The 72089-nt window shown below is 40.8% G+C and overlaps 4 protein-coding genes across 5 annotated transcripts in view; 1 reads left to right on the top strand and 3 right to left on the bottom strand.

Annotated features, from left to right (window-relative positions):
* Positions 1-1495: 1495 nt before the first annotated feature.
* On the bottom strand, positions 1496-8286 carry eif2s1b (eukaryotic translation initiation factor 2, subunit 1 alpha b). The gene is made up of 8 exons (XM_037751209.1): positions 8115-8286; positions 6199-6441; positions 4460-4539; positions 4061-4212; positions 3843-3949; positions 3600-3697; positions 3288-3431; positions 1496-2172 (listed from the first exon to the last, which is right to left on the bottom strand). The coding sequence occupies exons 2-8, from the start codon at positions 6437-6439 to the stop codon at positions 2047-2049; spliced, it is 948 nt and encodes a 315-aa protein (XP_037607137.1). The 5' UTR covers positions 6440-6441; positions 8115-8286; the 3' UTR covers positions 1496-2046.
* A 1288-nt stretch (positions 8287-9574) lies between these two features.
* atp6v1d (ATPase H+ transporting V1 subunit D) lies at positions 9575-13675 on the top strand. Its single transcript, XM_037750943.1, has 9 exons — positions 9575-9806; positions 11407-11524; positions 11612-11691; positions 11778-11845; positions 11951-11995; positions 12073-12176; positions 12451-12517; positions 12836-12914; positions 13008-13675. The coding sequence occupies exons 1-9, from the start codon at positions 9766-9768 to the stop codon at positions 13150-13152; spliced, it is 747 nt and encodes a 248-aa protein (XP_037606871.1). The 5' UTR covers positions 9575-9765; the 3' UTR covers positions 13153-13675.
* Positions 13676-13849: 174 nt separating this feature from the next.
* Positions 13850-36571, bottom strand: mpp5b (membrane protein, palmitoylated 5b (MAGUK p55 subfamily member 5)). 2 transcript variants are annotated; one of them, XM_037750942.1, is made up of 14 exons: positions 36374-36571; positions 31644-32113; positions 29580-29788; positions 24783-24860; positions 21898-22005; positions 20421-20582; positions 20013-20090; positions 19726-19909; positions 18149-18217; positions 17903-17974; positions 16514-16675; positions 16062-16264; positions 15688-15798; positions 13850-14812 (listed from the first exon to the last, which is right to left on the bottom strand). In XM_037750942.1, exons 2-14 carry the CDS (start codon positions 31969-31971, stop codon positions 14636-14638), a joined length of 1941 nt encoding a protein of 646 aa, XP_037606870.1. In that variant the 5' UTR covers positions 31972-32113; positions 36374-36571; the 3' UTR covers positions 13850-14635. The 2 variants fall into 2 exon arrangements, with proteins under 2 accessions (XP_037606870.1, XP_037606869.1); XM_037750941.1 differs by having other exon boundaries at positions 21898-22017.
* Positions 36572-39235: 2664 nt separating this feature from the next.
* gphnb (gephyrin b) overlaps positions 39236-72089 on the bottom strand; it is a 119450-nt gene continuing 86596 nt past the window's right edge. Inside the window, exons 11-27 of the mRNA XM_037750977.1 lie at positions 71460-71501; positions 69536-69610; positions 64103-64159; positions 61139-61181; positions 59191-59328; positions 54324-54416; positions 51363-51418; positions 49951-50070; positions 49696-49754; positions 48500-48653; positions 45751-45884; positions 45547-45634; positions 44484-44557; positions 44197-44261; positions 43965-44068; positions 41972-42068; positions 39236-40558 (exon numbers count right to left, since the gene is read on the bottom strand). Coding sequence (XP_037606905.1) covers positions 40425-40558; positions 41972-42068; positions 43965-44068; positions 44197-44261; positions 44484-44557; positions 45547-45634; positions 45751-45884; positions 48500-48653; positions 49696-49754; positions 49951-50070; positions 51363-51418; positions 54324-54416; positions 59191-59328; positions 61139-61181; positions 64103-64159; positions 69536-69610; positions 71460-71501 — 1533 coding nt within the window. The 3' untranslated portion in view covers positions 39236-40424. The remainder of the gene's footprint in view (positions 40559-41971; positions 42069-43964; positions 44069-44196; positions 44262-44483; positions 44558-45546; positions 45635-45750; positions 45885-48499; positions 48654-49695; positions 49755-49950; positions 50071-51362; positions 51419-54323; positions 54417-59190; positions 59329-61138; positions 61182-64102; positions 64160-69535; positions 69611-71459; positions 71502-72089) is intronic.

A 72089-nucleotide genomic window follows, 5' to 3' on the forward strand; every position in this document is an offset into this window, starting at 1 on the left:
ATGTTAATTCATCACCTCCATCCTCCAACTCTGCACCCAACTCTGCTATCTATCCTTCCATCCTTACTATAATATGACTTTTTATGACTTTTCTATAACATAATATACTAAGACTTTTTTTTTTCTTTTTACATATACTTTGTCTTTTTTATGACATATTATACTGACATTTTTATACATAAACTAGGACTTTTTTATGACATATATTATGACTTTTTTTGACATATACTATGACTTTTTTTTATGACATAATATACTAAAACGTTTTATGACATATTATACTGACTTTTTTTTACATATACTATGACTTTTTTTTAACATAGTATACTACAACTTTTTATGACATTATACTATGACTTTTTTAGGATATACTATATTATGACTTTTTGTATGACATATTATACTATGACTTTTTATGACTTATTATACTATGACTTTTTTTGACATATGACTTTTTTGACATATTATATTATGACTTTTTATGACATATTATATTATGACTTAATTTTTACATATACTATGACTTTATTTTATGACATAATATACTAAAACGTTTTATGACATATTATACTGACTTTTTTTTACATATACTATGACTTTTTTTTAACATAGTATACTACAACTTTTTATGACATACTATGACTTTTTTAGGATATACTACATTATGACTTTTTGTATGACATATTATACTATGACTTTTATGACATAGTATACTATGACTTTTTATGACATTATATTATGACTTTTCATGACATTTAGTATGACATATTATACTACAACTTTTTTATGACATATATGATGACTTTTTATGCCATTTCGTATGGCATGTTATACTATGACTTTTTCATGTTTTTATGTAAGTTAACTAATTTAACTTCACGATTCCTGCACTTACCCTGTAATCAGTGATTTATACTCGCTTTTTTCTTACGTCATTTTCTTTGTTAAACTGGAAAAACTAGAATAGGGATGTGAATTTGCAACAAGCCAGACAATAACTAAATGTTACTAATTTAAAGTAAAATGACTACATTTTTAAGAAACACTGCAATTCAAATGCAACCACTCTAAATGATAAAATAACTTTTTTAATGCCACATGGAGAGACATGTCAAAATATTTTCACAGGTTATTGCTGATACATTTTAAGATTTATTCACTTGACTTTTTTATAGATATATCTGCATTTTGGGTTTTCTCAATTTAAAATTCCAGCCTGCTTCATACCAACTTTTCCATGTTTGTGATGTAAAAAAAACTTTAAAAGTTTCAGAAAACATTACAGACCTGAGTTTAATTATATCCTACTCTTTGCCCTTTAATTCATCCAGCAATCAGTTTGAGTCACAATCACTTTAAGAGTTTTGTAGTAGGAGTACCTAATGTTTAGTGCTGAAAAACACGCTAATTACAAAAGGAAAAACATCCTTAAATTAAAAACTTAAGGTGTGGTGCACTTTCATTCAATCTACTCACAGCAGCTGACAAAGACGCATTGAGATCAAAACTTCCAGAACTTTATTGATGCCATGTGAGCTAAACAAGAGCAGGTCTTGCCAGTAAAAACCTTTAAACTGGAAGAGAAACAGCACATGAAGTCACCACTGAGCGGTGTTGAGACAGACGAGCCTTTGTGTTACCCCTCTAAATCAAATCCCATCCAGTACCGAACAGAGATGAAGCGCCATGGTTACTGAAGACACTGGGCACTTAAGCAAGAGCTAAGTGAAGGCCACTGCTTGTAAACAGCTTTTGTTGTTTTAGAGTTATTACTTATTCAAATTGGTGTACTTTAAAAATAGGAACTATATTGTTGTTTAATTTGTAATTTAACTTTCCTTCCATGCCTGCATCTGAAGACAGCTTTATGTGTCACCATCTTCTTGTTAAAGAACAAACCGGGACGTTTGCCAATAAACTATCAACGCCAGTTAATGTTTGAAATGTGAAAGTTAACATCTGCTGGACTGACTGACTGCTGTCACGTCTGTCCACATTTCTCCTCTGATGTTTTTCCCTCCAACAGCCTTCCTGCGAGGACCGACTCTAGTCCTCCGCTTTGGCCTCCATCTCCTCGGCGTCGTCGTCTCCGTCCACCTCGGCGTTCTCCCGCTCTAGCCTCTCCAGCTGCCGGGCGAGCTCTGTCTCATCCGTGTCCGTCACCACCTTCGGCTGAAAATAAGAATAAAAAGAAGGAACATGTCAAAATGTAGAAATTCTGTAGTAGTATTTTGAACTTTGTTGATGGGGAAAAAATTAAATCTGAGATTGAGAAGTACGGTAATATTTTGAAAAAAAGCAAACAGTGTTATAAGAATAAAATCATAATTTTGAGAAATGGTGTTTAAGTTATAAATTATGAGAAAAAGCCATAAATGTATGGTCATAATTTTACGAGAAAAAGGTTATAACATGAGAATAAAGGTGTAATATAAATATAGAAATATAACAAGAGTTACATAAGAGTACATTTTTTTGAGAATTTTATGCTTTAAGTGGCACAACTTTTTTGTAATATTTTTTTCTCAAAATACCAAATTATATTCTCCTAATCTTTTCCTTATTTTCCAACCAGCAGTACCAACACTCTGTTGAAATTAAATGACTCAATAAATAAATAAATGTATCATTAAATGCAGCAAAAATAATATTAACAATAAATGTAGCCATTAATTAATTTAGAAAATGTGACAAACTGATATTTCTGTTTTTTATTTGCTTCTTTATTTATTTATCTTTGTATTAATTCCTTTATTTATTTACTCTTCTGTTTAATTTTCCTTTTTATTTATTCATGTATTTATTTTTAAGATTTATTTATTTTTGCATTTATTATTTATTTATTTCTGTGCGATTTGCCCTTTGCATTTCAGCCCTTATTTATTTCCCCAAACTTATTTATTTCTGTCGTCTTTTCTTTATATATTTCCTTAAGCATTTCCACCTCATTATGCAAATGCAGGGGCTGGAGATATGTGATTTTCAATGGACAGGAAAAGTAACTAAAGCTGTCAGAAAAACGTAGTGGAGTAAAAAGTACAATATTTGCCTCTGAGATGTAGTAGAGTAAAAGTATAAAGCTGCATAACATGAATACTCAAGTAACATACAAATACCTCAAATTTGTACCTAAGTATAATACTTGAGTGCAGTACCACCACGGCTCACTGCATACTCTAGCATAACTACTACTTAATACACAATTTTGAACATGTTAGACTGTAAATAATAAAGAAACACAAAAGAACAGAGAGAGGTTTTCACTCAAAGAAGTTGAAGTGACTCACCTCCATCTGGATGTTAAAGACGCCTCTCTTCTCCTCGATCTTCTCCTTGATGGCAGCCATGGCCTGGTTGAGGACAGACAGGCCCTCTGTGCGCTCCAGAGTGGTCGTTGTCATCACGTAGCGAGGGGGAGCGATCAGGTTGATCTGCCCGGAAACAACACCACGTTTGTTTTATTAATTATTACTGCATCACAGGCATTTACATTAACAGCTCTTATCCAAAACAATACAACTAAAGCAGCAGGTGACAACTGATAATTCCTTTATTTCGAAACCGCATATAAAAAGAGTGCAAGGTCTAAGTGATATTACCTTGATGGGCATGGCCTCTGTGGAGCAGCCGAGACCGGCCCTCAGAGCTTCCTTCACGGCATCAATGCCCTCATACCCGTAGCACGCCACTTCAATGTCTGCAGGTGGGAGAGAAAAAAGATGAACATGAACTGTGGTTCTAGGTCGCATCTTCACCATGTTACAGTATTTTCACATTTCAACTGAGAAGCTATCATGATACAGCTGGAATAAACAACGGTACATATCAGGGTTTATGGTTACCTGCTCTGATTTTGACAGCCTGTGGAGTGAGTCGTCTGTTGATGTTATCAATCAGCACATTCCTCTCTTCCTCCGTTAACTCCAGGCAATCCAGAATGGCAGGATCTCTAGTGGAGCGGAACATATTCACCATTTGATTTGACCTCATCAAATAAAACATGACATTCTTGTGATTAGCTTCACACGAACGCACACTAACGCTCGAGACAATCACTTACGATACAGCCTGTTTGAAGACGTCATAAGCTCCGTATCCTGGCCGCTTGTATTTCTCGTCGAACACCCAGGCGGTGCGCTGGTACAAGCTCTCTAGCTGCTCGTCCTTACTGTATTCCAGCACCTCTGCCACGTGTCGCAGGATGCTGTACACCTGCAAACAACAACAACAACGGCATCAGCTCAGTGAGGATACGGACTCAAAGGTCAGATTCACAGAAACATCAGGAAGTTAAGAAGAGATCAACGAAAAGAGGAAGATGTCGTTTTTAATAATCCAGAAATGTATGATATGTTGGTCGTGTATGTATGAACGAATCACTTTTTAACACTGCTGAACACAAATGATGCTGGTCGTCATTTCAATAAGGAGTTAAAAATGGAACAAGTCTTTGACTTACAGTTTTAGATTTGGTGAATTTATCTTCACACTTGATGGCCTCCTCTGGTGAAACTCTTCTTTTTGATAAATCAATGTATCCTGAAGACAAAGCAGAGATGAGATGCTGTGATATTTATGTTAACAGAAATGAGTCCAGAAGGAAACGGCTGTCAAATAGTTTCTGACAAGATCAGCGCTGATATGGTTAACTGATTAATCAATACAATTCACATTTTGATGGTTAATCACTTTAGTCACTTTTCACTGAACACTTTCTGGTTTAGGCCCTGATCACACAACGCGAGGCGCATCGCACTGCCTTTTTGTTGCCCGATCAGACGGAGCGTTTTTTGCAGCTGTTGCTAGGAAACCACCGAATGAATGCCAACGTAAGCTCAACACAAACCACGAACCGTACACTAACCTAGTTACGTTTAAATTAATGAAAACAACTGACCCGAAATCTCAAGTAACGCACTAATTTGCCTCGTGCTGTTTTCTGTTCAGATCATGGGAACTACGGTTGGGAAAGTCATAAACAGTAGCTCAAGGTATCCAGTAGTGTTGTCAAAAATGTTATAAAGTACGTTCTAGACCTGATCTATATGGAAAGCGTCTTGAGATAACTTCTGTTACGATTTGACGCTATATAAAAATAAATTGGACTGAAAAATATCGAAGCATCAATACACAGATACTGAATATTTGAAACGGTTTCAATACTCATTTTTCACATTTTTCATACACAGGTACTAGCTGTGCTTTCTGCTCTCTCTTCTCTCCGACAGCGAGTTGACACACACACATTGATATTTATATATTAAATTGTATGCCCTAAATGTTGTGTCAATTATTCCCCCGTGGTATCCAATATCTATATTTTTCAAGGTATTGTATCGAAGTTAGAAATTTCAGTATTGTGAAAACACTCGTATCCAGCAACAGCCTCCAGGCCTCTGTTTTCTGTTCAGATCACGGTAACTACGGTTGGTAAAGTCATATAGCTCCGGGTATCCATCAAAAGTCAGAGCGCTCCTGTAAAAACGTGAGGCGCACATCAACGCAAAAAGCAGCGCACAAAACGCTCTCATTGAAATATGATCAGGGCCTTTTAGGCTTCACAAGTTGTCTGCTGTTCTCAGGCTGCTCCATCATTACTAATCATATACTCATATTGTTTTGCAGTCGATCAGACAATTATTAGTATTTTTAAGACAACATTTAGACAGATCGTCTTTACTGTCCAGGAGGGAGGTTGGTTTTCGCAGGCTGAACACATCCCACACAGAAAAACATGAAACATACACTGCGGTTCACATATATACAGTGATGCCTCTGCCTGTATCCCAACCCATACTTATATACACGTGTATGCTCCCACACGGATAAGCCTGAATCTATACAAACAGTGCCAAGTGTCAACAAGATGTGTAACTGACATTTTAGAGTAAATTATTCTTTGGTTAAGTTAAAAAAAAGCCTTGCAGCCCTAGATGATATTATAAGTTACAACCCCATCATACTCCATCTATACTAGTATATAAGTGTCACTGCATCAAGGAACATCACAACAATACTACTCCTCTAGTGGCCGTTACGATCAAGATAAAGAAGAGTTCAAGTTGTGGTTGTTACATTATGTCTATTCCACTGGCAGCCAAAATGTTTCCCGTCCTTTGTACAGCCCTCGATCCAACACTAAACACACCACCGATGACCTTCACCTCTAGTGGCTCGTACCCTCCCGCCCGCACTCACCCTTCTCTTTGTCTACTCGGATGACGACCACGCACTCGTTGCGGCCGATGCGGATGAGCTTGTTGATGGAGCGGATACGTCGACGCGACAGCTCGCTCAGGAGGATCATGCCCTCGATGTTGTTGTACTCCAAGAGGCTGACGTAGGCGCCCATCTCGGCGATGGACCTCACGTTCACCATCACAACATCCTCCACCTCTGGGAACCGGTGCTGGTAAAATCGACAGCTGAGCCCCGGCATCGCTGAGAGAACAGAAACAAAGAGAGGCACGGGTCAAATATTTGAAGCAGACATTGTGTTGACAAATCCCTCTAAAATGGGACATCGTGCCACGGATTTTAGATACCATGCAACACTACTAAGCCTGCAAAAAACAGTAGTTTAATGTCAATATAAAGGCTTCTGTGTTTCTGGAGGTGGCTTTCTAAAGGTTGAGACAATAACCCTGATGTTGCCACTAGCACTGTCCTCAATTCTGTCCCCATATTTTGAGCTTCTGTGAGTAATATTCTAAGGTATTCAAATCTTTGCGGAGCAGCGTGGCACGGCAAGATGACATCTTCTTCTTCCTCCAAGGTTTATAGAGCCATAACTTGTGATGGAGTATATTTTGCGGCTGTGGCTCAGAGAGTAGAGCAGGTCGTCCAACAATCAAAAGGTCGGTGGTTCAATCCCTGGTTCCTCTGATCACATGTCGAAGTGTCTTTGAGCAAGACACTTCACCCCAAAATGCTCCCGAAGGCATCGGTGTGTGTACGAATATTTAGTTTAGATCCTGATTGGCAAAGTTGCACGGCAGCCTCTGCCATCAGTGTGTGAATGGGTGAACGCTGACATGTAGTGTGAAGCACTTTGAGTGGTCGGAAGACTAGAAAAGCGCTATATAAATGCAAGTCTATTTACCATTTATAAAATGAGTCACAACCAGCCATTAAGGTTGGGAACCACTAAGGCCTTAGGGAGCAAATAATGCATCAACACAATGACAGCACCCATGGAGATTTCACTGAGAGATATATTAGGCACATTTTCATATTTTGAGCTGTTGTGGTTTTTACTAAAGTTGCACTAAATTGGATGTAAAATGTTTAATACAGAATCCTGAACCCTGCAGAATCAGTCATCAATTAGCTGTCAATACAGTTAAATCCACTGCTACATCATTGATGCAGATTAATGTCAGATTAAATGATTTTCTAGCATACATTACTGCACAGTTATGCAATAAATCCTACCTCCATGAAGGTTGTTAAAATTGCTTTAGAGATCATATTTATGGTCATTTATGGAGGCTTTAACTTGCTGATAAACTGTATTGTGCTATACTGAGAGGTGTTTTTGATATTTAGTCTACCTTACCCTCAATTAAATAATAAATGGGGTGGACAAAATAATAGAAACACCACTTGTATATTTACTGAATAGTCCAAATCCATATGAATGACACATTGTTCTGTATCTGGGTGTGTTTTTTAATCCCTTTAGCAGGTTAAATAACAGAGTTTAGTCTGGAAAACATCCCTTAAACCACTACAGGGAGGTGAAGCTGGATTAAAATGATCTGGTAGCCTCAGTACAGGCTTTGTTTTCACATTGTAGTGTGTGAATGGGGATGATGCAATGCAGACAAACGAGGATCCCCTTTACTGCTGACAAGAACACAGAAAGCAGCTTTAAACATGACACCAGCATGATAACAGAGAGTTTAGGTAGCTAGAAGCACAACAGGTAAACACAACATGATGGTTATTAAAGGTAAAGACAGTTACTTTATTAGAACCGTTAGCTTCAGAGCTAATAACCCGGATCACATCTCACATGCGGCACATGGACCTCTGCTAGCTGAGCTAAGCTAAACTGAGCTAGCAGCTCCAGAAATCACCAATAAATCACCTTAATGAGTAAAATAACTCACCTGTGTCATATGTTTACACAACGATACACTTGACTGTTCACTACTGGACGTGTTTAGATGTCCCGTTGTGTTTCCTGTGAGGTGTTTTAGATGAATCAGTCGGGCCCGCTAGCTCACACTCATCAGGAGGTGCTAATGGTACTCGACCCGGAAGTGATAGTCGGGGGCTTTTTCGTCACGGCGCATGCGCAGAACGCGTTCGGCTCAGTCACATGACTCACAGAGGCCAGCTGTAGTGATGGGAATTACGGCTCTTTTTAGTGAGCTGGATCATTTGGCTCAGCTCACTAAAAGAAGAGCCGGCTCTTTCGGCTCCAAAACGGTTCTTTCGTTTTTACCACTTCTGCCTTTTATAGTTCAGCCGAATTTCGCTTTAGCTGTTTTGACCTTTGATTAGTATGTGTGCACATATATCACTTAAAGGGACTGTTTGTAACTTTTTACACGTATAAATCTACCGGGTCGGTTTCCCATGTGTGCTCGCGTGTGGCTACGCTGTTCAGACTCAGACTCCAACACAAACTACACGGAAACACCAAAACCGCAAAGTTATATCTAGTGAAGTCCGTCTGTTAAACAGTGTTGGCAGTGTTCGTAGTACACGGGGGGAGACCGTAGCTTTGGTGTCCAGGGCCGGAGTCTCTGCTGCTCCTCTGCTCCTCTGCCAGCTTGCCTTCACTCACACACCGCGCTCGTTCTCGCTCCACTCTCACGTGCATGCACACACACTACACACTGAAGAAGAGTTAGTTTAGCTCTGAGAATATCTAGTGAATGTACAGTGGACGTTTGTGCAGAAATAACTGCTGCAGCTCTTCCAGACCAACAGAGGTTTCCAGTGTCTTGTGAAGTGATGGGGCTCCGCAGAGAGAAACGTTATCGTCTCCGACCGGGTGCCGGTGTCTCCCTCCGGCCACGGTCGGGAGGCTGAAGCAGGAAAAGCCAACACTAGGATCAGCATTGATTCATGGAGAGACCTTCGTCTGGTCAGCTAACATTACTGCCAAGCAGGTGAAATATAGAGTGATATTGTGGTTTTAGCTGACGTGTGTCGCCTCACTGTTTTGAGCGATGCTCGTTCATCTGTGGTCTGAGGAGTCACGGTCTGATCTTTGGTGTAAAAAACAGCAGCTCTGCTATATCTTATATATTGTTTTATTATATTCTCTTGAAATTCATTTGAGTTTTGATGCCTTTCAAGAAGAAAAACACAGTTTGCACAAAAGCATTGTTCTAACTGATGTAGAGCGAGCAAGCGCGAACTTGACGTTGACTTTCGTTGACTTAGCGGCCACAGTTGTCGCTGTTAACAAGCATTTCTGAAAGTTACAAACAGTCCCTTTAAAGAAAAAAGAAAAAGAAAAAACGTCTCTCGGACGGGAGCCGGCTCTTATCAGTTCATTTAAAAGAGTCGGCTCTTTGAACCGGCTCGTTCGTGACCGACACATCCCTACCAGAGAGACCAGCTGATCACTGAGAGAGAGAGACCAAGATCACGACCATCAGCTCGATCACTGCTTCTAATCCTGCACGGAAAACAACGGGTTATGTGTCTTTTAATAAAATAGATTACAAGCTAACATATCAGTGTTCATATTAGCAATTATTATTAAACAGAAGACAGCAATCATCGACCAAAAAGGACGAGAAGATGTCTTCAAAAGACAGGATCGACGTGTTCCCCTCCAGAATGTAAGCAGCTTGTTTAGCTAGCTGGTTGCTAACCCTTCATGCATCTTAGTCAGATATTATAATAGTGTTTTATAGATGTATTTCTTCACAGTCTCTCAGATTGATTGCAGTGTGATTCACAGTCTAAATATAGTTTCTATACCAGTGCCAGGTTGCTGTTTAAAAGAGGAAGAGTCCTTCATTTGTCATGTGATGTTTCTCACATCATCCCAGTGTGAGCTGTCAGTCTGAGACATCCTGACCTCCAGACAGGAAAACTATTGACATTGTGTTTCCTGTGTTGTCTGTAAGGTGTAATCATTATACCATATTAATTAATGTCAGATTTTGTTTGTGTTATAAGGCTGTGTATTGGCAAGAATCTGGCCATACAATATCATGATACAGGGGTGACGATTCAATATATCGTGATATATCACGATACTGTAAGCAAAGCGGTATATTGTGATTTTCTTTTTAAATTTAATTTTAGGAAAACTGTCATAGTATGAAGAACACACCAGAAATACACCATTTTAGAATAGGCAAAAATAATACTGCATGTAAAAATTAACATTAAATTTGGTAAAATATAGGGCTGTCAATCGATTAAGATATTTAATTGCATGATTGTCCATAGTTAATAGTGCTTAACTGCAGATTATCTGTTCAAAATGTATCTTAAAGGGAGATTTGTCAAGTATTTAATACTCTTATCAACATGGGAGTGGATAAATATGCTGCTTTATGCAAATGTATGTATATATTTATTATTGGAAATCAATTAACAACACAAAACAATGACAGATATTGTCCAGAAACCCTCACAGGTACTGCATTTAGCATAAAACAATATGCTCAAATCATAACATGGCAAACTGCAGCCCAACAGGCAACAACAGCTGTCAGTGTGTCAGTGTGCTGACTTGACTATGACTTGCCCCAAACTGCATGTGATTATCATAAAGTGGGCATGTCTGTAAAGGGGAGACTCATGGGTACCCATAGAACCCATTTTCATTCACATATCTGGAGGTCAGAGGTCAAGGGACCCCTGTGAAAATCACCATGCCAGTTTTTCCTCACCAAAATTTACCGGCCGACTAATTTTTTATTTTTTACAGTATCGCACAACATAATATCGTGATAGTCATGTGTATTGATATTTTCTTACACCCCTAGTGTGTGTGAGAGAGGTTTTAATCCTAGAGATGGGTTGTGTTTCTGACCTGTACATGGATGAAGAACCAGTCTGTGGTTGCAAATAGGATTACACATATGTGATAATGATCTTAAGTGTATTTATTGTCACAAAAGCATCTGTTAAATTAATGTAATGTAATGTAATGTAACAGTGACTTACCAATTGTGATCTGATTGCACAAGACACACCGACCTGTAACCTCAGTCTTAACATCAAGTGTAGCAATTAAGACTGTATGAAAACAAAAAAAACATGAAAATAACAGATAAATGGTTGAATTGTCAAGTTTCTGCTGAAATAACAGGCTGTATTTTCTTTACTCAGGAGTGTCAGAGAATGTACATAACCTGTGTACTTGTAATGTAACTGGTGAGATTCAAATACAGCATTCAAAATGTGTTTTCTTTCGGTTTGCAGGGCTCAGACCATCATGAAGGCTCGGCTCAAAGGGGCGCAGACCGGCCGCAATCTGCTCAAGAAGAAATCTGACGCCCTCTCCATGCGCTTCCGTCAGATCCTCCGCAAAATTATCGAAGTCAGTTGAGAAAATGGCTTTGTTCTCCGTGCATTTATTTCTTTAATAACTATGAATGAGTTCTAACTTCTTGTCTCTGTTCCTCAGACTAAGACTAAGATGGGAGAGGTGATGAGAGAGGCGGCCTTCTCTCTGGCTGAAGCCAAATTTACAGCTGGAGACTTCACGTGAGAATCAGAGGAAAGATCATGTGATGTGGCGTTATGTTTAGCACAGGAGCATCTGTCACTAACATCTGTAATTCTGTCAACAGCACAACTGTAATCCAGAATGTCAACAAAGCCCAAGTGAAGGTCCGAGCCAAGAGAGACAACGTGGCAGGTTAGCCTAAAAAAAAAAAATTCATCTTTTTACTTTCTACAATCACTGTTGATGAGACAAGATCTTATATGCTTTATATAACTTGTATGTTTTTCTTTCGTTTAGGTGTCACCCTCCCAGTTTTTGAACACTACCAAGAAGGCGGAGACAGTAAGTCGTGTTTAGATAAAAACAAGTTTTTGTGACGAGTAAATGAGAGTTCTCACCCTCACCGTGACGTGTTTCAGGTTATGAGCTGACTGGTCTGGCCAGAGGAGGAGAGCAGCTCTCCAGGTTGAAGAGGAACTACGCCAGGGCTGTTGAGCTGCTGGTGGAGCTGGCCTCCTTACAGGTAGGGGGCGCTGTTACAAATATACTGAGGTCGTTTTATTACATCTCAAGTGAAATGGACAGTGGTGGAAACAAGATTGAACTACTCAACAGCATAAAGTAGTTAAAATTAGATTGTAAAATAGATTTTCTTTATAATACTTTGTTTCATTACTGGAAATTGAATGTTTTTGGTGAAATAGGAGTACATTTTTCTTTATTTTCAGTAATAAATTATATAATAAATTTGTGTAATTGAGAAATTCTGATACATATTGCATATTTTCTGTCTACAGACATCTTTTGTCACTCTGGATGAAGCCATAAAGATTACCAACCGCCGTGTGAACGCTATTGAGCACGGTAAATTCACACTTAAAGAGGACCTATTATGCAAATGTGTTACTTGGTGACATCACCACGTTACGGAAGAAAAGGCAGGACTTAAATTGAGGCGTTTCAGGCAGTTCAGGAGCAGTGTTTCTATAGGGGAGAGTAACTCCCTTTGGTGTGGACTTTGGGCTTTGTAACTTTGCAGAACTTTTACATGCACAAAAAAACCATATAACACACTAAAGGAAAGGGAAAAAGCACAAAAGGTCCTCTTTAACATGCAATTGTTGCCTTATTCTCAAATAATAAAGGACTGTCAGTAAAGTTCATCTCTATCCCACTTTGCAGTGATTATTCCCCGCATCGATCGCACCCTCACCTACATCATCACAGAGCTGGATGAGAGAGAACGAGAGGAGTTCTACAGGTAAAAACATTTTACCTTTTATAATTTAAACAACTCACACTTTCTAACTTTCTATTTTCGTAATAACACTGAAAATGCTTCCTCCTCTGCCAGGCTGAAGAAGATCCAAGAGAAGAAGAAGCAGCTCAGGGAAAGGACAGAACTAGAGATCGCCGCCCGCCTGGCTAAACTGGGTCCCATCGCAGAGCCCTCCAACATGCTGATGGAGACGACGGATGAAGACCTGCTGTTCGAGTGAAGCGCTCTAAAAGGCAGACACCGACCTCACCCAAACATCCTATTTATTCTGTGCCTCTGCGGCCTCGTCTATGTCTCCTCATGCAAGTGATGAAAGTTGTTTTTTGTGTACTTGTCTGTTGTTCCAGCGCTGGAAGTCACCGCGTGTTTCCGGTTTTCATCACTGTACAGAACGAAAGCATCACTTGGCTGTTCACCCACAAGGGAGTCAGTTCACTGTTAAAGAATAATTTAAACTATAAGAATATAAATATGTTTACACGTGGTTCTGCGAGTGAAATTAAAGAAGCATTCCGTGTGACTGATCGACTTGTAGATATTTCAGGTTCCTCACGACATCAAGAGCCATTGCATGCTGGAAAGCTGAAGTGGGTTGTAGATTTCAAAGTGTGTGTGAGTTGGTGTTGTGGAGGTTGTTGTTTCCTCATTTGAGGATGTTTACCATTACAACAGAAAAACCCTAAAGTGACCCCCGCTGTAAAACCCCCCCACTTCATCCAAATAAAGATGTTGTCTGTATCCAACCGTTGTCTGGATTTCTTGATAAGATTAGAGCAACTGTTTCTCTGTCTCACAGGCTGTGTGAGTGTTTTGGTAACCCAGCTAGATGAGGAATGACAGCCATCTTGCACCAGGATGCTACATTTAACACATTATTTTTAGTTACTGTAAGACTTGAATGAAGTGAAACCAATGCATTCAGTTTGTCACATATGTATCTGATTTTATTAACACTTTTCCAGAATTGTGCATATGATTTAATAAGTACTCTGCAGAGAAGCCATACTGTATTTGTTGGACACTAACTGATCAGATGTTTTGTTCATACAACACTGGTGAAAAACAGTACTTTGCAGCTTGATATATACTGATAGTAACGATAACCAGCTAGAGACAATACCTTAAGTTTGAGGTCTGTTATCACAGCGTAAATGAGACATGACACAACATGAAATAATACTGACACTGGTGTAGAGGAAGGACCTGAAAACTGCAGGTTACAGCAGTTTCTTCTTCTGTGTTTCTGAATGGAAGACGTCACTGCAGCCAGCTTCTCTTCTGTTTGGTACCTAAACAGCTTTTGGTTTATAACTGTAACATTAACACTCTCCCAGATGAGCGTACCATTCACACACAGAAAATGTAACAATAAAATATTTTATCCTTTTGTCTAGAAAATATGTATTTACAATTATAAATAACTATTAAGAAATAAGATTTCTATGTGTTTGATAAATGACTTTGCATAAAACTGAGAACAAAACAGAAAAAAGAAACACAAAGACACACAGACCAACATAAAGAAACGTAAGAAAGAGTCCATCCCTGCAACCCGTGGTAAAGATCACCTCTTCTAGAAACGAGGAGAATGTGCACGTGAAAATCCAGTGACCGTCAGCACTGTCCATCCTTCCAGGAACATTCATTTCGGTTTACCTCCTTCCACCCTGAGGCTCCCCTGCAGTGATCCCCGTGACCGACCTCTAGCACAGCCAGGAGGTGGGCACCCACTGTGGCTCAGTGTCCAGCTTGTCTATCAGCCTGCGCAGCTCGTGGAAAGCCTGTTCTGGATCCATGTTCACGATGGTCGCGTCAAAGAAGTGGCCGAAATTGAGCTCCATCTCACGGGCCTTTTCAATAACCTCCTTTAGCTCTTCAGGCTGTGCACAGAAAATGAGAACATTGCTCGTTAGACAGAGAGGACGGTGAGTCACTATTCTAAAATGAATAATCTGTTTTGGACATACATGTAAAATGCTTGTATGGTCGTTATTTATTTTTTATTTTAATGATATGAATACTTTGATATTCTGATAGCTCAGCCTGTTCTCATTCCCAGCGTCTCAAATACGGAAGATTGGTGTTTCCGTTGGTGTTTGATACCACCAAACAAGGCACCCTTTAGCGTCAGTAGGAGACGCGCCAGGCTTTCCATTAACTACAATGTAAACCCATCCGCGGCAACAGTAGATGCTCAGAGAGAGTTACAATCAGCTGTTCGCTCATGTCCTGTGTCCACAACGTTCAGTCACATTTTCACTGTACAAACGTAGTTATTTTAAGCCCAACCATGTTGTTTTTTCCTGAACCTAACTAAGTGCTTTTGTTGCCTAAACCTAAGCAAGTCTTTTTGTTTAATTCACAACATTAAGCACGTGTTTACTGCGACCGAAAAGTGACGCCGAGGGATCTGACAAAGCGTCAGAGTTGGGATGAGAACGTGTTGCATAGCTGTGTATCTGTTGGTTATTTCATGATGTGATGCAATATTGTTTATTTTCAGTGTACCAGGAGTAAAAAAAATCAGTTTTAAGACCCCATGAGGTCAAAACAGGACACTAAAAAGCTTTTAATATAACTTCTTTGCTTGCTTTGCCTAAGAGTGCCTGAAGAACGTTGTGATAAACATCTGTGATAAATCTTATATGCTTCATTTTGCTGAAATATGTTCCCCCTGCAAATAAGTGCATGCAGAAACTATGACATTTACAACGTGCATGTTGACTTTTATGAGTGAACACTGTTTGGTGGGTACCTTTGGTGTTTTCCCCTCTGCGGCCAGCAGGGTGCGTAGTCGTTCCTGAGAAGGAGGAGCGATGAAGATGACATAGGGCTTTAGGTTGGAGGTCCTCAGGACCTGCAGTGACTGACGAGAGGAAGAACGGACATACGGATATATGAAATGGAAGGAAGACCAAACCAAGAACTACTATGGCGTCTTCTTTACTGATTATGAAATGTTTGCTATATCAGGGAGCAGTAATGAGTTTTTATCAACCAAAAAAAACACAATGAGATTTATGTGTAGGATTTGAAAGGGCTTAATTATGTTCTGGCCGAGCCCCAATGGTAGAGATCAAGTGCTTTGTAATTAACATGTTAAGACAGAACAAGTACTCGGTGTCCTACCCTGGTGTGGAGGCAGAGCAGACAGATGCGTCCAGAGTTGATGACGTGTCGGGCTGAGTCGGTGCTGGTGCCGTACAAGTTCTTCTCATACTCCCCCGACTCGATGAACTTCCCGGCCGCCAGGTCGGTTTCAAAGGCGGCCCGACTCACAAAATTGTACTCGCGCCCATTCCGCTCATGTATCCTGGAGTTTCTGGTTGTGTCTGAGCCATGAAGGACAGATCAATTTGATTTATTGCAAAACACATTATACTTTGTATTTACTTTATTTATAGTACAACTCTTTAAGTTGTTAATTGAATGTTTTGACTTTAGAAGTTTGAGAATTTTGTGCAATCGCAGTTGAAGAAAAGGTGATGTTGAATCCCAAAATACATAATGTTCCTCATCTGAAATCATGGATTGTTGATGAATATTTGATATCGTCATGCTTTGACAAAGCTTGGACTTACGTGGAACAGCAACAGCAAACTTTTCCGGTTCGATGGACAGAAGCCTCCGACGCAGCTCGTCGTGGCCGCTGTTTGTGGGGCCAATCAGACCGATGGGGCGTTTACGATTGGCCGGCTGGTGATAGAGCGACATCTCCTCATAGGTCAGGATGTCGTCGTAGTCTGAGGAGACAGTTTGGAGGGATTAATGAATCAACATTGACTAACATCACCAAATCCTTTCTAGCTCTTGGGCTGCTGTTGTGTAACTAACTGTAACCTTTGACCTCTCTTTGTAATACCTTAATATCATTCCTGTGTTTGTCTTTTATAACAACGTCTTTCTTCATATTCGACCCTCTCAGTGACACATGACATCACAGTCTGCTACTGTTGGCCACTGAGCAGCATGTGTGTGTGTGTGTGTCTGAGTATATATGTGTTTCTATGTGTTAACCAACAACATCACACATCCTGTCAAGCCTTTAAGGCACCTGCTGGACACCTGTTGGTGCCGCCTCTGATCCCGTCTGTGGAGACAGGACTAATCTGACCTTTGACACACCGAGTCTGTACAAGCTGCTGCGAGAGCGGCAAGACGTGACAACTCGGGCTAACGCGTGGGGTTAACACCGACGATGTGTGTGGACGCTTGGCGAGCTGCCCGGGACAGAGGCGGCGTTTCACCGGTGGCAAACGAGAAGCGACAACTGGAGTTTTGTGGGTTAAAGGTGCAGCTTCTTCTCAGCAGTAGATGTTGAGGAAGAGGGAGCACAGAGAGTTCTGCAGGAATGAGTCCTAAAACCCGGAGATGAGTTAGCATTTTAGCACTTCTGGTTCCCTCGTCTCAAAGTCAATGTTTTTTTTTGAATGGGTTTTTAGTTAGATGCTTGAAATAAGGTCTGTGGTTAACACAAGCTGAAGAGATTTTAACGTGTTGTTCTATGACATAAAATACATCAATAAATACTCCACTTGTGAATTATGAAACTTTTATGTGTCTTAAAAAAGGCAGTTGCTAACAAGTGGCTAAATGAGACTACTGAACGTCATCACGGCGACACCTTTACTGCCTCGTTGCTGTTCTCTCAGTCATGCGACGTGGTGTAGTTCGTTTATAGCAATTTATAACGTTAGCTTTTTACTTTTTAAGATTATATTGCTGAATAAAACGTGTAAGTATCATAAATGTTCATTTGCCACAGAGCTTATTTTCTGCAATAATCCAAAACCCAATGGAAAAATCCCGTTGGCTTTTTGTTGAGGGTATCCGTGCGATTGTAACTTCCTGGTTGGCCTACAAAAAAGCGTCATCCCTGCACCACTCTATTCTTAAAAACCAGTAACCCACTTCTCAAAATGTTGAGCTTCTGAAAAGACAATGAAAAAAAAGAAAAAGTAGAGTCTTACCAATATTTCTGTTCAAGGTAGACGCGCTCTTCTTCCTCTGTTTCTTGCTTTTCTTTGGATACCAAAGCTTCCCTGGAGAAAGTCAAAAATATTTGCTTTAAAAGATGTATTATGATTTCACTTTGTTCCATCCATCTAGACACCACAAACTCGATGTTTATGTGAGTCAGGGAGGGTGGATGCAAAATGTTTGCAAATGATATCTTGTATTTTCTCACCACATAGTGCGTGTTTCAACATTTTTACCTTGGTGCTCTCGACTCCTGTCTGTTATAGTTTTCTTCAAGGTCTCTCTCTGCTGCTGGAAGCTTTTCCCTGAAAAAAAGGGGGAAAGCAAAGATAAGCAGCTCTCCAACACCGTAAATATAGATACACAAAAAGCCCATATTTATTTTAAAATGTTTTCCAGACGTGTTGAGGAAAAGGTAAAAAAAGAGGGCTCGCTTTCCATTTCCAGAGCTTAACCTGATTTTCTTTCAGCCACAACAGACGTGGGTCAGAGAGTAATCGCAAATCATTCTTAGGTGTTTGTTTTAATCTGCTTGATGTGCCAGATGGGCGGCGTTTTCTACCAGGATAGTAGCGCCAGGTACAGACACCTCTCGAGTACTTTGCTGTGACTGTATTCTGAAGTACTACTCGGGATGGATGAGAAATCTTGTGTAGTTTATACATTATTGATACGCTGGTATCATTTTTTATTTTATGTGTGTATCATGAGTTTTTATCAGACGTAAAGCATTTAGAGTTTTACTTAAATGTGATTTACACAGGTTTAAAGGTTACTATCACGCAGATGTGTATCCATCATGAAACTACAGACTGTTAACTTTGTAATTGTTGTTTTTTTCTGCAAGTTGAGACTTTTCACTACTGAATGATGATGATGTTGTTTCTGTGTTACAAGGTTGTTGAGATTTAATTAACTCAAGAAGGCTTTAATACAGTCCAGAAATAATTGGGTTTGGTAAGATAGCAGTTCGAATTTTTTTATTTTTTATTTTTCAGCATTATCATTTATTTGCACATTTCTGCTTTATCAACCGGGTGACCTCGTTCTGAAAACAGACCTGGTCCTCTGACGTACATTGTCAACGTCATTTGCGATGCAACTCCCAATATTGTTGCTCCTTTTCTCACATTTTTTGAGCCACATGCACTGAACAGATTGTGAAAATACCAAACAGGCAAAATGCAAATAGACATAAGAAGATAATACATACAAAATATAAGAATGATATATATATAAAATATAAAACCGTATAGATTTAAGTGGACATACCCTATACATTTTTATTTTAATAGTTTGTACTAGGGCTGTGTATTGGAAAGAATCTGGCGATACGATACATAACATGATACAGGGGTTACGATTTAATACTGTATATTGAGATTTTTTAAATCTAATTTTAGGAAAACTATCATAGTATAAAGAACACACCACCATATGCATAAAATATGAGTAAAAAAGGTTACTTTTATATGCAATCAAAACAGTGGGTACCGCATTTGAATTTATCACAGTCTCTGTAACATCTAACTTCACAGCACTTCTCTGAGAGGGCACATCTCTTTGCAAATTAAATAAAGTCACAGAGTTAATTAGTTATTTTCCTACACCTCTAGATTGTACAGTGTGTTGTAGTTTAGTGTAATGATACAACAACACATATAAAAACATAACTATACAGTTTACCATGCATATATACAGTATGGTTCTTCTAGATTTTTTTGTTTTGGTAGCCATTTGTCCTTGCCGTTATTATCTGTCCTTGTGAAGCAATAAACTAGATATTGATATTCAGCCGTGGTCTGATCCCTACCTGGAACGAGTCCAGCAAGTGGCTGGTTGTCCTCGTCTCCGTCCCGGTAGGCCTGCCACCAGTTGGGGTCATCCTGGCTGATGACGTGGAGGATGTCTCCCTTCTGGAAGGACAGGCCGAGCTCCCGACACGGCACGAAGGGGTCATCGGAGGGGTCGTAGTCAAAGTAAGCTCGCACGTGCATCTGAGGGCAGGGTTTACAACGTCAAGGTTGGCGTTAAATGCATGCATGCAGACTGGCGCTCTCACGCACGCACACTCACACTCACACATCATTAGAGACTTACCACCGTCTGTCTGTGTGGGGCAGGTTTAATTTGAGAGCTCGGGATGAGGAGGAAGGTCAGAGTGCCTTGCATTTGTTGCTGGAGGAAAAGATGAGAAGCAATGAATTAAACATGACAGGGATCACATTTCCATAAAACTATATTCTTTACTGACTGTATTTACATCCAACCTTTAACAACGTTTTATTGCTATGCAGTTGGGTGTATATTCTATTTTGAAAGTGCATCTATTAAAAAAACCCAGCTCAAATACACGGTATGATAACCATCAACTTTCATACCACGATATACCTCTATACTGGTATACCGTTACAACCCTAGTTTCCCATGAATTAAAATGAAGTTCTAACAGAGTTCATTTATTACTGTAAATAATCAAAAGACCACCGGGTAACTTCTGGTCCTCACCAGTAAGTCGTGGACTTCGTTGACGTGTTTCCCACGAATAGATATCCCGTTGATCTCCAGGATCTCGTCTCCCTCGCTGAGAAGGCCACTCTTCTCTGCTGCTCCGCCTTTCACCACCCGACTCACCAACACGCTGTCCATGTCGTTACGTACTGTCGCACCCTGATGGACACACAGACACACACACAGACACACAAATGAAACACCTCAAATCCATAATATTCTCTAAAATAACAGTGAACAGAGACACACAAGTCTAAAAGCAGAAGGAGAGTCAACAGTTTGAATACAAAGAAATATGTTACATAAACTGGGACTTTTAGTCCCTGGAACTACTTTTTAAGGAACTAACTGTTAGTCCGCTGACTATGAAAAAGCAACATGACAACATGTGACGAGGGCTGCTGGTGGTCACAGGACTAAACACACTCTGCAGCCTGCAGTTCAGTGTGACTGCCCGTTTATCTAAAAAACACGCTGGAAAAAGAGGAAAATTAAACTAAGAGCGTTTATCTCCACAGTAAATCATCTGTTGAGCGTTTGATGGTATTTTATTTGTGCTTTAGAACGTTAACATCAAAGAAACAATTCGAAAATAATTTTTCTTTCTCTCATTACAGTATAGCCGAGCTACGTCTCTCTCTCTTCTAACGCTTGCAGATCGATCTCTCTCTCTTTTTCTTAAATTAGTCAGGAAGCCGACAGCAGAACCTAACTTTACTTTTAATGTTATCAAACGTCCTAAATCGATACTAGAGTACTTCCTTGTTTATGAATGAAGCGGTACAGTTGAAGCAGCGGTGCTGTGTGTGTTTGTTTTACCAATCAGCGACGGTCAGCCCTGCAAACTCCACCCCGAAAGTTACGGTACTTTCAGAAAGTACTACCCCCGACCAGGGCCTTTTTTGGTGGTAAAAGGGCCCCTTAAAACGTCCTCAGAACTTAATTTACACCCTGGTCCCTGCAGTCGAAACATTCCTCAAAAGGTTCTTTGTTCCGGGGGAAAGTTCCTGCGATGGAAACAGGGCTATACAGCGAACATCAGTGTGTCATTGCCAATGTTTTCAAATGTCCCTCTGGAGCTCACACTGACAGGCATTTTGCTGCCCTGTTGGTTTGCGGGCACACTGACACTGACACACCCAGATGATAAATGTGAGTGGTGGAGCGTGGCAAAGCCTGAGAGTAGAGACTTACACACAAAGACTTAACAATAAATAACACAATAACATATACTGTATGTCTTTGTTCATCATTCTTTGTGCTGCTCTTCCTTTAAATAACTCAAATTGAATGCTGCGTGGATATTTTTACATTTATATTGTTCTGTAATTATACACAGGACTAACTTAGGTTTTTGGATGTGTAACAACTATCCTTGTTTCGCCTGTGAAGCTGTGAAAGAATACACAAAGACATACTGTGTGTACACGGCAATAACGGAAAGTGGTGACTCAAAAAGACGATGGCGTCTCACCAGTGGAGTGTCGCGGGACTTCTCCAGTCGCACCAGTTTAACCGTCTCTCCGAGGTACTGGATCAGATTTTCCTCTGGCAGTTCCTGCCCCGCCACACCGTCGTGAGCCTGCATCAGTGCCTGCCACATTAAACACACACAGAGACACACATATAGAGACAAACAGTACGGACATACGGAAGTTTTACACATAACAGACAGAGACACGGACAGAAAAATAAAGGAGGAGGCAGCGTGAGGTAAAGAGAATGAATGGCTCGTGTGTCTGTATAGACGTTGTCCTTTACAGCGACTATGGTTGGAAATAAAAATGATAGCATGGTTTACAACATGACAAACATTCATTAAGTGGTTTGCACTTGTTGGTGTAAATGGATGAAAAATATTTTATGGATATGGATGAAGAAATTTCTAAAACTCGTTCCTTAAACATGCACCTGCTACCAGAAGCCCCCGTCTTTTTTAACAAGACCTGTCAGCAAATCCACCTCTAAGCCAGAAATAATACAGAGATTGCTCCTTCACTACATTTAACGTGACAAGCGCTTCGTGCCTCACAATTAATAACCGTCGGTCCAAATTAGTTTCTCTATCCTGCAGCAGGGGTGTGAGGGGACCTAAGAGAGCGGAGGCCGGGCTAAGCTTTGGCGTACACACAATCCGTCTTAATCTCCACCCGCATTTAGGAGTCAGGATCCACCGCCATCAATCATCAAACACCTTTGGCTTCCCTGCTTGGCGAGGAAACTGTGTCCTACACTCTGAGAAATAAAAGGTGCTAACTAGAAGCATATAGGGTTCTTTGGCTTGTCCTAATAGAAGAACGCTTTTTGGGGTAACCTCCGGTTCTGAAGAGTGAAGCCAATGTAGAAGTGTCTTAAACTTACATTATTTCTAACAGCCAGCAGGGGTTGACTCCTCTGGTTGCAAAAAAGAAGTCTGATTGTATAGAAGTCTATGAGAAAATGACCCTACTTCTCACTTGATTTATTACCTCAGTAAACATTGTAGACATGAAAAAACGTTGGACTTGAGGGGGCCCTATTCCCCTCACACATGTACCTGTCCATTCGTTTTGGGTATGAGGTTGTCTTACCTGTACAGACTACAGGGTGACTCACGTGAGCCTCCGCTCCCCGCGGACAACAACATAATCTGTTTTACTTTCAGGCTCACATCACATCATGCTGCCCCCCCCGCTGGCTACATGGATCCAGCTCAGTGGAGGGGTTAACAGGCCAATGAGAGAATCGGTAGTTCACAGTCAAGGAGGTCAAACATCAGACCCCCTGGTGCTCCAACGTCAGAACCCTCAACCATAAAATCACAGCAGCGTCACACACCTGAGGTCTTTTCTCACCTTACTGCCTCTCTAATGGACGATAATGTTTGATAATGTGGCGACAGAAGAATCACTGAAGCTTAAACTGACAGATGTAGAGCATCGGCAGTTCAAGCCACTTCAAAGCAATGCAATTTGAATATTTGTTTGATTCTTTTCATGTTGACATCAAATGCTAAACAGATGTCTTACTGAAGAGATGCACGAGTAACTAAAATCAAGTGTGTGCGGCATTTTATAATGAGACCTGCCTGTACCTGTGATGTCTAATCGTTTCTGTAAAGACGGAGGAGGTGGCACACCTAGGCAATGTAATATATGATCCATAGAAATAGAATATTATAATATTACTAAACAGACAAATTGGACCTGGTTAAACTGTCAGCATGCTAGATGTCTAAACAAGTGGACAAAGAGACATAAGTTATGACTATGAGCTCCCACAACATCACAATAATCTTGCTCATAACTGAACATTAGAAGTTAAAGGATTAAAATGTAATAGTCAACTTTTTAATTAGGGTTGTTTTAATGTTGAGATTCATGTAATTATATCGTCATGTAATTACATCAACTGTCTGGCAACATCCACCTTGTCAGTAGGCCTGTTGCAATTATTACATAAATGCCTGATTGCGATTATTTGAGCTGACTGCGATCATTTTGCATAATTGTTGGATTCCACAATCAAGGGAATTTAGTTCTGGTTGAAAAACCCAATCACAAAAGCACCACAACACCAAAAGCTACAGACTGTCTTCAACACACACACACACAACATAAATCAGCAAGATCTTTTACATTTCTCATTGCCTTTTTTTCTTAATTAATTTCAAAGAAGTTGACGTGCACTCTGCTGCAAAGAACGCATCAATCGTGCCTTTTCATTACCAGGAGAGCTGGCCCTCATTACGACCTCATTTACATAATGGCCTTTCTTGAGTCGCCCACTGGATTAATCTTTAGAACAAAACACGGACTAGTTGACCTTGAAAAAATGTACTTTTGAACATTTTAAAACAAAGTCTAATAATAACAGATTAAACTAATTTGTCATACTGCCCTGCCAAAAAGGTCTTTGGGCAAAACAATAAATTCTTGCCAGTTCAAGGGACACCAACATGATACAACCTCATGACTTCCTTCATAAAATAGCTGCTTTCTGTATCTTTTCTGATGTAAAGTATACTGTATGATGATGGAGCAATCTGCCAGTTGATCTGACTTTTATCTATCCATTATGACAGAAGGTGGCAAAGTGAAACTGTCCTTCAATTGCCTTGAGCTGGTAAGCAGGTAATTATAATGGACAATTATATAGTGTACTTAACTCTGACATTCCAGTGGAAGGTGCAAGAGAAACAATTAACCCATTGGAATAAGTACGTATAACAATTATTATGTTTCCAGTATTCCTATTATCAGCAATATTAACTAAATAAATGAGTTGGTCTATAAGGCACTGCTGAGTCTCCCTGGTGATGTCTTGTAATAAAATCATTGGTTATAATTATGAGTCACAACTGGCGAGCTGATATCTGACCTTGAGATGAGGATTGGTGAGCAGAGCCTTGAGCTCCAAAACCTCCTTCTGATGGTTGGACTGGAGAATCTTCTGGACCTGAACAGAAACACAGACGCAGAACTACGGTGAGGTGAACTGTTTGACTGCCACTAAGAGGTATAAACAGGGTGACCAAGTAAAGTCAAGAACACATAAAGAGTTTAGCACCAATAAAACCTTAAACTATCAGGAATTTTTTGATGGAATTTTTACAAATATGATCAAAAGAAGGGGTGTAAATCACAAGTTTCATCACGATACAATATTATATTGATTATTTGGAAAACAATACAATATTTGCTGATATCACAAAGTCTGCCATGATACGATTTCAATTTGATTCAATTCAGGGGCCTGCGATCGATATGAGACGATATCATAAGTTACATTTCTATCAACTCACAAAAGGCAACTAAAATATGATTTGATAATTGTATTACTGGGCTCTTCCAGACATTTAAATAAAAAGAATACAAACAGACCTTCTGTTGTTCATTATAAAGTGCCACATTTCATGTTTAGGAAGGAGGTGCACTTGGACGGAAATGGTGACACAGACGTGTCATGGGAATTACAAAATAAAGGCGCATTAAAGATGATGATATCGATGTTTTCATCGTCGATGATATTGGATTGATGCTCATTGAATCGATATATCGATCCATATCGATGTATCGTTACTCCCCTAATCAAAACTACGATCAAAATCTCTAATCAAACTTTTTTAAGTTTAAAGTTTCAAGTCACTAGAACCAAAGTCATGTCAAGAATTAAGTATTTCTTTAAGACAACTAAGGTGAGAAAGGAGCCAGAGGCTTGAACTTCTCTCTGAAGCTCTCTTTTTTTCATTCTTTACACAACTAATTTTGTCACTTTTCACATGAACAACCAGGTGCAACACTGTGAATGTCTTCCCGGAGAGAGACTGTATTATGGCCGGCTTTTCAGAGTGTGGTTATTTGGAACAGGTGCAAACGTATTTGATTTCCAACGTGTTCAGACAACACGTCGTATAAACTAGTTCTTTTCTAGCATTACCTGGCCCTAAGCCATGTGTCTCAAGTCCTCACATCTGACATCTGAACACATTAATGCCCCCCAGAGGACGCATTCTTTGGATTTTGGTGACTCAGTGACCCATTCACTAGCACAGACCTCAGGGCAGACTGTCAACTTTTTTACTCATCATATCTCAGTAACATTTGTGCTGAGATATCCCAAACACAAAACAATCCAAAAACCTCACGAGTGTTTTACATGCACTGCTTTCTAGTTGTATAACAGGTTCTACAATAATACCCACGAGTCTCCCCTTTACAGACATGCCCACTTTATGATAATCACATGCAGTTTGGGGCAAGTCATAGTCAAGTCAGCACACTGACACACTGACAGCTGTTGTTGCCTGTTGGGCTTGAATTTGCATGTTATGATTTGAGCATATTTTTTATGCTAAATGCAGTACCTGTGAGGGTTTCTGGACAATATCTGTCGTTGTTTTGTGTTGTTAACTGATTTCCAATAATAAATATATGCATATATTTGCATAAAGCTGCATGTTTGCCCACTCCCATGCTGATAAGAGTATTAAATACTTGACAAATCTCCCGTTAAAATACATTTTGAACAGATAATCTCCGATTAAGCGCGATTAACTATGGACAATCATGCGATTAAATATTTTAATCGATTGACAGCCCTATATTTGACCAAATTTAACAAGCATAAATTTGGAAAGTATCCATCTAAACTTCTCTCTCTCTCTTCCATGGTTTTTCAGACTTTCCACTCTGTTACATGGTTCAATTTGAACCATTTGGTTCTTGTGTTGTCATTTAGTGGGGAGATGCTATTGTTTGTGGCTTGGACTCTGTACTGAATCATAACAGTCGACTTTTTTCTGTTCTTTTCCTCCGTCTTCCTGCCTCTTCCTCTTCATCGCCTGTTTGGAGCTTAGTTCATCCATTACACTAATTGAAGCTCTCACTAACAAGGTGACGCACTTTCCCCTCCCCCCCTGTCCGCCCCCCCAGCCGCGCTGCGCCTCGGCCCACACTCCTGTAAGCTGCTGGAGTTTCTTTTTCTAGCTGCCCAGATCCTGGCCTCCTTCTTGCGGTGGTGCTGCGCCGCTCAGCCTGCACCGAGGGCTGCTGGGAGATTAGTTTACCCAACAGCCAATCTGAGTGTCACACAGCACAGCCACTTAGTTTAGACACACTGCAGCTCAAACTATTACGCGTTGTTAAGCGCTTCGGGAGCTGCGAGTGCACACACTGATTTACTGTACGCAGGAAGACAACGTGTCGTGTGTGTGTGTGTGAAGCACAACAGATCATTTTACTCAGCCCCGCTATCCTCAAACCACCCCTGTCAAGAATACAAATTCTGTAGCAGCACTGCTTGGTGTCCTTTGAATGAACTCTCGCAGCCTGTTTCGTCAAAACAAGGTTGACTCTTACACATCTAGCCATCAGCTAAAAATCACACAGCGCCAGTCTGACTGCGCTGAAAAGCCTGTATTACATTCTTTCGTGTTACACCTATCAAAAGTTGACACTAATCCTAATGAAGTGCCTATTGTGGGTGTAGCCTGTCATTGTTGTATAGAGCGTCTACCTAATTCATAGCAAACCATATCACAGTTTCTGTCTTTTTACGGGGACCGAGCGCTCTGTGTGTGTGACAGGCTGCATTTGAGGCTCGGCTCTGCAGGGACACAAGTCAATTACTGTCGCTTTGCTTCACTAGAGACCGACCGGCTTGTGTTTTGTCAACGGGGAAGGCAGGTGTGGCACATTCCCACCGACTCAAAGCTGAATACTGAGAGGGTTTCTTGCTCTCTGTCATTCTCTGTACCGGGGCTCAGGAGTCAGATCTGTTATTTAAAGGGATAGTTAGGGTGTTTTGAAGTGGGGTTGTATGAGGTACATATCCATAGTCAGTGTATGTACATTGCTTTGCTTACGTGCGGTAACTCCTGTCTGTTTCTCCGGCGTGCCGACAGTCTTCTACTATAGGTAATACACTGACTATGAATAAGTACCTCATACAACCCCCACTTCAAAACACCCGAACTATCCCTTTATTTAGGAAACAGCAATTGGTGGATGGGGGAATCAAATATAAAACACTGTGATGTTTTAGACAGTTTTTTTCTTCCAAACTTCCTTGTCCATCTCATATGTAGAGCATCTCCCTGTCATGTTACCCTCTTTTCACTCTAATTCACCAATTTAACCCGTTTGTTCCCAAAGACTATGTCTAGTATGATAAGGAAAAATGCCACAACATTTGTTTTGATTGGTCAAAAGTCCAAATTAGAAACAGTTCAATTACCATTGTACTTTTTCTTGTCAGCCATTTTCTCTCTATCTCTCCTCTGACCTGAGTTAAGAGACCCCAGCAGATCAGTAGGTTAAAAGTTCATGACCTACTTCAAAGGCCGATATTAGTAAGTACAGTTTCTCAGTGCCCCTATTGGTTTATGCAAGTTTCTCTCCATTGTGTGTGGAATAATAGAAGCAAATACACATCATTTCTCAGAGTGTATTGAAACCCATTGAAACTAATGGAGAATGGCTCCTCAAGCGAATGTTTCCACCTGCTGTATGACATGTTTATATAGAATATATAGATAGGAGCCCCCCGCGTGTGTGTACTGAATATAATAAAAATCCCTTCATTTTTACTGCTTATTCTAGTGCATTTTCTACCATTAAAAAAACAGTAGCCAAATATAGTATGATAAGAAAAACACGTTTCAGCTAACCCATTTTGAAAATGTCTTCAGATTTATGCTTAGGCAAGCCCAGAGGGTACAAATGGGTTAATTTCTTTCCTCCTTCTGCCTCTTTTCACTTTCTTTCCAGCTCACTCATTTTCCATGCATGGGCTGGATCCAACAAATGCCTCATTTTTTGTTTTCACTCACCTTGTTAACCACAAGACAATTTACATTTCATAATTATTCAGACTGGCATGGCTGTCTTCTGGGCAGCTTTGTTGAATTAATCATCATCGCAAGCAAAGATTCTTCACGCTTCACTGAGTTTGTTCAAACACTTCACCCACAGTAGGTACTTGCCTTTAAATATGAGCTTAACATGGTCCAAAATACAAATTGGTGAATACAATGTTAGCGCCTTTATGACTGTATGCACAAACTGTCTCCTCTGTGGAGTCCCCTGTTCGTCTCAAGAACTATGGAATAGATTTTGTGGCATGGTTAAAAATGTAAAATGTGAAAATCAAAGTTATTCATTATTCCTGGGAAAAGTCAGTCTATTTTCCCCAATTCAGTTTCTCCTAGAGCTGTTGAGACTAAAACAACCATCATTTACAAAACTAAAATGCAATATTAATAGCAAGGTTACCACTGAGCTCTTACTTTTCCATAACTTTTCATACTGCAGCAAAGTCAAAGTGTTTCCACATAATGTTTGTTTTCATCTTTAAAGCTGCTAAATGCGAGGTTGGGAGCATTTCTATTCCCTCCGCACAGCTCTCAACATGGCGACGGCTGAGCCGGCAGCTCATAGCTAACGGTGATAACAGTTAGCCGTATGAGAACAGTGCAGAGCAGCAGCCGTGTGCTAGCCAGCGGAGCACGCTCATGCAATAAAAGTATGCACGCCCGGCCTGGATTACAACACACACAGGTACACATCACTCCTCCATATCTTTAAATAGCAAACAGTTGTTTGATGCTATATTAATGCTCTAAATATCGTATAGAGCGCCTTTAACGAGTTGTTTCAAAGCGACCATTATGTATACCTCCTGGCAGAGATCCCCTGCTTGTGCTGTGAGGGGTGAGGTGGGACTGACTCTGTTCATCTGCTGGGACACAGCGCCGTAGATGGCGTAGGCATTCCTGAAGTCCTCCTTGGCAACGAGCTGCATTATCAGCTCCACATCCTGCTGGCTCTGCGTATCACTCAGGCAGTGCTTCGCCCTCTTCAGGGCCTGCAGAAACTCCGTCAGGTCTGAGGAAGATACAGAGACGGTGAGGGGAACAGTACAGAGGCAATACAGAGAAACACAAGGTCAAGTCTTCCATCTCATAATTCAGGAACACTCAAAATGCTGAGAGCTGTGGGTGTGCTTTTGCAAATTAGGGTTCAAGTTGTTTGTTATTTCTAAGAGAAAGTCACTTCATATAATATGCAGATGTCCATATTTAGGAGGTTAATAAAGAACATTTGATGACTTTTGGCAGCGCAAACATGAGTCTAGGTAGACTGGATTTTACCCCGCTGCTTTCTGAGGTGTGATGCCTGCCTGCCTGTCCACACCTGTCTGACAGGTGTGTCATACATGTAGGGCAAAACTGTGTATTATTTAAGAGCTGCGGTGGAAGATTTCCAGTATGTGGGAGTTGTCTATTTTGGGGATATTTTTCTCCTCCAGTGAGAGGAAGAAATGAAGCTGTGGGTCTGCAGTGGAGGTCTAGAGTTTATATCCTGAGCCACCTGAGTCTTCATTTCTATTCCAGTCAGACTTCTTTGAGTTGCTGCAGTGTTTACACTGGAGATTTATCACAGCAGACAGTATGGACACACTTTATAGGATTTATTTTCTGCTACAACTTACACTCGACAGTAATGTTCATCATATATTAAATTGAGAGGAGTAGAATTCATAGTTGAAAGGCCCAGGTTGACCCAACTCCAATACCTATTATAGTATATTAGTATAAACTGTATACTAATCCTACAGAAATGCATGTTCAGGGTCACAAAGTTAAGTCAGACAAGGCAAACGTGTGTTTATCACATCACTGTCTTCGTAAGAAAAGGGTCTGATGTTTGCTGTATATAGACTATCATATGAAAGATGTCAGAACCCTCTGCAAGACAATCACTCCTGCTCTCACTCGACACTCTTTGCTTTAAAGTAAATTCAACTAATTGTGCCAATTTACTGACTGACTGATTTAATAATGAGCCAACACAAAATGTTTCAATTAATTTGTGTACACAATTAATAAATTTCTTTAAACATATTGTTAAGTTATGTACACAAAATAGTGCAATATATTTTATATAGTATATACATTTTGTGGACATAGGCATGAAAAAAGCATCAAAAACAACTAATCGACTAAAGAAATCTGAATCGACTAAAACCAAAAACGGCCGATTAGTCGACTAATTGACCAAAGGATGATTTATTATTGCCGCATCTGCGAGGGTTGCGAGCGTCCGCACGGCCAAAGTGATGTCACACCATCAGACATGGCCCTTCGTGGGGTTTCCGTACGGCAGGTTTTTGCCCATCCGTGCACATCCAAATTTTCTGACTAAACGGATGCAGATGGGCAGAGAAAATGGAGAACATTGAGGAGCTTTGAGAATTTTGGTTTTGCAACGAGGAGAAACTTGCACGGAGTATAAAAGATCCAAACGTTTCCTCGTCCTGATTTCACGTCAGCTCATGTCCGTGTGACCGTCCTTGCGGAAGGTATAACAGAAGCTTAAGAGCGGGCAGCCTTACCCTTTTTAATTATCAATATAATTAATCAGAAATGTTATTTTCCTGTGGCAACTGGTGGGCTCTGTGCTCTTCAGTATAGATTTATGACCAAGACCCTAACTAGTGGAAATGGTGAACAACCCCTAAATCACATCCCCCTCCTCCGCTATCGCCCTTTGCTCTGAACCATCAATAGTCATTGTTTTTACTCCCTTTGTTTTCACTAAATGTTTGTAAAACCTCACAACTCCCTATTCTTATCTGAGGTCTAGATTCCTCCCCCTCCTTTGTGACCTTCTTTCCTCCTTCCTCCCTCTTTGACCCCCGTAGAGACCTTCTACTGCCCTCCTCCTCCTCTCAACTCACCGGCTACAGGATCCTGGGAGCATGTGTCTTTGGCGGCCTTTTCCTTCCCCTCGAAGGTGGGATTGTCAATGCCCACCTTGGGGTTCTGAGACAGCTTCTTGAGCCTCAGTGAAGCATTAGGGTCGATGTCATGCTTCCCCCTGATGTCCTCCTCTCTCCTCTTCCTCAGCTCCTCCTGGTAGTGCTGAATCCTCTCCATGTGGGCACTGCTTTGTGGAGATTTGACAAGGCTGCTCTCCTCCCCCGGACAGTCCACTGCTCGCTCCCTGTGGCCCTTGGCCTGACTGGAGGCCTCTTGAACATAACCGTTCATATGGGACATGATCATCCCGGCTGCAGCAGCAAACAGCTCGAACCAGCCCAGTGTTCACTGAGATCTGCTGGAGTGATACGAGGCACTGTTCAACACAGAGGCCATAGCACGCCAGCGGAGGATGTCGTCCTTTGTGTTCTTTCTGTGATCACTCATCCTGAAATACAAACAGACAGTTAAAATGTAGTTCCCTTGTTATTTTAAGCAATTTTTACTTACTTTAAAAGTATTTACATGGTAAATAAAGTCAAGTAATTTAAAAATTCTTCAGTGACTTCCCCTATTGACTGTAACTTTTATGGCATTCTTAGGAAACCATAAATAGAAGTTGAAGAGTTTCATTGTCCCCTCTGAACACTTTATAGCCTTAGAGTCTTAATAAACATTGGACCTCAAATTTTGGAACAAAACTGGTCTGTTTCGTGCAGAAAACAGCAGAAAACATGACCGAAGATGAGGTTGTTTTGCTCTGCAGCGGCAGGAAACAGGGAATGATCAGATCATATTTTATGTTTCTCAGGAAATCAACTCAAACTCAAAATGAACAGAAAACAAAACCCTCGTCAGTTAGAAAAAAAGTTTCACAGATAACCGACAATCTTTTCAATCGACAGAAAACTATTTTGGTAATCGTAAGTGTTCTTTTATGCAAAAATGACAGAAAATGCTGCCTTTCACAAATGAAAATGACCTTCTTTTCTCTGTTTTATATCATATTAAAGTGGACTTTGAGAAATTTAGATGGACATTTTTCACTATTTTCTGATATTTTATAGACCAATTTAATTATACATATACATATATATTGACATTAATACCTATATATTAACAATAATACATGTTTTCTTCCTTCCAGTTGATCAGTGCAAACATTGACTCCTACCTCCTCTCATCCATCACACCACTAATCTAACTCCTAACATGGAAAGCTCTCTGGCCTCGGTCACCTGAAATCCCTTCAGTTCAGCATCACCCAGCAGCCTTTTGCTCTGGTACACCTGTCCCCGACTGTTCCGTCCTCATGGACAGCTTAATCAAAATATCCGTCTGTAGCCCGTGTACGGATGTCCAAATAAAGATATCGCACACAACTACTTCTACCTGATCTCCCCTTGTTGTGATTGACATGGATAATAATCTATTTTAAGGATTCTATGTGTATCTGGATTAGCAAATTTGGTAGTATGACTGGGAGATGTTCACTTGGAGTTTATGTTAGTTCAATTTGTGAGAAAAAAACAGAAAATAAAGTTGCAAAAACAGAAATTGAATGAGGAGTGAAAGTGTCTTGTGCAGGCCAAACATAAGAGTATCTAGAAAGTATATCTTCATCTTTCACATAATGACATTAGCTTATCTTTAAATACCATACAGTGTCTTATAGGGCTCTCTTTCTCCCAACCTGCTATGCCTAAAACACACTGCACACCTGTTTGCATATTTCCTGGCAGCAGAATTGTGAAAAAGAAAATAACTTACACCTCATTACTACTCAACATTTAAAGACACCTTTCTTTGTACATGGAGGAAAAACCTCAAGTACCAAAAAGGATAAACATGCCACTGAAAGCCACCTTATGTCATATAGTCAGTCATACACATGTCACCTGCCTCCTCATGGCTGGCATCCCTCCCCCTCTTCTACCTACTTCCCACAGCTAATTACGGTTGGCAGGTCTATCCCCCAGCTCTTGGACCGAGCTCCCAAACCCCTCCCCTGCGGAGGCATTTAGCTGCGTTTAGAATGGCGGTGTACGGCTGACAAACAGCAGACTGCCAGCGGGCCATCTGTTCCTGTGGGCTTAATTAAGCCTGAGATCTCATGGCCCTACTCTGGCTCGGTGGCCACAACAGCACTGGGAGGGATGCTGGGAAGGGACGGACAGAGGGGTAGAAGAATGAGAATGAATGGAGGTGCACACACCCACCTAGACGAGGGCTGCACGATTATGGCCAAAATGATAATCACGATTATTTTTTACAATATTGAGATTCTGATTATTTATCACGATTACTCATTGATTTTAGGGGCAAAATATTTTTTATTGCAATTTCATGTTTAAATAAACAGAGCACTGATTTCACTGTTTTCTGGCTGTTAGTTTTGGAAGCGCTTGATTTGTCATAGAAGAGTAAAGAAAGTTACTCAAACTGATTAATCGATAATCAAAATAGTTGGTTAAATTAATTTAATAGTTGACAATGAATCGATTAATCATATACAGTGTTCTCCTACTGAGCACCACCTTTCACGCTACTCACTCTGCAGTGCAGTAAATAGAGAATTTATGAGTGAAAATAGTGCTAGAATATCAATAATTATTACTTGACTTAAATGCAAAATTTCATAAGTTTTAGATGTATGTTGAAAATAACTCAAGTTGTATTTATTTGCTGAAAAAGGCTGCGGGCTTGCTCAGGCTGTATCTGTTTGGCAACGCCTGGAAGCTGCGTGACATCCTCTTGGATCCATCTCTTCATATGTGTTTCACATTATGTGTATCATTTCTATCTTGTCGCATGGATTGTCTTTGTTGTATTTTCATTATGTTGTTACTCTCATTATGTTGTCTGTCCATCCTGGAAGAGTGATCCCTCCTCTGTTGCTTTTCCTGAGGTTTCTTCCATTTTTTTTCCCTGTTAAAGTTTTTTTTGTTTTGTTAAGTTTTTCTTCATCCGATGAGAGGGTCTACAAAAATTACTTGTTGCTCCTAGAGTAGTAGAAATATGTTAAACCACTAGAATTTGTTATCATAAAAGTACTGAAAGTCTCCTAAATGATGTGTAAACTGGGCTTCAGTTGGTTCACCCTCCACCACCAGATCTCTGGCTATAATTAGCCAGCTAATGTTACATGAATAGCCTGCATCTTGAGGGTGGAAATAGAAAATACTCTCATACACTAGTCATAGTTCTGTGGTTTAAAAACAAGCAGCTGCTGGTTTAGCTTGAGGTTAACTGTTAGGATTTCAAAATACTCCTGCTGGTTTACAAAGCACTGAATGGTTTAGGGCCCAAATACATTTCTGATCTTCTGCTATGATGTTATGAACCATCCAGACCTCTCAGGTCGTCTGGATCAGGTCTGCTTCGTGTCCCCAGAGTCAGAACTACACATGCAGAAGCAGCATTCAGTTTTTATGCATCAAATATTTGGAACAAGCTCCCAGAAAACTGCAAGATCAATCCAACTCTGAGTTCTTTTAAATCAAAGCTTAAAACGTTCCTGTTTGCTGCTGTTGCCTTTTATTAAACCAGATAATGATCTTATAGGACACTAGAGCTTTTACTCTTGTGTGTTATATTTAAAGGAGGACGGTCTGCAGGACAGATAATAATGCATACAGTGCACTTTAGACTAAGCTTCTGAAGTTACCCTGCACTATACTCATTTTAACAGTCTCTTCTGCACTATATGCGCTGTTTTAATAGTCGTGTATCGCAGCTGTTACCCTGCACTATATTCAGTTTTAATAGTTTTCTTCATCTCCTTGTATTTTTACATCTGGTATATTTTTTTTGTACTTTGTAATTTGCACTACTAACTTTTTTACTGCCTTTTTACTAACATGTTTTTGCACTATGGAACTGTGATGCTGGAAACTTGAATTTCCCTCGGGATCAATAAAGTTACTTACTATCTATCTATCTATATATCTATCTATTTTAGCTTCTATCCTAGCTTTTATTTTTAGCTTGTTTTTATTTTCTAATCTTTAATGTTTTTATAACTGTTTTAATTATGTCTTAATGTTCTTTTGCACTTTGTGGCAATGTTCTTGAATGTTTATGTAGAGCACTTTGAATGCTGAAATGTGCTATATAAATAAAGCTGCCTTGCCTTACTATATCTAGTAGTTTGGCACAAGGGACTACTGTTTTTTCAGGCAGAACTGGTGTAATAGAGAAATGTAAGACTACATATTCCACCTGAGAAATCTAGTCTTTCTGATGCAAAGAACTTGATTCATGCTTTGGCTTTTCTCTCTCTCTGGACTGTTGTTACCTTTCAAGCAAAAATGACAAATATTATCTGGTTTCAGCTTCTCAAATGAGAGGATTTGCTGCTTTTCTTTGTCATATATGACAGAAAATGTAGTATCTTTGTGTTTTGGACTAAACAAGCTAATTTAACTGTTAAATCCAGGTAACTGTTAGCATTTAAATGACTCAACTGTGGGATTATAGTCTATTCTATTGAGATAATTACCCTGTTTTAGTGTAACTTTACAAAACAGCAATGATGTAGCACATTTAAACACAGTAGAAATACATTTAGAAACACACTGTTGTTAGTTTGACTGTGTAATATTGAACTTTGTGTTAACAATAGCAGCCAAGTTAGCTTAGCTTAGCATCCGGGTAACTGCGGAGCTTAACGGTTCTAACTGTCCCGTAACAGACTGAGAGTACTCACCACTCCAAAACTCAGTTTAGGTAACGAGAGGTTATTCCTTTTTAATCCAACGCGATGAAACTGTGTGTTTTCTTCACTCAGAGACGGTGAGGAGAGGACAGAGTGTCTCAGAGCCGCTGCAGTGAGTGTTTCTTGTCCAGCAGCTCAGACGGGACACTTGTGTCCATCGCTGTTGTGAGCCGTCTCCCTGGCAACAACACGGCTCCACAGCGCCCCCCGCGGCCGGTGACGGAATTACACCATCTACACAAAATACTGCCAGTACTACAAAATAAAAGTAGCAATACCCCCTTATAAAAATACTCCATAAAAGCCTTGCATGCAAAAAAAATCGTAAAAAATAAATAAATATACACACATATATATACATATATATATGTGTGTATATTTTCTATTTCTTTTGCATGCAAGGCTTTTATGGAGTATTTTTATATTGTAGTATTACTACTTTCAATTATCATCTTTGTAGTAGGCCTACTGGCAGTATTTTATATATATATATATGTATATATATATACATATATATATATATATGTATATATATATATAATTAGTGGTGGAAGAAAGATTCAGATGCTTTACTTAAGTAAAAGTATTACATTTGACTCAAATAACAGTAAAAACAAATACAAATCTTACTTAAGTAAAAAGTACAGAAGTAGTATCAAGAAAATGTACTTAAACTATCAAATTCAAAAATTCAAAAATTACTTAAATACAGCATATTATTAAATATACTTAGTTACTTTCCACCTCAGGCTAACAGTGCATTGAGTTAGTGCTTTTCAAATGATCAAAAACAAAATGCAGATTACAGTCAAACCCTTCAATTAGTGAACACACAGTAAATGTAATTTATACTGTATCCTCCAAAAAAACTACAGATTTTTAAATATTTCCCTTGTTTTTTTCCTCATACATACAAATGGTATGGGACAATTTCAGCCTTCTCATGCATGCAGACACTAAATGATCACTGATCATGCCATCTATTATTTTTTGTTTTGTTTTTTTATCCCAATGGCCCAATGAAAAATTAGAAACTAATGGAATAACTGCTTGTCAAATCTTGTTACTCAGCCAGTCCTCTAATAAATAAAAATACACTTATTGCACTTGAGGGTTTGAAGAATTCACCGTTATTTCTCACAATCATCTTCACACTGATCCCCTTTACATCCTCATTCACACAGATGAATTTAACTAAGTTCTTGTCACAGCACTATTAATCATCAGCAGTTAATGGGATCTGCTGTCGTTTCACCTCACAGAGCAGAACAGAAACTGTCTAATCTCATGCAGCCTCAGAAATATCTACACTAAAGCCTGAAGCTGCTTTTTTTTCTCCTGCTGTATTTTCTATTAGGTTAATCCTTTCTGACACCTCTGTGCTTAACCTCTTTTCCTCATTAGGCTCTCTCCTGCCGCTTCCCGATTCTTAAATACTTACCTTCCTAGAAAGAGAGAGACAGTTTAAATCCCCTTTGCTTGGCAGTGCTTCATTCTAGTGCAGCTGTTTCTTTCTTTGTTCATCTAAGAAGAAGCAGAAGTAGATGAAGGACTCAGATACTTTACTCAGATACTTTACTTAGGTAACAGTTTTATCAGCAACAATGTACTTAAAATACCAAAAGTTAAAGTACTTGTTCTGCAAAAAACGCACCGTGTGACTGAAATATTGTTATATATGCCATAAAATTAGTATTACGTATTTTATACACTGTTAAGATAGTTTAGTGCAGTGGTTCTCAACACTCACGTGCACTAAAAGAACGTGCAGCCGGCCCGGCTATGTCAACAAAGCACGGAGAAACTCAGATTACAACACACACACACACACACACAGAGGGAGAGTGACTTCATTCTCTACTCAGGTAGACATTACTCCTCTATATCTTTACATAGACAATAGTTGTTTGCTGCTATATTAATACTCTGAGTATAGTGTAGTGAACCTTTAACAAATTATAGAGAGAATAATCTGAAACATGACAAGGGTCCAAACTAGACGCTTCACAAGCCAAAAAAGCCACTGGTTTAATCTTAAAAAATGTGTCGTATTTTACGAGCTTTCGAATGTGAAACCTTAATCCGAAAAGTGACTGGTAACTATAGCTACCAAATACACGTAGTGGAGTAAAAAGCACAATATATCCTTATGAAATGTAGATAACTAAAAGTATAAAGTTGCATAAAATGGAAATATTCACCTCAAAATTGTACTTAAAGGTACAATTTTGTGTAGGATTTGGCGACATCTAGTGGTGTGGTTGCAGATTGCAACCGACTGAGTACCCCTTCGCTCACTCCTCCCTTTCCAAGAGCCACTCTGCGGCTCACATTACCGCAGTTTCGCAAGCATGTCGGAGAACTACGGTGGTCTTCAGGTAACATAAAAACGCTAAAGTCTCTCTCTAGTGCCAGTGTTTGGTTTTTCCATTCTGGGCTACTGTAGAAACACGGTGGAGCAACATGGCAGACTCCGCCAGGAGGACCAGCTCCCCATGTAGATATGAAGGGCTCATTTTAAGTTAACGAAAACACAACGATTCCTAGTTTCAGGTGATTAAACACTAATGAAAACATAGTTATGAATATTATATTCCATTTTGGCTACTAGATCCTCTGAAATGTTACACACTGTTCCTTTAATACAGTACTTGAGTTACTTTCCAACGCTGCCAAGGAGGGATTTTTGCTGAGTATATCTCAGAAAGACATCATATTAATGTAGTTAAACATTCACATCGGGGAACTGTATCTGACAATGGCTGGTAAGAAAGGTAAGACCATCACTCATCCATTCATAATTCTTCAGGCTACCATCTACAAAACTTTTAGTACCAAAGAAGAAAATCACTATTTTTTTTTCTTTAGATATATTTTATTAAAAAAGGAAACCCAACAAGAACTTTTTTTACATAATGATCAAGGATTTTTATTATCTTAGTCTCTTTCATCAGTTTCATATCATTACAGAAAATGTTATAGTACAGCGTTGTTCAATGTCTCCTCATTGCTTAATAATTTCCTTAGGAGTGCTGGTCACATATATCTGTACAATATGGTTCTTATTTTTTTTCTGTACATTTTTTGTGAAGTTGGTTAAAAAGGCTGTCAGCACTTAAAGAAGCTGTTTCTTTTCTTTTCTTTTTTTTTTTTATTCTTAAATAGTTGATCAAATAAAAGATTATTTTTCCCAGGTTAAGCTCGCCCCCTGGGGGGGTTTGGGGGCTGAGTTTACACCCGGTCACCGTGAATATAAGGAAGCTTCAGGGTCTGGGCAGACTGGGGTGTGCCCCCCCCACCTCCCCCATCCCAACATCACCTCTTCCCTGCCCAGGCATTTGGCACTGCGCACATAAACAAGACTCACAAGATAAACAACAAGCAAAGCTCTTTGTGAAGCCATTATGATGCATACTAATGAGAGAAAAACAGAAGTGTCACCTTGATGGGCGCTCAAAAGAGGAAGTGGTCTTGATGTGCCCCCTCTTCCTTTTAGCTGAGCACCATGGGAAATCTGGAGTCTTCCTCAATGTTTTCTTCATTTTCAAAAAACAGATTATTTTTTTCCACTAAAGATGAGAAAATAATAAATTTTCTTTTTTTGTCCTGGCAGGCACCTACAGCTGTCTATTAAAATGCTACTGCTATAGATAAGGTCTAGCATTGAACACACAAAGCAATTGCAATGAAAGGAACGAAGTTGCCTTAATATAATAATGATAATAAGAAGAATAATGATAATAATAATAAGAATAATCATAATAATATATTACAGAATAAATCTCTTTTTATAATTAGATTTTTTCATTAAAAGTTATATTTTTCTTTGTTTGAAATACTATAATCTTTTTAAATTAATTTTTTCATATGTATCTAGGTTGTGATCAAGATGTTGACTATACCTCAACGTTATCCAAATCAATAAAAACTAGCTGTGCCGTTGCATATTACAGAATAGTCAATGATATGTGGACATGCACCGTGAACCACCCATTCCAACCCTCGCTATATGACGCCGACGCTCCGTCCCTCTGTGACGACATCATAGCCGGCCGATGACCATGACGTCGACCACCTCGCCCTTGTGCAGCTCCACGTATTGCTCTGTTTTCGGAGGTAGCATCAGGAGCCCGTTGGCGCTGCGCATGCTCATCAGCCTGCTGCTCACCTGGTTCCCTGCAGCACAGAGACAACGACAAAATACCTTCAATCAGAATATAACCATGAATAAAACTGGGAATTTTTATGTTTAATGAAATAACTAAAAGGGTCACACTAAGTTTTGCAGTTTAACCTATTAATTATCTTATTTTATATTGTATATAATAAGACTACAGAGGCTCTAATCGGTGTACATTAGTAAATGCAGGGAAGGTGTTGGTGGGTTGTGGTATGGAATAATGTTTACTTCCATTGTGTCTATACAGAGTAACGTGTGTAAACAATCCACTTTATTATTTCTGTCCTGATGAAGACCCTTTAACGTTTTAACCTTTTCTCTGAGTATGAACAACATTTTCTTTTCTGGCATATACTAGCCCTCTCAAACCTGTAGGAATCACCAGCGACCGACTTTACTGTCTTTAGTGAAGATACTGCTATCATATGAAACTAGAGAACATGCCCACTTTATGATAATCACATGCAGTTTTATGCAAGCAGTACAAATGTGTTATTTCCGCCTATTCTAAAATGGTGTATCTGAATATTTCTGCATACTGGGGTCCCTAAACAGTCTTGGAATTACATAAATTGGGTATCACTGTAAAGCTGAGACTCTTGTGGATCCAATGAGCCCAACTGTATTCATGTATGATGATGTTAGTCCCCATAATCAGTCCCCATTTCATTGTAGTGAAACTTGACCTCACTGTCTAAAATGACCTTTGGTGACCTCTAGGGTAATCACAGCCTCATGAAACTTTACAACCACAAACTAGAGACCGAGAGCATTCAGAGGATGGATGGTTTTCCTAGCTGTGTTGACAATAAGGGCATTTCTGAGCAGTTTACACAACAGAAGCGCTCGCCATCCAATCGCAGAAAAATGCAAGTTTTTGAAACCAAATCACAGCATGGCTTTTTCTATGGTGTTCCTCGAGGTCTTGGTGTCTTAATGTGGTATTTTGGAGAGATTATTGATTCATGACTCGAACAACTTGACACAGTGCTGAGCTGCATCTCAAATTAATCTCCAGGTTTCCAGCTTTCAGATGATGTACACCACTTCTATGTGACATCTACTGCTGACCTGCTATCTCCCCCTAAACACCCCCTGCACCCCCCTAAAAAAGACAAAAACGGCTCTATGTGGGTCTTATAGGGTTAACTTTAAAATATCCCACAAAGGCACCACATGAATGCGGTTAAGTGAATGTGTTTATTTTGAGTATTTTATGGACTCATAGGTGTGGAAAACTGTATATCTCAAAATTATTCCATCTAGCTAAACCTTGGATTCTTTGCTTGACAGGAAGCGATAAATTAAAGAATTATGCCACCAAGCAGTGAACGGTGAGCGCCCGACTCAGATGTGTGGCTCTCATACAGAGTCCTTCATTGTTTGGTTACCGGCTCTGATTGTGGTACCTGTGCTCTGTGCCCACGGCAGAGGCTCCTGGTGATGCCATGTCAGAATGCAGCGGTGGTATTCAGGGCGAGGGTCCAACTTCACATCACACGACAACTAGAGAGAAAAACATACAACGGATATTATAATGATGTATAACAACAAGTCCTCTTCATCACCGTGGGTGATGTGTCTGTAATTCAGAGAAACTTCATAGTGTAGAAACGTATACTAAATTGGCTTTCAGATAATTTTCTAGAATCCTGGCACCCCACTAACACCCACGAAGCCTAAAGTAACAAAAGGTTTCTTGGTCGAGTGTCACAAACTTTGACTGCAGACTGGTAAAGCTTTTGAACTCATGACCCTGATGAAGGCCACATAAGCTGAAACATGTTCGTTTTTCAATATGCAACTACTTTCACTGGAGTTTTAGCCTCTTCAGACTTTTTTTTCCGCTTCTCCATGCACCTTGGAAGTAGGCAAACTTGCAGCCGGTTCACACGAAAAGGCGTATAAATGCCACGATAATGCACAAGGCGTTTAGCGTGCAATAAGTACGCCCTTCTTGATTTGTACGCCATGTATCTGTACTGTACTGACTGCAATGTAAACGCATAAATTCTACGGTAAGAGTTAATGGCATACATGTAGTATAAAAAGTTAGAAAGACCTCTTGGTGGGCAGGATGGGAGGTGGGTGGGTCCAACAAACACAGGACTTTTAACCAGGAGACCGGTGTTTTGTTTTGTAAGTTACGATAGTGAGGTTTAGCACGTGACGATTGTCACATGTTTTTTAGTCACGTTTGTGACGTGTTTTCTGTGGTTGTGTTACGTTGTTTACGTATGTGTTTTACTTAGTTTAACTTGCCAACTATGATGTCTTTCCTAAACCGAACTAAGTAGTTTTCCTGCATGAACCTAACTGCGAACGTTTGTGTGGGGCACAAATGACATGCGAAAAGGCCAAAATGCGTACTCCTGACACATGTAATGTCTTGGTATTTATACGCCTTCCCGTGAGACCAGGTTGGAACTTGTGCCAGAAATCCCTACAAAGCTTTGGACTCAGTAACATGTGTACTCAAGGATTGAAATTAGGGAAATCCTGGATATCGAACTTTCCTTTCAGCACATGAACGCAGCACAGTAGTTGCAGCTAAAAAAAATAGAAAAATGGCAAAAATCCCAGATCTGGACCATCACCAAAATATAATTAACTTGGGTAAACCCCCCCAAACTCTGTCAATACTTTTGCACATTTTTAAACTTTACATATTTTCTGACAGGCAAACGGAAAGCAGTGAAAACTCTTCCAACTTTATTGGCAAAGCTTCTTCCGGATTACTGTTTGACCTGGCTCTGGTGCCATCTGCTGAGGGAAAATTATCTGGCTACATCTGTGCTTCCAGCCCATCGCTCCCACCACTAAGTGGCAGTAATGCATTCAAGTTGATGTCTAACTGCTTTATAACAGCACATGATGCAGCGTAGCTCTCTCTGGATAGCACCCGTCATGGCAGGGGACCAGACCTCTCACTTGATGATGCTAGTTGGGGACACAAGCTGCGACTGTTGATGTTATTATGATTTTTTTTTTTCTCTTGCTCTATAAGCTATGAATATTCATGAGCAGGGAGCAGGCCTTCAGGTCAGTGTGGGCCGTGATTGGTTCCTCTGCCAGAGCAAAACATGATGGTCATAAATATGTATCAAGCGGATGATGAAAATAGTATTAAATCACGAGTTAAGATGCAACGGACTGCAATGATTCAGCCTGGAACTTCTTATTTCCTGTCTGTTGCAGTTTGTTGCATCTACACTGAGATGTTGGGAAGAGAAAAGAGCAACTAGGGGCTGATCTTTCTACCTTGTTTGACCTTGTGTTTGGTCATTAAACAGAAAAAAAACCCACTTCTTGTAACCACCAGTGCCTCAACAGATGATGAACTTTGACTTTGTGTGTCTTGGCCAGAGAGGCAGGCTTCCCTGGTTGCCCTGTGCATCCTACCCTCGCTTTGATGATGGTGGGCCTAGGGTCCAAAATGCCCTGCATCTTCCTCAAGGCAGGGATGACAAAAAGATTACAGGTGACAACAGCGGACACGGGGTTTCCTAGGACGGACGGACAGACGGACGGACGGACGGAGAGAGGACAGAGAAAAGAGGGAGAGAAATATATGAGTGACACCTCTTCAGAAGCAGCGGAGTGAATCACTCTTTCTCTCAACTTCACACACTACCTGGGAGGGCAAAGATTAGTTTGCGAGCACCGTCCATGTCCAAGGTGGCAAATGTTGTTGGGAGACTGCAAAAGAAAAACAAACATATGAAGGGCTCATTCTAAGCTATTGAAAAAACAACTATTCTTAGTTTCAGGTGATTAAACACTAATGAAAACACAGTTATGAATATTATATTCCATTTCTGCTAATAGATCCCCCGAAATGTTACACACTGTTCCTTTAAGTACTTGATAATTGTACTGTGAAAAAAGTTGCATGAGAATAAAGTCGGTTCGTTTTCTTACCCTGGTTTCATGAAAACACGACCAAAATGGATCTGAGCATGAAGATCAATATCCAGCACCTGCTTAAGGTAGTCCTAAAAGAGACAATAAAATGACAGACATTTAACAAACGTAAAAGAGCAATACATTTTAAAAAAATTGCCAGAAAGAATAAGACCATTTGTGGGGATACTTGTGGTGAACAGAAACACCTAGATTACAAAATAAAATGAATAAAAGTATCTGAATATTGGTATTTTCTTTTAATTCTTTTATACTCTTTTTTCAAAGAAGCATAAAAATGTCAAAGTAGACGCGATAATAACACGTTAACGCAAATTCGTTTTAACCCCACTAATTTTTTTAATGCATCTTGCAATTTCTAGGGTGTACCGGTCTCAGTTTTAAAGCTAGAGTGGAGATACTGGTATCATATGAAACTAGAAAACGTAAGGAATCCATTGGTACCAACCATGTCATACTAACTTGTCAAGAAAAAATTGTCATGGCCATTTTCAAATGGGTCCCTTGACCTCTGACCTCAAGATATGTGAATGAAAATGGGTTCTCTGGGTACCCACGAGTCTCCCCTTTACAGACATGCCCACTTTATGATAATCACATGCAGTTTGGGGGCAAGTCATAGTCAAGTCAGCACACTGACACACTGACAGCTTATGATTTGAGCATATTTTTATGCTAAATGCAGTACCTGTGAGGGTTTCTGGACAATATTTGTCATTGTTTTGTGTTGTTAATCAATTTCCAATAATAAATATATACATACTTTTGCATAAAGCAGCATATTTGCCAACTCCCATGTTGATAAAAGTATTAAATACTTGACAAATCCCCTTTAAAGGAACATTTTGAACAGATACATTTTTTTTTTAAATGATTAAATATTTTAATCGATTGACAGCCATAATAGAAATACAGCAAAACATACTAGAACAAACGGTTGGACACCTATGCATTCACACAATTATCATTCTTTACTCTAAAATAAAGGCCGTCAATCCCCTCCTCCACCACAAGGTGTCAGCGGAAGACAATGCCATGATTGGATGTGTGCTCTTCATACCTTCTCTCCCATGGACACTCCTCCTGAGGTGATGATGACATCAGCACGGCTGATGCCTTCATTCAGAGCGTTGAGAAGGTCATCGGGGCTGCGGGGCACAGAGAAACACACACATGTTAACTCACCAGAATGAGGGGAAAAGGGAATAGAGAGCTAATTTTGGAAGATGATGAACATTATATTGGAGGTGTAACGAGTATATACGTGAGGGCGTACTTGTCTCCCACGATGCCCAGGTTGATGGTGGGGTAGCCGTGCTCCTGGATCGTGGCCAGCAGGGTGGAGCGATTGCTGTCCCTGATCTTCCCAGGATGGAGGTCGTCTTCTGGGTTCAGCAGCTGCCACGACACACGGGGGAGAAATTAAACATTAGAAAACACTCCTTTATATACATTCAATAACCGTCCTTTTCTTTAAGTCAGTGTCAGTAGAAACCAGATCAGAAAATATTCTTAGCATCTCTTTGGGTGGCAGCGAGTCTAGCGGGTATAGAGATAATGATTCAGCGAGACAGGGAGGTTGTTGGCAAACATCCTTTGATTACTATCATACTATATTTAGCCCGCTCCTGGTACCAAATGGGTTGGTTCTGATACAGTGATTGCCAGAAATTTGACTTAGATTTTACGGTGACTGGGTGAAGGTAAAGAAGTCTAAGTGATCGTTTGGTGTTGTTTGTGCTGGAATGATTAATCGATTAGTCGATTGCCATATATTTTGACAATCAATGAATTGTTCAAATTATTTTCTTATCGAGCAATAACGCCATTCATTCTCTGGTTCTGGCTTTCTGAATTAATTTTTAACTGTTGGTCACAGACAAAACAAGCAATTTGAAGATGTCAACTTGGGCTCTGGGAACTTGTGATGTGCATGTTTCACTACGTTATAGACTAAATGACTAATCGATTAATTGAAAACATAATCAATAAGATTATAAATATGGAATGAATAATGAAAAATAAACATTAAGTGCAGCTCTAGCCAAGACCAACTTGCTAAAGTATTTTTTTTTGAGTAAGTGCAGTATGGTGTATTAGCATAATGTATGCCTTCTATTTTCATTCATACATTTTGACCTCCCTACTTTTCATAATAGAGAGGTGAAGTCCCGCCCCTTCCGGTGTCCCTCATGGGACCTTACTTCGGAAAAAATATGAATGGTAGTCAACGGAGAGAGACATATTTTTTTTAATCCCGTTTGAGTTGTGCCATGAATCACACATATGATGTTTGTCAATTTAAAATAATTTAGCAAATCCAGAAAGTCACAGTTTGTCTTAGTATCATTTAGTTTTGTGTGAAACCCCTCAGTGAACTACATCTCTCGTCTCGCACAATATACGTCACCGACACTAGTTGATTGCTAACTTAGCTATGACCATGCACAGATGAAACGCTACGTGTTTTATCCAGCGACTCCTGATGTTTTTATCAGCCAGAAAGAGAAAGAAGGATCAGACCCGTTGCTGGTGTGAGTTCATCCCAGTACGAAACACACAGACATCGTAGCTTCAGAGAGAGAGACACGTCACTAACGCAACTTTTGGGTGTGTCGTCTTTCTAATTACGTATTTTCACAGTCTGATACTTCAACAGTTTTGCGACTAACTGAGACTTTCTTGTCTTGCAAAATTATCTTTTAAATTGACAAACATCATGTGTGTGATTCATGGCGCAATTCAAATGGAATAAAAATAAAAAATGTCTCTCATCGTTGACTACCAAATTTTTTCTGAAATAAGTGGCGCCTTCAAATGAAACTCTTGAGCTCGTACACGGGAAGTCGTGTACAGGATATGCTTGGGGTTCAAGTGGTAAAGCCGTGAGAACGCCGCTGTTAAACAACGACAATATTAACGTTACTGTCGGCGTCTAGAAGCCACAGAGGCGAACAATTTAGCAAGCTAGTAAGAAAGTCAAAGGCATAATGACAGAGGAGAAAGATGAGGCAGTCTGAGAACGTCAACAACACGTCACAACTCGTGAACTCTGAGCTTTCAGAAACGTTCCACTTACGAGGTCGTGAATACGACAAGAGGGGGGCGTTCATACGGACTCTTCTCGTGAACACGACCCCATTTGAAGGCAGCAAAGGTCCCAGGTGATCCAACGAAAGGGGTGGGACTTTGCTTCTCTATTGAACTACAAATCTGAACTTCGTGTTTCCGAGGAAACGTCAACAAGCACTGCTCATCATTACAGTTGTTAAAGGAAGGCAACACCACAGATGAACATGCATCTAATTCAGCAGGTTCCCAGTGGCATACTGCATACTTTCAGTTGTAAACGCCAGCTCTGCACAGATATTCCAGTTCTCATTCATCTGCAGCTTCAGTACAGACTCAAAATGTCGATGGTCAGATTAACACTGCAGCAGGTGGAGTGTGTTTATTTCATCAGACGTGCTCAAAGGAGGGGAGACGAGGACACTGTACCACTTCACAGGTTTGGGATGTGGCCGTGGGGCAGGTGACTCACGGCTGATTTACACAATTCAGACATATCTGCACAGCGCCGAGAACAAGGTGTTATGGGTATCTGGAGTCTGGCTGAGGATCTCCATGAAGGTTACACACCCCATGAAATTTAAACTGCACATCAGTCACACAGAAAAATGCACAAATGTGATCCCAGCGTTTAACAGAAAACCACCTGGTCACAGATAAACGCATCCTTCACAACTGAAAGCACACATGAAACGGCCGAGTGCGCATCCAGCTCTGAGTGTTGTTCTGGTGTCCGCAGTCAAAAGCAAACAATGCTGATTGTGCATAAATATGAAGGGGGTATGCTGTCAGAGGCGACGGCACGTTTGTCGTTACCTTTAGCAGCTGAGGCCCAAGCTTTTTTGGCAAATACAGATACAGTGGTGGGTTGAGTGCATGACGAGTACAAATGAAAATAAAAACTTTATGACGAAAACTTGTGAGTTTTTCTGAACCCCCCTTACCTCGTTTCCTGTGGACATGACGGCCACCACGGGGAATTTCTGGACCTCCACCTCCGTGACCCCGACAGTGGCCAGGAGACCGATCTCAGACGGGCCCATGTGGGTGCCCTTTGCGAGCACACACTCGCCACGCTTAATGTCATGACCGATGGGCCTGTGGCGGGAAGGCAGAGACGATGATTCAGAGGAGAAGAAAGAGAGAAAGGGAAGAATGCTGAAAAATACACTGTGCATGACAAATATGCATATACCCTACTGTCTGAGGCAGTGATTCACAACCTTTCTCCTTAAAGGACCCCTTCTCTAACCCTTGAGTAAACTGACTAAGTGACATATTTTATGGATATTTCATATTATATTCAGTGCACAACAATAACAGTACAGAACAACTGATGAACTGTACAATTAACCCAAAGAGGGAACGCAGTAACTGCAGGAAATCTGTGTAAAACGAGTGATTTGGATGAATTTTGAGCAGATTATTTCCTTTTAATATTGCATCAGAGATGCGTTCACCTGTTATTTTTTAGGAACTTTCAATACAATGTTCTGCCTTTTTTTATTCTAACAATCATTCATACTTAATAGCCTTACTTTTTTGACAAATTCAGTGTTATCTTTTCCCTGACGCTTGGCTATTGTTCTTTTAGATCTTTGGTTGTTTTAGCTGCGTACTTTTCTCATGCAGGACGAGCCTACTTAGCAGAGAGGGAACTCTGTGACTATAACTTGTGTTCAGGTCTTAAGGCCCAGACACTCCAACCCGACATCAAAGAACTAGAGGCGTCGAAGGCCTTAGTTGCGTTGCCTCATGTCGCCTTTGTCTCGGCCAAAAAGTTGCACGCGAACACACCGCAAAGGCGACAGATGACGGCCAGTTTGCACGAACGTTCTGCGCCTGTGTGAGAGGAAATAACTCTCCACACCAGCAGGTGGCGCTAGTCTGTATTCATCATTCAAAAAGGGAAACTAGAAAACCAGAACGGCGGATAAACAAGCCGTTGTTATGATACGTACATGAAACAAAGCGGCGTTTGGCGACCATTTTCACATCACTCTCCCTCACAACTTATTATGGCATATTTTGTGCGTCTAAACATAATTACTGTCTACCAGATCTTCAGTATTTGACAAATAAATTGGTGGTTTTGGTTTTGACTTCTTCTTAATAGCAACCAACACAGTAACACACTGACCTGATGTCCTGCCCCGGGCGAGCCTGTACTAGGATTCGTACCTCCAGCTCCTCTGTGCCCTGAAACACAAACCAGCTGTCAGATCCATCAAATGGAACAGATAACAGTTTTTCCTTGGACTGTACTAGACCAAACTGCATTGTGTATTCTGCTCATCTCTGGGCTAAACTTACTCTCGGTGACATTTCAAACTACCAGAATCCATTTTCAGTTGCTATGGTGGTGCTGCTATATAGACTCTATGTTGAGACTTACGTCTTCAGACTCGCGGAGCAGCTCGGTGTCTTCCACCTGGACTACAGCGTCAGCCCCGCACGGGATAGGGGCGCCCGTCGTCACCCTCATCACCTGGCCGGGCATCACTGTGTGGGTGGGCTGCACACAGACACAGACAGAGTTTATCCTTCAACTTTAGTTTGTCAACGTATCATCATACAACGTTTTGAATGGTATCTTACGAAAAGTTATTCGTGCGTTTTCCTACGAATATCCAGCAACACCTGTCAATTCCTCTCGTTACATGCATACAGTCTTTTTGCAAAGCCTTTTTATAGGGTGGCTCTTTTCACCCTAGAGCCTAAAGTTAAATAAAGTGAAATGATAGCATATCTCATAAACTGAAGACAGATTTGTGCCATTAATTGCATGATTGTCGGTAGATTAATCGTGATTAATCGCATTTTATCGGTTCAAAATGTACCTTAAAGGGAGATTTGTCAAGTATATAACACTCTTATCAACATGGGAGTGGACAAATATGTTTGCTTTATGCAAAAGTATGTATATATTTATTATTGGAAATCAATTAACAACACAAATCAATGACAGATATTGTCCAGAAACCCTCACAGGTACTGCATTTAGCATAATAAATATGCTCAAATCATAACATGGCAAACTGCAGCCCAACAGGCAACAACAGCTGTCAGTGTGTCAGTGTGCTGACTTGACTATGACTTGCCCCAAACTGCATGTGATTATCATAAAGTGGGCATGTCTGTAAAGGGGAGACTCGTGGGTACCCATAGAACCCATTTACATTCACATATCTGGAGGTCAGAGGTCAAGGGACCCCTTTGAAAATGGCCATGATAGTTTTTCCTCGCCAAAATTTAGTGTAAGTTTGGAGCGTTATTTAACCTCCTTCCCGACAAACTAGTATGACATGGTTGTGACCAATGGATTCCTTAAGTTAGTGGCGTTAAAACGATGCATTATTATGGCGTTATCTTCGACAGCCCTAGTAAAAACACTATAAAACAGCATGTAAATAAATATGTACACCGAGTGAAGGATATAAGGAGACATGTATAGAGTACGTGTTTGCATGTGTGTTGATTTCCTTCAAGACGAGAGGTCGAGGAAGTCAATAAATCTCTGTAGCCTCCTCTCGTCTCCGAGGTCTAATCTGTTTTATAGTTTGGCAGCACTTTGACTCTCCGGTCCTGCTTTGAGGCGAAGGGCTTTTCATCACCTTGCTACGGGAACACACTGGTGAGCAATTACAGCTGCTCAAGGCGTGAGGTGAAGGACAAAAGTGAAGTACTTTATTTTCATATACAGGTAGTGTGTGGGTGTTTGCGTGACAGTGACTGGGATAGTGTGTGTGTGTGTGAGCCATAGAGAAAGCATGTGTGTGTGTCTAAAGTGTCAACGTGGGCGCGGACCTGCTCTCCAGCTTGGGACTCTCCAATGATGAAGCGGTCGCCTGGGCCGTCAGCCGCTGAAATAAAAGAGAGATTTAATAGCATTACACATGTGTGCAGCGGAAAACGTGTGTGTGTGTGTGTGTGTGTGTGTGTGTAGGAGTGTGTCGTTCAGTTGAGTCATTTGATTCCAGTAGGTACAGAATGAACAAACAGGAAGAGAAGGAGAGACATTTGATGCTCTTTAATTAAACATCTAAAAAACAGACATACACTGTATTTTCAATGCTAGCAGGCCTCACAGATTTAATTATACCGTCAAACCTTCTTCTTCTGCACTTTTTTTAAAATCATGCCCTTCACCCTGAGGTGAGCAGAGACCATCCCTTTCAGCGCTACAGCCTAACAGCTGACTTGTGCCGATGGGAAAACACAAAATCCACCCTTATTGTTCTGCTCTTTTACAGACCAAGAATGAAATGCATCACAAGACACTTAAAAAACATAATTCAAACTTTAAAGGGCGGGTCAATCTGCGTTCTATTAAGTTTTTATTCAAATGGAAACGTCCACTAAGCCATTGCAAAAAGCAGTGATGTAGGTTACCAAAGTAAGCTAATCGAAGCTAATCAATAAGGTTATGAATAATGTGAACGCTGAGTCAATGTTAGCTGTGCTAAGTTTGGCATCCACACAGCAGTACGTTGCTTAGCTTCCGTGCTCTTGTCTGCTTCTCCAAACTGGGAGCGTGCCGAACGCCATCTAAGTTTGTAACGTTAATATGCTGACTATACACTGTATATGTAGCAGCGTCATCATGCAGAAACCTACGTCAGGTCACATGGGAGAGTCTTTTTTAGAAGGGCGCTAAAACATACATACTTTGACCAAAATTTTAATGTTCGGATTTGAATATATAAGAAACACCACTGGGAAGCTACAGAATGATATAAAAACTAACACGAAATAAATAAAAATGGATCCGCCCTTTAAAATAAAATACCCTTTGACATTGCAAAACTACCTTGGTGAGTGAAAAAACGTTATTTTTATGGTTTAACATGTAAAATAAAGGATTAAATGCTTCCCTGCTGGTTATTAAAAAAAGTCTGCCACTTGCAAAACACTTGGAAAACCACCACTGGATCACAACAAACATCTGTTGAGTTAAAAACAGGACCGTTTTTTTTCCTATGGACATGTTTTATCATAATTTCCAACCCGCAGATCCATCCACCTAACCAAGACTTCCGCTTTTTGGGGGTTTTCTAACCTCCAGTGACGGCAAAAGGTGGATGTTGCAGGTTGGTAAAAGAGCAAAAATACGCACTGAGGTTATTGGCTCCTTCCACACCCCACAGTCTAAGCACTAAAATCTCTAAAATCTGCACACGAACGCTTCGGCAGACGCCAGGCCCTCAGGACAGATGCATAAAATCCAGAGAGACCTGTGGTGTTCTGCTCCTCCTCCTCCTCCATCAGCAGGAGCCAACAGCAGATGTTACATGCAAGAGTTTCTGAGCTGCCTGGAGGCAGCAAGCTGCCACCCTGCTCTCCAGGTTAACAGGGCCCTCAACGCCTTCCAGGGCCGCACAGGATTCTGGACCAAAACAAGTCAACTCAACTTTGCCTGGATTTCACCTAAAAACCTGCTCTATGGAGTTAGTGCAGCCACAGGGATGAAAACCACCTCATATCTTTTGTCTTTTGTTATGGAGGACAGCCCCCCCCTCCATGTCCCACAATGCAAAGCCTCAATCTCCCCTCAGTTCACCTTGGCAGAAGAAGCCTTATATGGTTCCTGAGGCAGTTCTCCACTGCCCCAGTGTCCCGTTCATCTCTAACTGGGACAATCGGGTCATTTGTACGGGAGGAAAGACACACTGGCCTGGTTAGTTCTTCAGCTTTATCTACTGTAAGTTCTGCAACTTCCTCTAACGAAAAAACACAAGAAAACTGGATTGGGTTGCACCAGCGATTCATAAATCTATCACTAAGTTTGTGTGTAATGTCCTGTGCTCTCTGTGCTAATACATTAGCATAGGTTTAAGATTGGCATAAAATGTTGTAATTTGACATATATTGTATTATTTTTTTTAAAATGTTTGTATCTAAGACTGTCACGATAATTACGTTATCGACTTATCGAACGACATATGGACTTGACCTTGATCATTTTTGCTGAACTCGATATTGCCCGTTGTATTTACATGTGTGTTCGTTTACATAAGAATGTCACCAGCATTTATTGTATAAATAACATACAGCTATTGGGACCACATTTGGTGGACATGTGTAGATATGATGTCTGAGTTACCATGATACATTTGGTGCCATTTGGCCAATAGGTGCCGTTGTAACAGCATCATTAAGCTATAAAGGAAGGACTTTCTGTCTGTGCATGTATGTCTGTGCATGTATGACTGACCTTTGCATATCTCAAAAACCGTTCATCCAATCAACTTCACACTTGGCGGGCGCAAGCAGCCATACCGCGGTTCTCAACAACGCTGAAAGCAGAACTTCTGGGGGCCAAGCGATCGGCACTGCACTAGTTATCCAGTGCAGTTATTAGTTATTCAGTGACATAAAGTCAGTAATCCAGTGTTGGATTAAACATTGCCTCTTCTATTTCAGTTTTAGGGAACTCATTGTTTCTAATGAACAGAACACAAGCTCTATCTATTATTGCGCAATTGCATGTGTGTAAATAAAACATGTAAATTAGTTTATGGTGTTAATTACTAAAGTGAAATTGGACATCCCTGGCAGATTCTCCTGCTAACCTGGACTGGTCTGCTCATTTCTTTTACAATGTTTGGGAGGCCTGAATATTAGTTTGAATATTTAAACAGTTGTTTCACATCTACATTTTGCATCTTATTCACATTGTTTCAGCAAAACCGACTCCAAAATGCCAAATCTGAGACAAACGGGTGGGGAACATATTTCGTACCACCTGCCATAACGTACGGTACTCACCTCTCACAGCATAACCATCCTTGACAGAGGCAGGGAAGGGTGGCAGGTTGTCTTTGGCATAAACGTCCTGAGCCAGGACTCGACCCATCCCATCTGTGGGGGAGAAGAGGAAGAACATGGGTATGAGGAGAGGTGGCGGAGGGAGAGAGCGACAGCTGGAGAGAGAAAGAGAAAGAGAAAGAGAAAGAGAAAGAGAGACAGAGGCAGAGAGAGGGTGATTCAGATGAAGATACAGAGAGGCATATGCGCCGGAGGTGTGTATATATGTGTGTTTTAAAGAGAGACAAGAGTGTGACACCGCGCATCAGGATCTCTCTGCGTGACTCACCACCTGACCAGCACACACACACACACGCACGCACGCACGCACGCACGCACACACACACACACACACACACACACACACACACACACACACACACACACACACACACACACACACACACACACACCATCCTTTTCTATTTCAGCTCTACTGATTCACACATACAACAAGTGGAGGCTTTGCAAGTGTCGCTATCCAGATTTCTTAACCAGCCAGACAACTTAAAAACACAACGTGTAGGAAGAAGAGAGACTCTGCACACAGACAATAGCTTCCGAGAGAGAGTGAGGGAAGGAAAGAAAGACGGAAAACAGACGGAGGCAGAGTGGGTGGAGGAGAAAAATCCTGGCACTAAAAATACCTTAAGCTGCTGTGTGGCTATATATAGCATTTCTCAGAGCTTTATGCTGCGATTATGTGGGTGTTAATATGAAGATCTAAGCTTTGATATCAATGAGTTGAAGGGAAGGAAAATATGCATGTACACCCACACACGTGTGCACACATCAGCTTACAGGAGTCCTAACGAGCTGCTGTAAATAATGCAGTCGCAGAAGAAGAAGAAGAAGAAGAAGAAGACACACGTGCCTATTGGACGTGTCCACCTTTTTTTTAAAAGTCGACAGCATTTCATCGGAGATATTCTGGTGTGTTTTTCACAACAGCTTCTCCCTTCCAAGCTGCTATTCAAACAGCTTGTTAAAACCATGTGTTGAAGCGGAGTTGTGAATAAAAATAGAACAGAGGTGATGTCTCGTTGTTGCAGAAGATGAAAAATGTGTTTGATCAGACGCTTTGCAAAACATCACTTCCAGTAGGTTTTAAAAAGTGTTACATAATGTTAATTAAATCAAAGGAGCATTGTGACGTCAATAAAAGAATAATTTGCTACTTGAAACAATCTGAAATTTTAGAAGACAGTTAAAGCGTGACATAAACATATGCATGTGTGCGCACTGGAATACTCATGCTAAAGATACGGTACCTGTGTACATATTCTTGCATATAGATTAAAAGGAATATTTCGACATTTTGGGAAATGGGAAACCCCATTTCCAGGAGTTTTTGATAATAGTTTTTTGATAAGCAAGCTCTATTTTGATGCATTTTTTTATGCACTCTGGCACCTTTACTGTCTACCTGTCTCTCTCCACTGTTACCGTTTCAATTCAATACCAAACATTCACACGCATTTTCACGCTTTCTGTCGAGCTTTTAAAATTATATTTGGGGCTACACTCTAAACATTCGGGGCTTAAAGCTGAAGTAGGCGAGATTGGAGCAAATATGATTAAATAAAGTTATTTTTATAAAACAGTCGCTATATCGTGACAGTAGTACATGAAACAGGTAACCTGAAAAAAATCACGTGTCTCTATGTCCTCTGGTGCTCCTAACGGCATCTGCAAGATTTCACAGACTGGAGGAAAACAAGCAGTAAGAGCTGATCTGAGGTCTGCTGTCCATCTGTCGTCTATGAGAGCCGGCTGTCAATCACTCTGAACTCCGACCAAACGGTCAAACTAGACAGCACTGATCAAATATGAATCAATATTATGTTACGTTAATACCTATTTCTCTCCTCAAATGTTCTCAGAATCATCTTGTAGTGCACGGTTTAGTTTGTGACACGGTCGCCATTGTGAAATATGTTGAAGGAACGCCAAGTTCCGGTCACATGACCGGAGCACGGCCAATAGGAACGCTCCCTCTCTCTGAAATGACCTGTGATTGGTCAAAGTCTCCCGTCACAGGCTTTTTAGATTTTTTTAAAGACTGAAAACAGAGCCATGAGGAAGTGCAGAAGTCTAGTTTTCTCTCAGAACACTTGAATTACAATATGCTGAAAGGTTGTTATGGGATTTTTGCCCAATGATGCCAAAAATATACTGACTACTGCAGCTTTAAGCCCGGGCAAAATGACCTGGCGACACCGAAATAGAAGAGCGTATGTGTCGGGAGAGTGGTATCAATCTTCTCATCTTACTCTTGGCAAGACGTTAACATGTATTCCCCAGAATATCAAACTACTCCTTTAAATGTTTTATCTAAAAGGAGAACAGATTTGAGATATTAAGCTTTACACTGTCATGACTATACTTTAAATATCTTATCTAACAAAACTTTCTCTAAAATACAACAGCAAGCAAAAGAGTGACATTCACTGTTGACTAATATGTGTGTTATACCATTATGATGATAAAATAAGAGATAGATCATCATAATACCACATTCATGATATGCAAAAATACACCCATCAACACGCCACGGTGCACACTGCACACCCACACACATGCAGGCCCCTCTACATCCAGCAGGGGAGCTGCTCCAGCTGTTGTCTCTCTAAATATTTCATCTCTCATATCCCATCTTCCTCTCCTCCTCCTCAACCCCGCTGTCCTCCTCCCAGCTGTGCTCCTGCAAATCCTGCAATTCCCTCCCCTCTCCCCAGAACATGAAACATCACTTTACACCTGGGAATAGACAGAGTGTTCCTTCTCCCATCGTCGATCTAGACGTTATGATGTGCGCCGCAGGGTGTTATTGCCCCGAATCCTCGCTACCCCCGTCTTCAGAGATGAATATAAGAGCGTGTGTTTTCCCCCTCTGGCCCTCCGCCTCGCTCTGTGTCACCCTCCGCTGTACGCTGAGGCCACTCTGCCAGAAGGCTGACTACACCCATGGGTGCTAAACTAACTTCTCTGTGTATGTTTAGACACGCACATTCATACAACAAAATACAACTACAAAGACGCATAGAAAACCTGCATTAAATCTTATTATATCAAGGTGAATGTGTCTGTAAGTAACTGTATATATTGTTCTATTCTAATTTAAATATATGTATATGTGTTCTATGTGTGTGTAGCATCAAGGGGCTACAACGTACATTACATCAACGTATCCTCATACAACGGTTCGTATGATATCCTACGAAAAGTTATTCCTCATTTTTTGTACGTTTTTCTACAAATGTCCTGTTACATGCAATCAGTCTTTTCAAAATAAACTTCCGTCTTCACAGGAAACAACTTGGTTAGGTTTAGGCAACAAAACGACTTAGCTGGGTTTAGGAAAAAATCGTGGTTTGGGTTAAAATTACATCAGAAGTGGCGTTAACTTAAGTACGGAAGTTGCGTGACAAATAAATCGTTGACTTCTGGGGTCACACTGGATACGAATACCGGTCCAGTGTTTTTGGACTCAGCTGTCCTCCTTCCTATGCATTGTTTGTAGCTCTTTATACTTCCTGGTTCATGATTACGTGGATAACATATATATACTAGAAACAGTGTATGAGAACAGTCTGATTACATTGTGCAACCCTGTGTTATAAAATAACAAATAAATGAACCTTGTGAATTATTATAAAAACAAACGTTGAAAAAACTGTAACTTGCGACGTAAAAACGACTGTGAATCAGAATTATTTTCTATTTCAATTTTTAAAGCGGACACACAGTGCAACATAAACAGTACGGATGCAGGTCACCCAAACAATGAGCTGAAAGACGCTAAAATGCTCCTTAAAGCCCTGACACACTGAGCCAGCGGTCGGCCACCGGCCAGTTTGGGGCCGTCGGTGAGCGTCTGTCGGCTTAGTTTTTTTGATGTATGGGACAAACCGAAAAAACTAGGCCGACAGATGCCCCCCGTCGGCGCTAATCTGCCTGTGTCAGAGTTTTTTTCAGCCGATTCAGCATGTTGAATCGGCGGCAGCGTCCGTCGGTGAGAGAAATTACTCTGATTGGCTGTTGAGATTAAACAAATCAGTGCACGAGAAGAGAAAAGGAAGTGAGGAAAGCAAGCCAACGAGTAAAGTCAAGAGGAAAAACACAGAAGACTCTTCTCATTTTTCATCTTCATCTTATCTGATCATTCCACCACACATGTGGAGTTATTTCCTCTCACGCTGTCGCAGATCGTACGTGGTAGTTGGCCGTTGGTTGTCGTGTTTGTGGTGTGTTCGAGTGCAACTTTTTGGCCAAGACAAAGACTACATGAGGTGAGGCAGCTGGTGCCGCTAGTTCTTTGATGTCGGGTTGGTGTGTCCCCAGCTTTAGATCTGAGGGAAACTGCAGAGTCAGGTGATAATTCTCTGTGGGTTTGTCACTTAGTGTGATCCCTTCACATATATACTGTATGAGGAGCCGCGAATAGAAATGACACATTGATCCTTAGTAAAGGTTTGTTTGTTATGTGCCCTTGTGGCCGAGTATAACTGTGTGTGCGTGCATGTGATTGTCAGTCTGTGTGACTGACACCGTGGCCTGTAGACACAGACTGCTGACTCAGCGAGGTGTCCAGTTGTGGACAGACAGTGTTTAAACGCTGTCATGTGAACTTAGTGAGCAGCGTGTCGCTGCATCGATCTGGAAGGTGGGACACCTCAACATTCCAGCACGCCGAGTGGCTGATGTCAGCAGACATAATGGGAAGGTGAACTGGAAGATGTCAAGGGGCAACATGAACACATTTAGGATATTTAAGTGGGCGTTGAAGAAGGATTTTGCTAAACCGCAGGATTTCTGTCCTCCTCACCTCTGTAGTTGATGATCTCAGTGCCCAGGACGGCGGTCATCTCCAGCACAGTGATGAAGGCCTTGTCCATGGAGGTGAGGGGGAAGGGGGACATGCGGTGCCTCCGGGCCACCTTAGTGATGTCCACTGCACTGTGACCTGGGAAGACATGGGACATTACAGACACTGTCGTGAAAATCAAACCACAGGAAGCTTCACAAAACCTTTGTCTTTTCTGTACTGCAATTTGTTGTTACTTATCGGCCAACATATGACGAAATTGAAAAATATCTATGAAGTTAAAGGGATAGTTTGGGTGTTTTGAAGTGGGGTTGTATGAGGTACTTCTCCATAGTCAGTGTATTACCTACAGTAGGTGGCGGTCAGCACGTCCCTAGTTTGGAGAAACAGACAGGAGTTACCACACGGGAGCAAATGAATGTACTGCTGTGGACGGGGCCGGCAACAAAACGTATTTTAGCCACCTAAAAAAAATCAATATCAGTTTATGGGTAAGCTATATTTAGAGTAGTTACTGTGTCACTTTGGTGTTTTAAAGGGTTAATTCGGATTCACCAAAGTCACACAGTAGCACACAAACTAACCGATCGAGGCAGAGGTAGACCAGCAACCCTCTCGTGTTCTGTGAGGTAAAATTACATGTTTCAATGGAGTCTGGTGGCGTTGGCGAGAGCATACAATGGCTTCAGTTCCCCATCAGAAAGGGCTGTCTGACGGTAAAGTAAAGCGGTGAAAATATTCTAAATATAGTGTACACTTAAACTGATATAGATTTTTTTAGGTAAGCCTTTCTTTTAGGTGGCTAAAATACGTTTTCCTGCCGGCCCCGTCCACAGCAGTACATTACTTTGCCTCCATGCGGTAACTCTTGTCTGCCTGTCCAAACTGGGAGCGTGCCGACCGCCACCTACTGTAGGTAATACACTGACTATGGATAAGTACCCCACTTTAAAACACCCAAACTATCCCTTTAATATAAATATAAAATATGTAAATACAGTGCATTCGTTAGAGAACAGGGAGCGATGTCAGACATAGCTCTAGACCAAAGCTTTGAAATCGAAGCCTGAATCAAAAATACTTTACCCTTTTTAGCATTTAAATTCTTTATTTAGACAGTTTGAAAGTTGAGAGGAAGATAGAGAGAGAGGGGAGGGAGAGAGAGGACTCTGCTGGGACTCAATCCCGAGACAGTGGAGGCATCTATGTGGCTCCAAAGGCAGGGAACTGAACCACTCAACTATCTCTGGAGACAAAAAACTGTATTTTAAGATGTTTCTTTTTGGCCCAAGAGCCACAAAAAACCTGATCTGAGCGTACTGCAGCTGTAGCATTAAGGGTCTGAAACTGAATTGATGTGCACACATGTAAAACACACAATTATATAAATGAACACATGTAATTTAATGTGTTTCACTGTCACCAAGATAAGTGGATTAATTCTTTTTTTTTCAGTGCATGTGTGCAGTAATTTAAACACCACGAGGAGGGATTGACCAGAAATAAGTCGTGTTTGTTTGCCGGAGCCGTGGAACCCAGCTGGATGATAGAAGTGCTCGATAGCAGCCACGTCAGTCTAATAATACCTCTCTAATAATTCCAAAGGTAAAAAGGAACAAAGAAAGGTGTAACTAATATGTAATCTGCTCTCTCTCTCTCTCTCTCCTCCTCTCTTTCTCTATCGCTCTCCCTCTGCCTCTGCCTCACAGCGAAGAATAGGCGCTGTGCTTTGATTTCCCTTGACCCAATTTCTCTCCTTTAAACATACACTTACGCTTCCACAGCATATTCAATGCTTAACATGAGGCTTAACAACCTCTGGCAACACACACAAGCACGCACGGGCATGCTCGCAGTGTCACATCACATGCACATTCATTTATGCGTGCTTGAGAGCACACTTGGTGACATACAGTGAGTGCATTTGAATTGTAAACTTAGTACTCACTTGATCTTAGGATATTTTCTTTGCTGCTGCATCGTGACTGCACCTAAAGATGGGAGAAGGGGCGATCGGGAGGAAGACGAAGGGCAAAAAAAGGAAACAGAGAGTGGTAATTTAAGATAAACCGAGCTGCTCTTTTGACATGCTTGAGATGAGAAGCTTGTTCATACAACAGTCAGAAGCCGTGTCACACTACATACACTGTGCACTTTGTCCTGCTGTTGGGAGATGGCTGCATCTCCTTTGCATTACCATTATAAATAAATCACTTCATCACATCACAGGTGATATTCACACACATCACTATCAGATTGAAGCACTAAAAAGAGGAATATATATATATATATAGATATATATGGACAAAGGCAACAACATACAGAGTGACAATATTGTATCACAAGGTCATAACAGATGTATTTACTGCGCTACGGTGTCACATCAAATGTAGTGGAAATGTAGTGTCGAGTTTAGATTAGTGGCTGTTCAGATGTGGTGCAGGACGGTAAAGGTTTCTCTGGAGATATCTCTGCGTGATAGATCGCTGCTCTAGCGCTGCTTTACTACCTGTAATCTATATGGTGAGGTGGGGAGGAGAGCAGAGAGGGATAAAACGGGGCTGAGCTTCCCAGAAGCATCTAACTGTTGTTAACGGGTGGAGACAATGAGTAGCCTCTATCTCATATTCACAAAATACAGACCACATTTCCCATAAACCCTGTTTCTTCCTGTCAAAAAGAGGACATTCATCTTTTAAAAAACCCACCGTACAGACTGGCATTTTTTATAATATATTTTAAAAATATTTGTAATGTTCTTTTACATTTTGTTTTATGACTCTATGTTTGACCGCTTCTTAAAATTCCTGTTTTTATTGCATTTTCTGTGTATGATTTTCTTTTTCTTTTTTTTTGTGAAACACCTTGTGACTCTGGTTTTAATTTTTTTTTTTATTTTAAAGTTATTATTATTATCATATTTATTATTATTATACTACTATAATTATTATTATTATAATAATAATAATTATTATACTACTACTATAATTATTGTTATTATTGTTGTTATTATTATTATAATTATTGTACTACTAGTACAATTATTATTATTATTGTTATCATTATAATTTGTATTATTATTATACTACTGTTATAATAATAATAATAATTATGGTTGTTATAATTATTATAATAATTATTATACTACTAGTATAATAATAATAATAATAATAATAATAATAATAATAATAATAATTATTATTATTATTATCTCTAAACATGTTGGAGGTAGTTCTGGTCCAAAATCTGCCATAAATAATATGTCCCAATTCCATACAACATACTAATACTGTGAAGTGCAGTGTGTACTAATTGTTATACAGTTTTATACTGTTTTTTACTGTTAATTTTTTTATTCTTTCTTTGAACAATGCATTATGGGACAATATATTGTAGTTAAGCAACACTACACTTTATAATCAGGCATTAGTACGTCTACTGTACATAATGTTTTCCCTTTTTCATCTCACCACTGCTGCAAGAAGCTGGTCTCCTGGTGATCATGCTGTTTTGTTAATGGTATTTATAGAAAACTAACATGGCACTGACAGCGCTTATACATGACAACGATATACAACTTTTTATATAAATAAAGAAGATGCAGTGTTACAGCAGCTTTTGGGAAGCTCAGCCTCAGGGAGGGACTAAACAAGGAAAGGAGAATCACAAGTTGCAAGTTATCAAGCTACAAGATTGGTACAGAATAAAAGTATTCCTTTATACAACTACACCAATAGTACTGGCAAAAATCACCTCTGATGCCAACATTTTACAGTCTGTAGAAAATCAGGGCAGATATTTAAACTTATGTGTCTTTTGACCAACTGTAAGTTGGGCTTGATTTTGATTTTTGGGGGACTTTTTATCTCTCCGTTTGTCTTCCTGCGTGTCTATCTACCTTTATTCATGTGTTGAATGGTCATATTCTGTCTTCTGCTTTCCTTTGTTGCAACCGCTGCATCTCAATAACACACATAAGTCGGGTGTGGGCAGTGTGTGGTGTATGGAGAACCAAAGCACCCATGGTGAAGGTGAAGGTCTCTCTACCCCACCCACCCACCCATCCACCCTTCTCTCCCTCCTCCTCCCCTCCCTCACCGCCATCATAGCTAGGGCTGACACTGTGACACCACTGGGCACCAAACAGCCGAGGTGAGAGGGTGGGAGATGGTGGGAGGTGTGGGCAAGGTGGGTGGGATGGAGGAGGAGGAGGAAGAGGAGGAGGAGGAGGGATGGAGAGACAGAGAGATAGATATAAAACAACAGGTTGAGAGACAGAGAGAGGTTGGGTGGGAGGATGAGGATCAGCATGACGTGGTCCCACAGCCCGGAAAAGAAAAAGAAAACAAACAAAAACAGGAAGCACGGACTAGACAGACTTCACTAAACTACAGAGCCGAGACAACAGCAGAAAAAGGAGAACAAAAACAATAAAAGAAGACCACTTGAGCGGCCTGATGGCATCTACTTAACAGACATCCAGCACACCAGACATAGCTACTGAAAGCAGAGCATGTTAACCGGAGAAGACAGAAACAGAAACAGACAGACGGATGGAGGAAGAGAAAGACAGAGAAAAAGTGAAACAACTAGAGACAGAAAAAAGTGTGCGTGGGAGACGGAGAGAAAAAAGGAAGACTCCTAACAGACCGGACAGAGAAATAAGTGAGACAGAGTGGACGACAGACAGATTGAGGACGAAAGTGGCAACAGACAGATAGATAGAGAGAGACAGCGAGAGCTGGAGAGAGATAGCTGGGCAAGCGAAGAGGGAGAGGGAGAGGAGAGGACGGGGGGAGGAAGGGGGGACACAGAGCGGGGCGTTTGTTTTGCGCGCTCCTCGGAGGAGGGTGAGGGAGAGGCAAGGAGGAGGTGGGGAGGGAGGGGAGGGGGGGGGGGGCGGGATAGTTACTCGAGAGCTGAAGGTCCTCCTGCGATCATCTTTAAGCCCCTCCAACCTACACTGGAGCTAGTGGAGATAAAGCATCGAATCACAGGCATCAGTGCATCTGTCCCGGCAACCACAACACTACAGACAGACAGACAGACAGACAAGACAGACAGACGGACGGACAGACGGACGAAGGGACAAACAGACAGACAGGCATCCACTACGACAAGCAACCCTAGCAGGAGAGGAAGGGAGCAGCGAGGAGAGATAGGAAGAAAGAAAGAAAGAAAGAAAGAAAGAAAGAAAGAAAGCGCAGTGGGCTTTCAGGAGGCAACCTGTAGCAGCCATACTGGAGGCCCTGTGAGCTGAAAACACTTTGAATTATACAACTTTCTCAAGAATAATTCAGTTTTAGAGGTTTACTTTTGTGCTGTTTTTGACTTAGAAGTAATAACTTAGCCAACGATAAGTCCTCTCTGCTATTTCTATTTATTCTATCTGACTTGAATTTTCAAATTTTTTAGAAGCTATTGTTTTTTTTGTGGAAATGTGAGTCAGATACCAGTGACTAGTGTTGTTGGACTTCTAACACACTTGTATTCAGGACGCCTCTCTTTCCCCTTTACTGTACTGTATATGTCTATGTTCTTTCACGTATTGTAGGCCTTGCTGTGGAACCAATTCAATTCAATTCAATTTATTTTTATATAGCGTCAAATCATAAGTTTTCTCGAGACGCTTTATATATAGAGCAGGTCTTAGACTGTACTCCAGACTGATCCAATTCCCCTCCAGGGACAAAAATAAAGTTAAAATTGACTGAGATTGAAACAGCTTTGCCCTGCATTAGAAAAGTACACAGTTAAAACAACCAAAGAAGTAATAGGAAAGAAGCCTATTAAGTATGTATGATTGTTAAAAAGGAAAAAAAAACATAATTCAGAGAATTGTATGAAAAGTTCCTAAAAATAACAGGAAAACTCATCTCTGATGAAATATTCACAGGAAATAATCTGCTCAAAAGTGGCGTAACTTAAGTACGGAAGTTACATTACAAAAACTACTTAGTTAGGTTTTTGGAAAAGATAGTAGTTTGGGTTAAAATAACTCTGTAAGTGGCGTAACATAAGTACAGAAGTTACGTGGCAAATAAACCAACATTGACTTCTGGTTTCACACGGGGTACAAACAACCTGAGCAAAAGTCTGGTGTTTTTTGACCCCGAGACCTCGTCCCTACGTGGCGTTTGTCGCTCTTTATACTTCCGGATTCACCATAACGTGGATCACGTACAAATTGATTCGTGGATATTACACAAATTACAGTGAATTCACTTTTTTGTAGGTATAACTACAAAGGGTGTATGAGAGCAGCCCGTTGTTTAATAGCAGTAACGCTGCTTGCTTTAAGGACTGTGAGCTGGCTAATGATACCAAAAGCTGTTTGTTGAGAAGGACGAGAACTAAAGAGCATCACAGTTTACCGTGTCACAGTAAAACTTCATCTTTTACCTTTTCAGACTCCTCACAGGTGAAATCTGCTATCTGTTCTTTAAGCTTACTTGTTACTTCTGATTTTTTTTAATTCTATTTTCCAGTGGACCTCCATGATGGCACCAGCTGGTTGCTAGGAGATTTGTGCCACAACAGCACAGCCCTCGTAGAGAGGGGGAGAGAGACAGAGAGAGAGGGAGAGAGAGAGAGAGAGAGAGGGAGAGAGGAAGAGAGAGAGAGGTATGATGAAGAAAAAAAAGAGACAGAAAAAAGACAAAGGTGGGGATTAAGGGAGCTAAATACAGCTACAGCAAGACACAGATCAAACTTGCAGACATTGAAAAGCACATATGAGAGCTAACGATCGACAGCTAGGACATTTTCGTACAAGGTGTGCCTTGCTAAAAAAGAACTGCAAAAGAGACATCTAAAATTAAAAAAAGAAGACACGATTAACGCAGAACAATTACATCAGAATCTCACTACCTACTGTCGCTTTAAAAACACACAGACAAAACCACAAGAATCACAAGCTTCCTGATCCAGTTTCACATATGCCTCTACAGTAATGTATCTGTCCTGCAGCTAAACAGTAAATAATACAGTCACCGTTCACTAAGAAGCAGCTAAAAAACCTTGATGCAGTGTGGAGTGATGACACTATAAGACTGACACGGTGTGGAAAAAACAAGACCTCAGTATGGCAACAAAAAAAAAAAAAAGGAAATAGCTAAGTAGAAAAAGATCATACCATCAGAGGGCCATGGGGGGAGACAGTTTTGCATGATGGAGATGAACACGGTGGAGAAGCTACAGGAGGGTGTGTGTGTTTGTGTGTGTGTTAGGAGGTGAGGAGAGTTCGTGGAGTGCAGAAGCAGAATGAGGTGTTGTTGGACGTATAGGAGGAGGGGAGGGGGGGAGGCAAAAAAGCAGACTGTCAAACACTCTCACACTCATTTCTAATCTACCCTCCACTGCAAACCCCCCGTTACTGGTGAGAGAAGTGAGAGAAGAGGATGAGGGATGCAGATGTTAAAACATACGTCTCATACACACAAACAGAAAGAAAACAGGTCGGAAACTCCCTCAATAAGCAAAAACATATTAATAAAGTCACTGAAAGTGTGTGTGTGTGTGAGGACTTAATGTTGCAGTATGCTGAGAATGCACACACACAAAAATAAAATTAAAAAAACAGTGGCCCCCATGCCAGAAACACTAATCACTCTACATGCCATCCCCGTCGTCGCCACGGAAACAGCCTGACGACGGGTTGTCATGGAGATCTGCCAGGAAGATCAATGGGCTGGGGAGCGGGGTGGTGGTGGTGGCAGCGTCGGCGGCGCTTATGGACACAGAATAGTGAGCACGGCCAGGTCAGCGAGACACGTGGCTCCGGAGGCTTGAGGGGGGAAATCGATGGGGCCAATAACCCGCTGGCTGAGGAGACGCTCCAGGAAATGATGGGATGCAACCGCTGCGGTGCTGAGCTCAGCACAAAAACAAAAGGAGCTGTCAAGACAAATTATGCAAAAAAAAAGAAAAAAAAAAAGAAGATTTATCCGTCCGCCGTGAGGACGAGAGGGCTGTGACACGGCGAGGGGAGGCTCGTTTGAACCGGCTTCAACCGCCTCGCCACCCACGGGACGGGACGGGGCAAGAGAGGGATGGAGGAGCAGAGGACAAAACGCTGGAGTGATAGCGACAGAGTGGTAGAGGGCAGGACAAAATGCTACTGTGGAAATCCAGAGCCAATTCGTCCTCCCCGGGGAGTGGAGGCGAGAGCCTGAGGGGGGAAGGAACGACAGCGGGGAAGAGAAGGAGCGACACAGCGGCGAGGACAGGCTTCTGATCTCTCCACCGACTGAGGAGCACTCTTGGATCATCTGTTAATCCAGACACACACTCAAACTCAAACTCAAACTCAGACCAGAAAAACAAAACATCACCAGCCACCGATACACAAATCACATCAAATGACCAGATGGGTGACGGATGAGAGAGAATGAGTGCTGGTGGAGATCCTGAGAGAGGCAATGGGGAGGAATGTTGCTGACCAGTAAACTAGGTGGTGATACACAGGGCAACTTGTAGAGCAACTCTGAGGGGCAACAACTCAATTGCTGCTGTATTTCTTAAGACTTTTAATGACGTTTGTCATTTCCCCCAACTATATTGCCACATGCATCACCACAGTAACTCTAATCTCCGAATGACCTACACACCTCCGCCTGTAGATATCTGCTATAAGGAGAAGTGTAAAATGTGTGTTTGTGTTTGCAAAAATCAAGACCCCATTTACACCTGGTGTTAACATGCAATCTGTATCTGGATGATGATATCAGCTCGCTGGCCTTTGCATTTAGGTCTGGTACCAATAAGAATTCCTGTTATTTCAATTTTTAACTCACATTGTGATCAGATCTCAATACGCAAATCAGGTAGGACACGACATGCCTGTAAAAGCTTGGATTCAAACCTTATTTCACCATTACATTAAAGGACCAGTGTGTAGGATTTTGGGGGATCCATTAGTAGAAATGGAATATAATATTCTTAACTATGTTTTCATTGGTGTATAATCACCTGAAATTAAGAATCGCTGTGTTTTCATTAGCTTAGAATGGGCCCTTCATATCTACACAAGGAGCTGGTCCTCTTCACTGACTCAGTAGCCCAGAATGGACAAACCAAACACTGACGCTAGAGAGTCTTTCACGTTTTTACCATAGACTGTATATAAGAAGTGGACGTAGTCACCATGACGTCATCCATTGGTTTGTGGACTACGGTTTTGAAGACTCGAATTGGGCAATTTTGTCGTCACCATCTTGCTTTTTTGCAACCAGAAGTGACACGAGAGGGTGGAGCTAAGTACAACCGAACACTGAATAAGACATTTTTAGGCGACCAAAAATGTTATAATTAACTTTCATGGACTGTGAAAGGGTTAAAGTTCTAAGACGAAAACACGGACAACGCCGTGATAGCGACCTGTCAATCACAAGGTAGCCCCGCCCTAAAACATCCCCTGCTTTATGGTCTATCTGACTCTAAATGGGACCATCATTTACTAAATGAACATCATGCTGTATTGAAGAAGACTTGAAACTAGCTATTGAGACCATAAACTCATGTTTACAATGTTTACTGAGGTAATAAATCAAGAGAGAAGTAGGCTCATTTTCTCATAGACTTCTATACAATCAGACTTCTTTTTGCAACCAGAGGAGTCGCCCCCTGCTGGCTGTTAGAAAGAATGCAAGTTTAAGACACTTCAGCATTGGCTTCACTTTTCAGACCCGGAGGTAGACCACAGGTTTTTACGTACCCGAATGCCACCGTAATTCTCTGACATGATTGAGAAGCGAGGAGTGAGCGGAGGACTATTTAGTTGGTTGCAATCTGCAACCACACCGCTAGATGGCACTAAATCCTACACACTGGTTGTGCTCATCTCAAACCAGTGAGATGAGCACTAAAAATACAGCAAATCTCTAATGTGAAATAATTAAAACTGCTCATTTGCTAAAAGAAATACTGTGTTCATGTATGAATGTAAGATATCCGGACACAGATCACATGTTAATAACACCAATAAATGGCGTCTACTTTATCAATATCACCCGTTTTGATCTTTTGTATTGTGACTTTTCTGGATTTGAACTTTCTCATAAATCTCCCACTACAGCTCAACATAAGCCACCACATACTGTGTATATCGTTTTTGTTGTTCTTGGAGTGTCAGCATAGAGAATAAACTAAAGTAAGACCAGGTTTGCTGACCTGTTCCAGTGCTACATGCTCTAGCAAGGGGCGATGTTAAATGTTAAGATGTGCCTCTTCCTGCCCGTGTACGTGTGTGTTGGTGTGTGTCTCTAGTGTGGTGAGGTGCTATGTGGGATGCCAGTGGCCTGCATGCCGGTAGGTAAGAGGTTGGTAGAAGGTTAGCGGGGTTTACCTGGTCCAAGGTAGAGTACCTTGACTTGAGCGTGATGACCTCATCCAGGTGAGCCCTGAATTCTCTCCGTGAGGCCTGGGGGAAGCCACAGGATAGTCACTCACCTTCATGCCACACACACACACACACACTCTCACACACAGGTGCAGGCAACAGGCATGCACGCCCGCTCTGATCAACACAACACATCAGTTAGTAGTGCTTTTAAAAACACTGTAGCTCTCCTCATTGTGCACACGAACGTCCCAGAACTAAGCCAGCACTAACCTGACACACAATCGCATCAAAGGAAATTTATAAATTAAAAAGACGTGGCAAATAACTAGAAAACCACCAACAACAATACAACAAAACCAAAGATGGATGAAGAACAGAACCAGTTCAGAATCAGTTTCAGAGGAGCGCTGCTACTGTGGACACATTTCTCTTTAAGTGTGTGAGCAAGTGGAAGTTGAGAAGTGAATGCTTGACCCCTGGCCGGACCCAAGGCCTCTGTCTGGCGACATGTGATCAGCTGGGCTGTTCCAGTTACAGCGACTTATTTGTTTCGTATTGAACTTTCGATTGTACTGCTACAAGCACAGTATTAAGATTACATTTACTTTTGGTGAAAAGAGGCAATGCTTGGATCGCTGCACCCGATTTGACTGTTATCAGTCACAATAAGCACCATAGATGTCGATCAGTAGTGGCCTACTACGTTGTAAAAGTGAAAGCAAAACTTAAAAGCAACACGTTCTAAAACGTAAAACTGAATGAAACGCTACGTTTTGAACACAAACAAAACTACAACCTAATTAGGTTTAGGCAACAAAACTATTTGTTTAAGTTTAAGGAAAAACATTGTGATTTGGCACAAAATTAAACAACACAAAAGTGAAACTTAAAAGGTACTATATGTAAGAATTTATATGTATTAAATCGCTTTGTATTGCCATTGTGTGAACAGATTGTAATGTAACTTAAAGGTCCCATGTTCATAGAAATATACGTGTGAAAAGATCAAATCGGCTAAAAATGTTGTCTCTGAAACATATTACAAGTAATGCAGTTGCAGTAATGTAATCCGTTAATTGCATTACAATTAGTTTTATATATTTTCTATTTAGACAAAGGAAGATAAATGTTTCCTCCCTCCACCTTGCAGATGGGCATTATTTCCAAACTCTTTTTCCAGATTTCATTACTGCGCAATTACGGGTAATTAATGGATTCCGATATCACATTGGACAAGTGTCAGCACTCCTCCACGCCCTTGCACTGAGGCCACGTCTTCATCACTTACAGATCAGAGTCATTGGGGCCTGACCAGAGTAACAAGCACAGGAGAGCTGCAAACGCTCGCAGCACATTTACAAGATGCCGTGTGTCTTTGTGTGTGTTTTAAAAAAAGGAAACTGAGATGTGAACACACACTTTGTTTTTTTTTGTTGCAGGCAATATCACTTTCATTCAAATACATAATTCAAGCATCTTTCAACTTCTGAGGTTGAAACGCAGTTTGAGGAAGATGCCGAGTGATGGAGGTTTGTTTATTTTGGAGGGCGTGTGTGTGAGTGTGGAAACAAGGCGAGGGTTAGATACAGTATGTGTGCACCAGAGTGAAGGACATTTTTACTGCGAGACAAAAATTAGAAGACAAACACAACAAGACCACATCCACACAGAAACAGGATTTTGGGTAAGTGTTTAAAAAACCACAAAGAGACAGCAGGAGTGCAGCAGGCAGGACAGCACACACACACACACACACACACACACACACACACACACACACACACAAGGGAAAGGATATGAGGTTTTTAAGGGGATGAATTTCCAGGCAGGAAGTAATAAGTGCGGTTGGAGAGGGAAGGAGGGAGGAGTGTAAACCGATGCCATGATGACGGCCGTAACGGTTGCATTAGAACGCATGCAGGAGTACCTCAGCAATGCTTAGGGTGGATGAACAGGAAGGGAGCCGCGCCTGGTGCCGCGAGAGAGAGAGGAGGGGAGAAGAGAAGAGGGTTAACAGAGCCAAAGCCGGGTCGAGCAGGGGGGACAGAGACACACAGAGACTGACGGGCGGAGCAGACGGCGCCCTCTGTCTTTCAGGAGGACATCTGCGTGACAGGTCTCTGTGTGACTGTCTCGGATGGGCCAAGGCAGCCAAGGGCATGACGGACAGGACAGGACAGGACAGGACAGGACAGGACAGGACAGGACAGGAGAGGACAGCAGGTAGGAGTTGCATGGGGATTCACTCCCCATCAGAACAATAGGAGAACACGTTTCACAGGAAACATCACACATTTTGAACAATTCTCCATCTGGTCAAATGCAGCTTAAAGTGGAAGTGGAAGTGTTCAACCAAGTTAAGCTGGTTTTTACTAAATGGATTTCCACTCTAATGAACAATTATATTGCAAAAACATGACAAATGTCAGCATTTATAAGGAAATAAGAAGATCCGTTTCATCTTTTGTGACGAGAGCGTTGCCATGTTGCAGTACTCTAGCCTGTGACGTCACAAGAATTATTGGCTTGGCTGAGTTACACAGATAGATAGAACGGT

Source organism: Sebastes umbrosus, chromosome 18 (assembly GCF_015220745.1).
Source record: "Sebastes umbrosus isolate fSebUmb1 chromosome 18, fSebUmb1.pri, whole genome shotgun sequence".
NCBI classification, from domain to species: Eukaryota; Metazoa; Chordata; class Actinopteri; order Perciformes; family Sebastidae; genus Sebastes; species Sebastes umbrosus.

Coding starts and splice junctions, on each gene's coding strand:
- eif2s1b (XM_037751209.1), bottom strand. CDS start 6,439: ATGCCGGGGCTCAGCTGTCGATTTTACCAGCACCGGTTCCCAGAGGTG. Junction 4,540..6,198: donor CCGAGTAGACAAAGAGAAGG/GTGAGTGCGGGC, acceptor CTTTGTCTTCAG/GATACATTGATTTATCAAAA. Junction 3,432..3,599: donor CAGAGGCCATGCCCATCAAG/GTAATATCACTT, acceptor GTTTCCGGGCAG/ATCAACCTGATCGCTCCCCC.
- atp6v1d (XM_037750943.1), top strand. CDS start 9,766: ATGTCTTCAAAAGACAGGATCGACGTGTTCCCCTCCAGAAT. Junction 11,996..12,072: donor CTACCAAGAAGGCGGAGACA/GTAAGTCGTGTT, acceptor GACGTGTTTCAG/GTTATGAGCTGACTGGTCTG. Junction 12,915..13,007: donor GAACGAGAGGAGTTCTACAG/GTAAAAACATTT, acceptor CTCCTCTGCCAG/GCTGAAGAAGATCCAAGAGA.
- mpp5b (XM_037750941.1), bottom strand. CDS start 31,971: ATGATCATGTCCCATATGAACGGTTATGTTCAAGAGGCCTCCAGTCAG. Junction 20,091..20,420: donor ACGAAGTCCACGACTTACTG/GTGAGGACCAGA, acceptor CTTTTCCTCCAG/CAACAAATGCAAGGCACTCT. Junction 16,265..16,513: donor GTTTGCTGTTGCTGTTCCAC/GTAAGTCCAAGC, acceptor TTCATGGCTCAG/ACACAACCAGAAACTCCAGG.